The sequence below is a fragment of the Dipteris shenzhenensis genome, chromosome 21, assembly GCF_047967505.1.
Source record: "Dipteris shenzhenensis isolate YYH24624 ecotype China chromosome 21, Dip_SZ_1.0, whole genome shotgun sequence".
In the NCBI taxonomy this organism is placed as follows: Eukaryota; Viridiplantae; Streptophyta; class Polypodiopsida; order Gleicheniales; family Dipteridaceae; genus Dipteris; species Dipteris shenzhenensis.
The window spans coordinates 27,523,248-27,595,336 of record NC_141616.1 but is presented as its reverse complement, the minus strand read 5'-3'; the positions used below and the strand labels follow the sequence as shown (position 1 = coordinate 27,595,336).

At 42.9% G+C, this 72,089-nt stretch overlaps 1 protein-coding gene across 1 annotated transcript; it reads left to right on the top strand.

The window, feature by feature from the left end:
- The first annotated feature begins 19,449 nt into the window (after window positions 1–19,449).
- On the top strand, window positions 19,450–54,281 carry LOC147888705 (putative aldehyde oxidase 2). Its single transcript, XM_087392122.1, has 10 exons — window positions 19,450–19,639; window positions 19,720–21,543; window positions 21,783–22,042; window positions 22,313–22,522; window positions 22,668–22,886; window positions 22,993–23,961; window positions 43,365–43,460; window positions 43,535–43,633; window positions 45,721–45,910; window positions 53,736–54,281. The coding sequence occupies exons 1-10, from the start codon at window positions 19,450–19,452 to the stop codon at window positions 53,948–53,950; spliced, it is 4,272 nt and encodes a 1,423-aa protein (XP_087248248.1). The 3' UTR covers window positions 53,951–54,281.
- The last annotated feature ends 17,808 nt before the right edge of the window (window positions 54,282–72,089 follow it).

Below are 72,089 nucleotides of genomic sequence, written 5' to 3'. Positions count from 1 at the left end.
GGCATTAACAATACTTAGTCTTGCATTACTCTTCCACATGTCCACCCCTGGAACACTTGTTACACCATTTCTCATTGCTACTTGGCTTACCTCAAATGCCCAATTCTTTTAAGGACTTCTTTAGCTCGGGTCTTGAGTTTGTATTTCTTTGCTGGTGTCTCCTCGTTATCACTATCAGCATCTTTCTTCTTTATCTTGTTCTTTGAGCCTTCACTCTTCTCCAAAGTAATAGCTTGGTCTAGTAGTTCCTCATACGTTCTAGTCAGATTGACTATCTCTGGCTGACGCAAATCTACCTAGGTGCAACCTGTGATCAACCAAGCTCACATAGACTTATCATCCATAACATTACATGAGAGCTCACATCTAAAGCATAAAGTCTTAGAAAGACTCTCCCTTGTTTTGCTTTAGCTCACTTAGCTTCATCTAAACATCTTCATTGATCTCCTGTTGAAACCTTCACAGGAATACTCAGACATTGCGGTTACCAATAAGGGAAGTACCATCTCTGATTGAACCATCTCTGGTCATTCTTAATTAAGGTACATGGAAAATAATCCATATACTCTTTTTCTATCGTTGCACCATTGCAATGACAGACACACAAGAAACTCTACAAATGCCTTCCCTTTTTGTATTAAACTTTCCATCGCTAATATGAATGGTGGTGTCAACATTGACTTCATTATAGTCTTCTATGATGACTTTCTTGTCATTGTTGCATTAGATTAGATCTGGTGATTTTCTTTTATCTTTGAATCAATATCATATTGATTGCATTGTTTGCATATTAAGAGGTAACTATGTGATAACTATGTTATACTGTCAATTTTGCATATATCATGTTTATATTGTCTTGGACTTTTTGAATGCACTTTTGTGCATGAGACACCCATGACACTGGACCACCTACAAAGGTGAACACATAACCAAAAGTGGATCTCCTGCTATCCACATGCACTACATAGTTTGAATCTGTGTACCCAAGTACTTGCATCTCTCCTCTTCCAAAGCAGATGCACATCTCCTTGGTACCCTTCATGTACCTCATGATGCACTTCACTGCCTCCCAATGCCTCTTTCCTAGATTAGCCATATACTGACTAACAACTCCCACTGCAAATGCAATGTTTGGTCTAGTAGCTATCATAGCATACATAAGACTCCCAACCACTAATGCATAAGGAACCTTGGCCATCATGGCCCTCTCCTCATCTGATTTGGGACTATCTGCCTGACTCAGTTTCACATATAGAGGCAATGGAGTACTTATTGCCTTCCCCCCCTCCATATTGAAATGTTGCAACACTTTTGTAACATACTCCTTCTGTGAAAGCCAAAGGAGTTTCCTACTCCGGTCACACGTGATGCACATACTAAGAATATGACCTACATGTCCCAAATCCTTCATGTCAAAGGCCTCATGCAACTTGGCCTTCAATGCATCTAGCTCATAAGTGTTCTTGCTAGCCAATAGCATATCATACACATAAAGTGCCAGGAGTATCAAGCTATTATCCTTAGCCCTTTTAGTGTAGACGCAGTGATCAATCTCACATCTTCCAAAACCTTGGGACCAAATGAAAGCATCAAAGTTCTGATACCATTCTCTAGGTGCTTGCTTAAGGCCATAGAGACTCTTTTTCAGCTTGCAAACCAAATGTTCTTTGCCATTTTCTTCAAAGCCTTCCTGCTATACCATCTAAATTTCCTCATGCAGATCCCCATGCAAGAAAGTTGTCTTGACATCCATCTGCATAAGCTCCATATCCTCTCCTGCAACAAGTCCAAGTACACATCTAAGTGTGGCCATCTTCACAACAAGAGAGAAGATCTCATCAAAGTCCTCACCCTTCTCTTGCTTGAATCCTTTAGCAACTAAACAGGCCTTGTACTTAGGCACATCATCACCTATGACCTTTATTTTGTAGGCCCATTTACATGGCAATGATTTCTTTCCATGTGGCAAAGAAACCAAGTCCCAAGTCTTATTCTTCATGAGTGAATTCATCTCTGATTGCATAGCATACTCCCACTTGCACTGTTCCTCGTGCATCATAGCCTCTCTATAGCAAGAACACTCCCCGTAATCAGTAAGCATCACATAGTCTGCCCCTGGAAGAAATGTCTCGAGTGGTCTAAACACTCTAGCTAATCTTCTCAAGGGCATTTCAGCTTGTTATCTAGCCTGTATATCAACCACATTTGGCTCATCATTTCCACCAATAGATGATCCATCATCTGCCCTTGATTATGTACCTGTTGTTGAGATATCGAGCTCCACTCGTGATATGCCAAGGTGACCATTGTGCATTTATGTCACCGACTTGTTAGCTGTAGATGCGGTTGGTACACCGCTCATGAATAATAGCTGGATGACAGCTATCTTTATGTACTCTAGTTAGTGGCTCAGTTAGTATGCCACCTTAGTTAGCTAAGTTTGGTTTGAGACCTACATATAGGAATCACCTATTCTTTTGTACTAAGAGAGAGTTCTATTGGCTTTCACAACTAAGAAGAGGAAAACTGTTTTGAGCCTCCACCTTTGTGTATATTCCCCCATTGTGTATGTGAGAAGGCTGCAAGTGAGACTCCTTACTTCTCTCCCACTCTCTTCACATGGTATCAGAGCTCGTGGTAAGGAGCTCAAGAAAGCAAACCAAGTTTGCAGTGTCTTGGTAAGAGGATCAGTGTTGCCTTCCTTTTTCAATTTTGGGAGCAAATCTCTACAGGTAGCACTGCCGAAAAGTGCAAGAGTGCACTGTCTCAGATTGGGACGCCCTTTGCAGTGCGGCGAGAGGGCCTCAAAATTTTGGGGTTCGTTTTGGTGGCAGAAGTTTTCCGCAAGCACTTAGAAAAGCGCCTTGTTTTTGCTGTTCGACCACTGTTCTGCAGGTTGGTGAAAAGTTGCCACAGAAATTGCATTGTATGCCTATGCACTGAGATATTCGGAGTGACAGAATCATTCTTATTTCCTGTTGATGCTAAATCATCACTAGGAAGTGACTATATGGTCAAATACCACTTTCGTTAGTTTTGCAGATTTGCCCTTGTGAGGCAGAAGTTGTGTGACATAATATTTTTGCAGTGTTCTATAATGGCGTCTGATGCTCTTTCATAGATTGTCACTGAAAAGCTTGACAAGAATAACTTTCAAACATGGAAGTTTAGAATGACAAATTTCCTTAAGGGAAAAGGCTATTAGGAGTTCATTACTGGAGTTGAACAAGAACCAGTTATTCCTAATGTTCCCAATCAACAGGAGTTGCATGCATTTAAAGGCTGGCATGAGAGACCCAGAAAAGTTATATACTGACTATCTATTAGTATTTCAAATTCTATGATTGTGCATATTCAGGATGCAAGCATGCCGAAGGAGGCATGGGATACTTTGACAAAAATGTATAGCACAAATATGCAAGCCAGGAAAATGCAGCTCAAGCAGGAGTTGCATAATGTGCAGAGAGAAAATATGAGCATCAATGACTACCACATGAAGGTGAAGAAGATTGCAGATGCACTTGCTTCCATTGGGTCGTGAGTGGAAGATGATGATTTAGTTTCTATGACCTTGAATGGTCTAGGAAAGGATTATGCACAGTTCCGGACATCCATTGCCATCCATGAGAATTTTCCTGATTTTGGGGAGTTGATTTCTCTTCTAATTTCTGAAGAGTAGAGAAATGGTGGTGCATTTTCTTCAGGAGGAACTTCAAAAGAAACTGTCTTCTACTCAAATGCTGGAAGAGGTAGAGGTAGAGGAAGAGCAGGCCGATCTGGAGGCCATGGCAGAAATCAGAATATGCAGCAAATTCAAGAAAACCAGTCCTATGGAGGAGGACGTGGTAACTTTAGAGGCAAGGGGAGCCAAAGAGGTCGTGGTGGATGGCAGAGAGGCCAAAATGCAAACAGCAATGTTGAATGCTACTACTGTGGTAAAATGGGTCATATGGTTAAAGATTGCTATAAAAAGCAGAATGACATCATGACTGGAAAATTGCAGCAAGGCAATTATGCATCCTCTAGTAGACAGGGTGATGACAGAAATGAGCATTTGTTTATGGTGCAGCACATGACCAATTCTATGACAAGTGTAGAAGAAAGTAATGATGTGGTATGTTGATTTAGGTGCATCAAACCACATGACAGGTCATGCAGAATGGATGCAGGATGCAAGGAAAATGGAAAGACTAGGATTTGTGGAGACTGGTGATGATACTCCACATCCTAGTGTGCAGATTGGTAAAATTCCCTTGTCTATGCAGGATGGGAAAAAGAAATACATGTCTGATGTATTTCATGTCTCGAATATCACCAAGAACCTGGTTTCTATTGGTCAAATGGTTGAGCAGGGCTTGCAGGTCAGATTTTATCCTTATGGATGCTTTTTTGAGGATATGAAAAATAAAGGTCACTTTATAGCAAAAGGAAAGAAGAAGGGCAGGATGTTTATGTAAGAAAATAATACGACGTCTGTGCTTAACAGATAATAGGATCTCAAAAATAAAGGTCACTTTATAGCAAAAGGAAAGAAGAAGGGCAGGATGTTTATGTAAGAAAATAATACGACGTCTGTGCTTAACAGATAATAGGATCTCGTACGCAAGAGAGAAAACAGATAGTATGGAGAATCAAAATTTTGATTACTGTAGAACTGATACAATAGATGGGGCTGCCTCCTAACCATGCGCTCCTATGAGAGAAGCTTCGATGGCATGCTAGAAATAGTAGAGGACAGAGGCTGGATGCTAAGGAATCAGGGTTGCTATAGCCAGTGATTAAATGGGCTTCACAGGCTTGCTCTTATATAGCCACCAGTCCTAGTCGGTTGGGCTCAATTGGGTGACCGCCGACCCAGTCCGCCCAAAATGGTAGACTGGGGGTCGGTCTCGAAATAGGCCACCGACCACACGATAGAACCGGTGCGCAAAATAGAGCAACTAACCTAAGGTCTCCATTCCGCCCACAACCATCTGAGATCATCTAGAACTCCAAACGGGCCCTGTAACTCGAGAGTGGGCTACCTCAAGAAATGCGCCATCTACCCTCAATGCGGTCAATCATGGGATGCCTTCCTGCACTTGCATGTAGCCTAGTTGGCAGTGTGCCAACTCCGTCCAACCATCAAGCCACACATGGCCCCCATCTGGTGTCCAAACCAGGACCTATTGGATAACCGAGCTACTCAAATGCCTTCTCCTCATATGGGGGGCTTACAAGTAGAGTTAGTTGGTTCCCACGTAGTTACATGAGAGTGGAGCATTGATATCTAACACCCCCCCTCAATGTCCACCCGCAAGTGAACTTAACTTTTCGGTCCAATGCCAAGTCGATGAAGATGCCTCTCCAGCAAGTCTCTTCCAAGAGCCTTTGTGAAGATGTCCACAGCATTCTCTATAGTCGGACAGTACACCAAGTCGACCTCTTTATCCATGATGAGCTCGCGTACAAAGTGATATTGAATCTCAATGTGTTTTGTGCAAGCGTGGAACACAGGGTTCTTTGCAATCACCATGCAATTCTGATTGTCACATGATAACTGTGTAGGCTTGTTCTGCACTGCACCCATGTCCCCCAGAATCCTCCTCAACCACACTGCCTCGCAAGAAGTAAAGCATGGTGATTTGTACTTAGCCTCTGTAGAAGAAAGAGCAACTGTGGGTTGCTTCTTGCTGACCCATGACATAGCTCCAAATCCAAGTGAGAAACAGTAACCTGTCACTGATCTCCTACTGTCCACGTCTCCTGCCCAATCTGAGTCACAGAATCCGGTCAAGATGTTGCCCTTGGTATAGGTGATGCCATAATCAAGTGTGCCTTTGATGTATTTTAGCATCTGCATCCCTGCCCTCCAATGGTTCTCCTGAGGCTTATTGGAAAACCTGCTTAGTACACCAGTCGCAAAGCTGATGTCCGGCCGCGTGTTGCACAAGTAAATCAAGCTACCCACAAGCTTTATGTACTTCGCTTCGTCCACCAGTGGTGATGAATCCTCGTTTGAGAGCTTCACATCAACCTCCATAGGGGTACCAACTGTTTTGCACTCAACCATGCCAAATGCCTTCAGTATCTCTCCAGCATACTTCAGCTGTGAAATGAAGATCTGTTTCGGCTCTTGCCAAACTTCAATCCCTAAACAGAAATGCATCAGTCCGAGGTCTGTCATTTCAAACTCTCTTCCTAGCAAATACTTTGTCTGCGAGATCTTCTCTTCATAGTTCCCTGTTATGACAAGGTCATCCACATAAAGGACCACGATCATACACGTGCCTCCTTTGAAGAATTACAAATTTGCATCTGATGGGCTCCTCCTGAACCCGTTTTGCAGAAAGTAGGCATCAATTCACTGGTACCACGCTCGTGGGGCTTGTTTCAGCCCGTAAAGTACCTTCTTCAGTTTACAGACTTTACCTTCTGAACCGGGGATCACAAAACCTAGTGGTTGTTCCACGTATACCTCCTCCTTGAGATCCTTGGTACATCAATAGCAGTGCATCATCTCATATGACAAATTATTAGGAATGGTTCACAGAGATGAAACCATTAGAAGGTCAGAAGAATGTCATCTACACGGTAGATAATCCACCAAATCTAGTTCAAGTGACAGGCATTATCCCTATGAACAATTTCACTGGCACGAAAGGATTGGTGAAAGGTGTACTCTATGTTTCGAATCTCACCACAAGAACCTCTTGTCTCAGTAGGTCAAATGACAGAACACAACTATCGAGTCATCTTTGATGGAGATGAATGCACTATCAGAGATAAATCTAGAGGATTTCAGCTAATAGGAAAAGCAGTCAAGGAAGGACGTTTGTTCAGAATGCTAGCTCCAGTACTAGATTCGCATGCCATGTCAGCTCAACCCCAACAGATGCCACTATTCGCAAAATGGCACAAGAGATATGGTCATGTCAATTTCAAGAGCTTGATAGATCTCAAGAAAAAGAATATGGCAATTGGGATTCCTAAGCTACACTTTCTGGGAAAAGTTTGCAAAGCATGCTGCTTCAGCAAACAAAAAAGCACCAACTTTGGCAGAAGCACCTCTCAAGCACGAGGTATTCTTGATTTGATACATACAGATGTATGGGGTTATGCCTAGACCCGCAGCATCAATGGTTCACTTTACTACTTGACTTTCATCAACAACTACAGCAGATATTGTTGGGTCTACTTTTTGAAAGACTAATCTGAAGTATTTTCCAGATTTCAAGAGTTCAAAGCCATGGTAGAAAACCAAACAGGCAGAAAGATCAAAGTCATGAGATCAGACAGAGGAGGTGAGTACATGTCTTTTGCATTCATGAACTTTTGCAGAAGTCATGGCATTCAAAGACAATTCACTTGTGCAAATACTCCTCAATAGAATGCAAGAGCTAAAAGGAAGAATGGTACTTTAGCAGACAGTGCTAGAGTAATGCTTAGTGAGAAGCATCTTCTGAATCAGTATTGGACAAAAGTAATAGCCACTGCAAACTACTTGCTTAATCGGCTTCCAACAAAACCGATTCAAGGTATGACACCTTGTGAAGCATTCACTAGACACAAGCCACGCATTGGGCATCTCCGCATATTTGGCTGCATAGCATATGCCCACATACATGACAATCATCATAGGAAATTGGATGCAAAGTCACGCAAATGCATCATGGTTGGTTATAGTGAAGAAAGCAAAGCATACAAGTTGTATGAACCCATCAACCGCAAGGTCATTATCTCCAAAGACGTAATCTTTGATGAGGAATCAAAATGGAAAACCTTAAATACACAGGAGATAGACGCACCGATTTCATAGTCATCTACAAAAAAGGTTGATGAAGAAGAGCAAGAATTGCTAGAAACACCTCAAGATGAACCACAACAACTCCAATGGTTTACTAGGGAAAGCAGACCTCCAACCAGATTGACATATGCTCAGAAAGGCAAAGCAATTCAGGTTGAAACCACCAACTATGCTCTTATGACTACCATCATGGCTATAGAAGAGCCAGTGTACTTCGAAGATGCAGTAGACAAGCCAAAATGGCAAACTGCTATGAATGAAGAAATGGATGCTTTATACAAGAACAATACTTGGGTATTATGCAACCTTCCACTAGGAAAGAAGGCCATAGCAAACAAATGGGTATACAAAGTTAAGTACAATCCAGATGGAAGCATTCAAAGATACAAAGCCATACTAGTTGCAAAAGGATTTGCACTGCAATATGGTCAATACTATGATGAGACTTATGCTCCAATAGCAAAGAAGGATTCCATACAGTTCTTGATATCACTAGTGACACTCAATAGATGGAATGTGTACCAGCTCGATGTCAAGAATGCATTTCTCAATGGTTACCTAGACGAGTAAGTCTACATGCAACAACTAGTAGCTTATGTTGAACCAAGAAAAGAGAATCAAGTTTTCCATCTCAAGAAAAGTCTCTACGGCTTGACACAAGCACCCAGAAGTTGGTACAACAGAATTGACAAGTATTTTGTTGATCTGGGATACATGAAATCCAATGTAGATCATACTCTCTACTACAAAGTTCAAGGGGAAGACATTACTATGTGTTGTTGAGTTTTCTCATAAGAGTCTTTCAAAAGCTGTCATTTTTTCCTTCAAATGAGTTTAGAGTTGCGTACATATATTGAATGAAAGAAATCACAAGTGTTGTGCCTCTCACTTGTAATGAAATGAAGTGGTCTTTGCCACCTTTTCAGTATCTAAGGATGTGGACTCTCCAATGAAGTAGATCCCAGTTATAGAGATCAATTGTGACTAGTAAAAGGAAGCCCAGTTCTTTGAAACTAGAATTAGAGGAGGCAGTAAGAAACATTGTCAAAATTGGTTCCTTATATTTTTCCAAGGGAGTTTCAGTTGAAGCTAAAAGCAAGAAGCCTAAAAATCTAGAAGGAAAGAAGAGGACAATTATAGAGTCTTAAGCAAGGGAAACTAAGGGGCCAAAGAAGAAGAAAAAGCCCTAGGGAGAGATTGGGTCATATCCAAGCTCTAAAGATGTGGAGAAGGTTGATATTAAGTTTCTTGAAAACTTCAAGTATAATCAAAACTCAACAGAATGCCTTGAGGGAAGAGATTCCTTAGACAAAGTTAGTGGATGTCAAAACCTTTTTACTTCAGGTGAAGAAGTCCACAAGCCTCCTGTGGATGCAAACACTGGACCCAGACACAAGAAGGATACCACTTGAGGCAAAGAGCTACATCATTTACATGAGACCAATTTATGGTCAAGAATGAAAATCAATCCATTTGCTAATGTGTTTCCCTTCCTCGTTATGGTGGATCCTTCATTTTATCTATACGAGCAGTTTTGACTTTACAAAGACAAACTCATATATTTGGTGATTGCCAAGAGGCAATTATGCACAAATTATTATGACTCTGAGCATTTCAAAATAGCGATGTGCAAGATATATGTAAGCCTGACCAAAAAGGAAAACACTCTTTTTTATGGGATCACAACAATGATAATGACTAATCCCAAGGTATGTCATTTATTCAAAGGATCCATTTCTTTCATAATGAGTACCTTGATATCATGAGGAAAAATGACAAGGTAAGTTTATAGTTTAGAATCTAATGCTGCAAAGAAATTGGATTGATTTTTTATGAATTAAAGTGCTCGGGTGTCATGAGACAATATGATCAATCCTTTTAAGCAGCATTCAAATCTAGCCCTATATATAGGATTTATAGGAATAAAATTTTGGGATGTGGAATGAGGCAAAGTTAAGGGACATAAGCAATTGGAGACAAAGGATGAAACCAACATCCTCTTGAAAGGCAAGAGCAAAAGTTGTGATGTTTCTTTAAAGGCACTATTGAAAGAGATCAAGATCATAGTCTAGAGATCAATGCAAGGGATTAAAGAAATTAATTCTTTATGCATTGAATCGTGTTAAGGAACTAGAGTATAGCCTTGTAAAAATGTCTCAATTATTTGAAGAGTAAGTTCTTATAGTCTATATATAAGTAATTTTGATATTATGTATGTTTTTATCATTCTATAAGATGTATATGAATAATTCTATGTTTCTCCTTTTGTATGCAATCACAAGACATATGCAAGAATAGATAATGGTTTGATTGAATGTACAATCATTGGAATAAAGAGTAGCAGATTATTCAATCTCTAGCTCATTTGAGTCTTTGAGGCCATTCGTATTGCTTTCTTTAAAAAATTGTAAGTATATAATCAAATATCTTTTTAAAAAATATTGTTTAATTGAATCTATGCATTATCTAAATTTTATTTTATTTGTTTTGTAGAAAACAAGAGAAAAATACAATAGCTAGGAATTCCCTTGTCCAATGTAACTTTTTGACTCATATTGTAGGGCTAAGCTTGAGAACGAGAGGAGAAATGGTTTGCAACTTTTAGAAAAGGATGAAATATGAAAAGATTCATTGTTCTCTCCGATCCTTTATGTATTAATTATCATAACCCGTATTGCTATGATATCATAGATTTTACAACTAACATCTCCAACTTAATTGTGATCTTTATGCATGTCTCCATACAATGACATGTGCACCTCCTTGTCACAAAATCCTCCACACAAGAGCCAATTAGCCTTTTTTGGATAGGAGGACTACCCCACCTGAGCAGTCTCCTTCTTGTCAAGGGATGCAACCAGAAGAGGCTCACCCCTGCCATTCCTCTTAGGACCTTTAGAGATCGAGCTCGTTGAAAAGCACACCTCTAGCTCCAAGCCACCATCTTCGTCACTCACAATGGGGTCCCTTGGCCGTCACTATGAAAGCTTGAGTGGGGTCATGACAATCTCTTCCCACAACAAACTCAAGCATGCACTACCCTCCTACCTTACCTTTTTGGCCTTTCTTTCCTCAGTGTTTTTACTAACCTTTTATACAAATGCTTATGTAGATTTTAGAGAAACTCCATAACCATATTCTAATTCTTTTAGCGATGCCTTTTGTTTTGGTAATCATTGGTTCTAAGCAATGTGTGAGTGTAAGGGGTATTTTGAGGGATGTGTCTGATGAGAGAGGGAGGGGGGACGTGAGAGGGGGAGAGAGAAAGGGGATTGTAGAGAGAAAGGGAAAATGATGACACGAACATGCGAATGGAATGTTATATTTATGAAAACGTCACATTGAAGAACCATAGTAAGATGATTTATGTATGGTTGAGAGAGAGAGAGAGAGAGAGAGAGAGAGAGAGAGAGAGAGAGAGAGAGAGAGAGAGAGAGGAGTCCCACTCAAATTTTTTGTAAGACCATTTCAAAAAAATAAAATAACAAATTTATACATAAATGTATTAAAAAAGAGTTTGAATAGGTATGCCAAACTTTGTAAAATTAAAATTCAAATCATTAATTGGAGCATGCCTCATAGGGATTTGATAGAGAAGGGGAAGAAGGCTTGGTCTTGTAGATTTTAAAAAACTTTTAAAATGATGCATCGTTGCAATGCATTGAAAATATCTCATTTTTCAAAATAGCCTAGACTATGAGTAGAAAAGAAGGACCTTGCATGATAAATTGCAATTTATCATTTTTGGCCCCAACTTTTGACTTCTTCTTCTGGTTGCAGGTGATCAATAATTTTATTAAATTATGTTATCCAGTATATCTGCAGAATGTAAGAGCTACTTCCTAGTGGTAGTAATCACTATCCCTCTTACCTCCGCCTCCACACTCGCTTCACCATAAAGGGACACGGATGAGAGGGATTGGAAATGGATTTGTGAGAGAGAGAGAGAGAGAGAGAGGGAGGTAGGTAGGTTAAGGTCAATATGTAAAGAGTTGCACTTTTCGTTGTAGTAGAACATAAGTCAATAAAAGAGTTCCACTTAAACCTTTCCTTGTTGCATCCATTGGCCAATGTAAGGCCTAATGCCCAAAATGTAGGAGCCATAAGTCAATGTAAGGCCCAATTTGGGAAAAAAAAATAATAATAAAAAAATTAAAAAAAAAATATATATATATATATATATATATATATATATAAATACATTTAAAAAAGTGAACTTTGAATGGGCACTCCAAACTTTACAAACATAAAACTCAAGTCATTAGTTGGAGCATGCCTCGTAGGAAATCCAATAGATACTTTTGATTCCAATACAGAAGGGGAAGGAGCTTTGTTTGGGAGATTTTTAATTGGCCAGCACTAGGACGTTTTTTCAAATTCTGAAATCCTGTGCTTCCACATGGCACAATATACACCCTTAGATTTTTTAAATTCTGAAAGCCCAAAAGCTTTGAAAGCTTTTGAAAAGCTGCGTAAAAAGCCAACTGCGTAAAATCCTGTGCTTCCACATGGCACAATACACACCCTTAGATTTTTTAAATTCTGAAAGCCCAAAAGCTTTGAAAAGCTGCGTAAAAAGCCAACTGCGTAAAAAGCCAAGGCAAAACCTTTAAATATAGGCAAAACGGACGAACGAAATCCTTGCTCACGTTGATCACTTCGACAGGCGAAACGGACGAACGAAATCCTTGCTCACGTTGATCACTTCGACAGAAGGTGAAAGCATTGAAATAGTGTTCTGCTCGTTGTCAACCAGCTGTATTCGGGCTTAATTTGCTAGGTGTTCTGCTCGTTGTCAACCAACTGTATTTAGTTCATCGTATCGATTGATCGCTATTGAAGCCCGTCTCGGTTTGTATACCTTCGATACATACTCGACTATTCATTGCTCTCTTTCTTAAGAACAACGGTTTTTCAGCTCGTCTTCGCTTTCTGTTGTGCCTTGTTGTTGTTGCTATTGTTGCTCTTCTGCTCCTTCAGCTGCAATCAATCACCCCTCCTCGTGCCTCTTCCGCATTCATCTCAGTTTGCTGCCATCATAGTTTGTTGTGGAACCAGTCGCAGTTTGTTGCTCAACAGCCCTCCTGAAGCCTATAAGGCCTCCCTCCCTCCCTCCCTAGCCATGCTTCCTCGCAATCTCCCTCTCCCTACACACAAATCAAGCCTATTTGCTTCCCCCTTCCCTCTACCTCTGTAGCTTGTGCTTCTCCCTCAGATTCGGCCATGGAATTCCGCACCACCCATCTTCCCCTCTGACCTTGACAAGCCCGCAGTAGGAGAGGATCATCAAACAGAGCTGCCAAGCAATCACAAGAAGAGAGAGATGTGCCATGGGCAACAGTGTGTCGCGCGTGGTGGGGTGCTTTGTGCCTGTTGCTTTGGACGAACATAGCAAACCAAAGGATCGTTTCTTCGCAAGGCATAGGCATCTCGAGCCACAGCGCCGCACTCGAAAACACGATACTTTTGGATGCCTGCGAGAATATGGGCATGCAAGTGACTTACTAGAAATGCCAAAGCTGCACACGGGATGCCCAGCGGAGCAGATACATTGTGCGGTTGATGCCACAGTACTCTCGGCAGTTGCTTAAAACAAACCACCTCCACACGCAACTGCTAAGCATCATAGATATATCCATTTCAGTTACCACGATTGCAAATGCGATTGCTCGTGGCACACTCGATCGAAGGTCACTTCTAGACAATCCTCTGATATCTTGGCGAAACGTCCCACTAAGCTCGGCTCAAGAAATCGTGACGAACGAGCTGTCAGGTGTGCTCGCATACAACATCGAGAACAATCCAATATTGCGCAAGTACAATTCTTTAGCAGAGCGTGCGGACATCAAGATGGGTATGTGCATCTTGAGTCCTCAAACCATTGCAAGTATCTTGGAACTACACGATGAGACAGCTCCCTTCGAGTTAATGTCAATAGCGGAATCTCAGCCTGAGCTCCTGCTTTTGCAAAACATGGTGGACCCTGCGAACCATCGCGCCTTTGATGCAAGGGACAAGCATGAGTTTGCCTCCATACAGCTACGGGGTACAGAAATGCTTTCAGAGAGGGTCGCTTCATTCCACGTCAACGGAGTAGCAGCAGCTGTCAGTGCGTGCGTTGACATAACCATGGAGTCAGCAGTGTTCCCCTTCCTGTTTCCTTTCGGACGGGGCTACTATGATGGCTGCATACAGTTCAGCAATATGTGAAAATGAGAATATGCACCTTATTCTCTATCTACACGCTCTACAAGCCGTACTTGTTGATCATGTTCCAGTTAAAACAGGCAGTGATGATTGCCAATTCAAGCAACTCTACATGCTTGCAATGAGACATCGACCAATATAGGAAAGCCAACCCTGCCACGACCGATGAAGACGCAATGAGACACGTGCTTCGCTATAGCATGCCATCAACAATGCCGGGGTCCCCATCGTGGCATCGACGGCAACTGAAGGACCTCATAACGATGGTCGATGCTTCGGGCCTCCCAGATTTCTTTCTGACATTCACTGCAGACGAGGTCACCGATACACGGTGGCAAGAAATTAATTTGAGCGAGAGCATCGCAACACATTATAATGCGCAATTCACTTGGAAGGACTGTCCTGTTGAATGCGTGGCACTTTTCCACGCACGCTTCCACATGTTCATGCGCAAGCATTTGCTTTCATCCGATGGTCTGCTTGGCCAAATACAACACCATGTCGTTCGTTATGAGATACAAAACAGGGGCTCCCTACACGCCCATGTCATATTGTGGGTCCACCATGATGACCGTCAGCGAATTGCAAATGAGATTGCAGCTTACGTCCCCAGGGACGAGGCCCTGGATCCTCGAAACAAAAGACTGCGAGAACTAGTTCTCAGGAAGCAGTTGCACGTATGCAGGAAAGTGTGCTATGTCGGACCGTCACACCACAGTTGCAAGCACAGCTTCCCTTTCGCAACACAGCCAGAATATGAACCCATCCTCGACCCTCTGACACAACGTTGGTTGTATTACCGGCCGGGACATGAGCACCAAAACATCGTCCCTTACCACCCTTCCGTGTTACTGTTGTGGGGTGCACACATGAACATACAGCGGGTGACAAACTCTTCAATCTCTCACTACCTCCTCAAGTACGCGATGAAATCTGAACCAATGGGAAAACTGAACATCCGTTCAGAAGACACGTCGCGTTTGGGGTTGCAACATCTCGACGAAGTAAAGCTGAAACTCATCGCCGCAAGCCTCCTATCAAAACCAACCTCTCCAACAGAGGCCGTGCTAAACTGCATGCAGATACCAACAATCACAAGGAGCGAGACCGTTCACTATGTCGACTCCTCGCCACCATCTCTAAGACAACGCATCATCTCGCGAAACAACAATGTCACCCTGCACCTGGTCGACATATACTGCGGGAGACCGAGCGTCATCGAGGATAGCACGTTCTACGATTACCATAGGCAATATGTGATCCGAAAGCCCAAGGAAACGCAACGTGGAACGGTCGGTCTTGACCTCTTAGGCAACAGGATCGCAAAATGTGAGTGAGTAGTCAGATTCACTGACTACCACCCTGGACATCAACCAGAGGGGTACTTCTACAACGTGCTCTTGCGAAAACTCAGCTTCAGGAATGAAACGGAGCTCATATCACCTGCCAACACAGCTGGATCCTACTTTGTCGAATGCCAAATGCGCGGCCTCATATTGAGCAACGAGGACCTCGAGATGTATGTGACCGAATACACGCAAAGGAACTTGCTAGCGACTGACCACATGGACCAGTTGATCAATATGATATTGCAAAAGGTTGCGATCATTCGAGACTGCCCGATGGAAGCGCCTAACATCGACTAGCAAACCGTCGAAGGGCCAACACGCGCGAGGATGTTGGAAAAAATGGCCGAGTTTCGCACCGTCGCCAATGCCGCATTGACAGTAGAACAACAAAGAGTCTTCGAAAGCCTAGCTTCAACAAGCTCGGGGCTGCACGTTGTTTGTGGAACACCAGGTAGCGGCAAAAGCTTCTTGATACGGTACTATGTTTCACATCTGGTAGCGCAAAACAAAACGGCAATACTCTGTGCATCAACAGGGGCGGCTGTGACGCGGCTGAGCGGGATTGCAACCACTGTACACTACCAATTCAAGATCCCTGTGCGCAGCAGTCAGTACCCACTGAACATCCATGAGACGGATGAGCGACACCTCGCAATCAAGGAAGCCAACACGATCATCATTGACGAGATGTCCATGCTAACAAGGATGACTTTCGATCTCGTGGTAAGACAAATCGTCAATGTGACTAATGGCACATTGCATGAGCCATTCAGACACAAAATGCTCATAATTTTTGGTGACCTGGCGCAATTACCGCCAGTCTGCAAACACCGCGAGGATCTCTGCGAGCCGTGCCACATCACGTCCTCTGCGCACTGGGTTCAAGCGAAAATGTACCACATGCAATTCTCGGTGCGACATGCACGAGACATGCCGTTCCTGGCATTCTTGCATACCATAAGACTCAGGACGCCCACAACTGACGAGATTTCCGACTGTTTGGGGCAGTGCATTGTCGACAAGGAAGGTGCATGCCACTTCATCGATGCCGAAACAACCATCATTTGCACGCACAGAGTCGATGTCGCTACCTTCAACGATGAGCTTGTGGAGAAATTCAACACTCCCGAGATGATTGTGCATGTTCAAATACACAGTAACGCCGCGAGCGATCTAGCTCTCAAAGAATGGTTGGAGGACAAAAGCTTCAACGAGATAGGAAAAATTTGCGTGGGGGCGAAGGCAATGATAACGGAAAACATTGACCTCGCAATAGGTGCCGCAAATGGAGCAATGTGCAAAATCAAGAGCATCAATGCAACTACAGGGGAGAAATCAACGGTATCACTGTCGTCGTGGACACAATAGCGGCCGTGCTCACATTACGACGCTCGAAGCATCAGCGAAAGGCAATAAATGGAAAATGGTTCCACAAGTCCACATTTCCACTAACCCTAGCATACGCTATCACGGGACACAAATCCCAAGGCGCAACCATATCCAACAAAGCGTTGCTCATATTTCGAGGAGTGTTTGCCCTTGGCCTAGCATACGTGATGTTGTCCAGAGTGACTGAGAGAACGAGGATGCGCATCTTACATTGCCCACATCCAGACATATTCAGACCAATTCCACGAGAGTTCTCACAGCCGACAACACAACCACGCGCATAAAGGTATTCACTACCAGAGATTGAAAAAGGCAGAGACAAGTCATGAATATGTTACGTCAAACATGCATGCAAGGAAAATGGTTTTAATATCTTGTCTGTTGTTGAGAACAGGTGCAGAGAATCAGAAAGCTCGGGACATTGTAGCATAAGACATGGACGCAGACAAGGTAAATTCCACCAGCATGAAAGAATGTTTTTTTCTTAAAGATTTAAAAAGACGGCTCATTTGAAAAGACGGTGTAATAAGTCGTGCCTGCAAGCAGCTATTTGAGCTATACAAAAGCAACGCGAAGGCAACAAAACCTCCACCAGCAAAGAGGAGGTTCTTCTTAACCACAAAGCAATTCCGGCTAGCAAACAATGCAGGAGAACGTCCGGGAGCTTACATCAACGGCTTCAACACGTATGCGGAACTACGCGACTTCATTGACAACTGCAATAGGCGTTTGCCAGCTAAAAGAGAGCCGGGAGGCTTGAGATTCGCAAATGGTACGTAATGCTTCCGAAAATTAAAAAAAACCGCAACAATTGAGAAAAAGAATTAACGAGATGCAAGAGCAACAAACTCATCATGGATTGCACTTCTCCTGCAGGACTCCTCAAAGAGATCCTTGTCGAGCTTGACATTGAGTTCGATGAGACCGATAGGATGATGGAAAGTTTGGAGGGGCAAAAGCTACTAGACACGAAGACGAAAGGGATCACAGCGTATGCATGCGAGCTGCTGCATTACGGGTACAACGTATCCTTGGAGTTGCTGAGGGACACGACGCGCGATCAAGGAACGGCTATACTCGAACAATTCATGGAACAATTTGGAGGGACGCACGACGCGATGCACCCGGTGACGACAATGGAGAAGCTTACGTATATTTTCGACAGGGACTTATACGAGGAGCGCTTCAGTATTGGAAACGATCCTTTAACGCCAACAGAGAAAAACCAGGGCAAGTAAATAAATGCATTCTTTTATGGACCTCAAACGAAAAAAAAAAGATCGAAAACCTCGATGACTAACGTAATTGTCAATGTTTACGCAGGTACGACATTGAAAGACGCGAGCCTCGAGATGAAGGAGGAGCCTCCACTGAAGCGCCCGCGCAAGGGAATCGTGCGAGCCTCGTCGTCTACTGCATCACGTGCAAGCCCAACAACAGAAAATACATAGGGAGCATGACGGACCTGCCACGGAGGATCAAACAGCACAATAAAAAACCACCGGCGAAAATGAAAGAGGACTTGCAGCGTTACAAGCCCTTCAAAGAAAATTTCGAAATCAAAGTTTTGGAAACAACAAACACTGTAGACAAAGCACGAACTTTAGAGCAGTACTACATAAGGAGCCACAACACAGTAGGTCCATTAGGTTACAACACGCTCGAGGGCCATCCGGCTAGAGCGCGGAAGTACTATTTTCTAAAGCGTAGGAACATAATTTGACCCAAAAAATAAACATTTGTGCCTTCGAAAAAAGGGATCCAATGAAGTTGCAAATGGTGCTGGAACTTTTGTCGTACATGCAATGCAGCTTTGGGTTTGGATTATTCCTGTCACAGTTGCATGCTTCTGTCTCAATTTGGTTTTCATTTATTATTTATACATTTCTGAAATACATCTCCCCGTCGTTTGCTCGAAGTGGAATGACAATAGATTTGCTTACAGTGCAAAGAATAGGAATTTGTCTTCCTCCGAAAAAAAGAAAAACTACGTTTTACTGTCGACATGAACAACATCAAGTGCAAGCAGGACTGGATGATAACGAAATCTCTAGAAAAGGTTGCATGCAATTGAACATCAATCTTCTGCATCATTTCTGACAACGTGACTCATGTGAACCTCAACAAGATAGCAAAAGAGAGAAGTATTCATCAAGAGCCCAGCTGGCCAAGCAATCTAGTTTAAATATGACGCCTTGTTGGAATGTGCTGAAGGTATGTACTTGTCTCCCTTGATGTTTAAAGATCTCCAAAGATCTCCCCTGCCCCCCCTAGTCTCTCAAATTTTCATACGATCTTGGAATGCATTAAAGGTATGTACTTGTCTCCTATAAAAGAGGGACCTTGCTTCTTAAATTAGGATGTGTAAAGATCTATTAATTTTTGCCGTAAATTTTGATGAGTGTGATGAATAATTTTAATAAATTGTGTTATAAGGGATGCATTTTCAATGGAGGATGCCTTAATACACATAAAAGCACTGGGCTATAATTGGCTAATGCTCCATAAGGAAAAAATAGCCGAGCTTAGCAACAATCACCATGGCCGACAGGAAATAGGTATATCCGGTATCCTCTTAAAGAGGGGGACACCTGTCCATGTTGGGCCAAGTTTTGTATAAAGTTTATCTCAGTCGGGCTCAGCTGCTTGGCTGGGCTGGTGGCCGTAACCCAAGCTCTTCACTGCAGCAATCGCCATAGCCAACCTCAAGCTCTGGCTATGGCGCTCCCACCTCCTCCTCCTCCTCCTCCTTCTTCTTCTTCTTCTTCTTCTTCGCCATCCCGCCCCCTCCTCTTCTCCGTCAATGGCTCCCCCTTCCTCCTCCCCTCCCCCGATCCCTCCCTCACCTTGCTCTCTTTCCTCCGCCTCCACACTCGCTTCTCCGGCACCAAACTCTCCTGCTCTGAAGGTAATTCCCCCCTCCCTCTCCTTTCCATCCAGCTCCAAATCTTTCTTTTGAGACATTCCTCTTTCCTTTACCCCTCACAGGTGGCTGCGCCGCTTGCCTCGTCCTCCTCTCCACCTACGACGTTTCCTCTCGCCGGGTTGAAGAGTTCACCGTCAATTCTTGCCTCACCTTGCTTTGCTCCCTCGATTGCTGCGCCGTCACCACCATCGAAGGGCTCGGCAGCACGCAGAAGGGATTCCATGCAGTGCAGGAGAGAATCGCCGGCTTCCATGGCTCTCAGTGCGGTTTCTGCACTCCTGGAATGTGCATGTCCATGTACGGCTGCTTGCGCCGTGCTCAATCGAAGAAATCCGATGGCCAACCTCACAAGGACCTGCGCACGCTGCCGAACCTTTCCGTGGCAGACGCACAGAAGGCAATCGTTGGAAACTTGTGCAGATGCACGGGCTACAGACCTATACTCGACGCTTGTAAGAGCTTCGCTGCAGACGTCGACGTAGAAGACCTGGGCATAAACACGTTCTGGACATCTGCTAAAGACGCCGATGTTAATCTTCTGCCTGCGTACTCTCCGGGGAGAGATCCTGTCTTCCCGCAATTTCTGATCGACGAGCTGAATTCGAGAGCACTATCGGCTTCCTGCGACCGTGGACTGGCTGCTCTGAATATCAAGTATCTAGACGCAGCTCCAAACGGCGGCGAAGAGAGGCTCTGGATTGAGACTCCTACTTTAGAAGCCGTTTTCGAAGCTTTGCGACTGCATCAGGGGCTCGATCACGGCAGAACTGGAGTGAAACTGGTCGTGGGAAACACGAGCTCCGGCTACTACAAGGATCAGAAGCCGAAGGTGTACATCGACATTAGCCATGTTCCCGAGTTGCTAACACTTGCAGAGACGAGCGATTCGATAGAGGTTGGATCTGCTGTGAGTATCGCGAAGCTGATCGATGCACTGGAGGACAAGTCGCGGACTGCACAATCTGCCAATGCTTCGGTGTTTCGAGGGATCGCTTCCCACCTGGAAAGAGTGGCCAATCCTCATGTGCGCAATCGCGCCAGCATCGGCGGTAACTTGATCATGGCTCAACAGTTGTCGTTCGACTCGGATCTGGCGACTCTGTTCTTAGCTATAGGTGTGACTCTCAAGCTGAGAAGTGCCAATGGAAAGGTCTCCGTTTTGCGCATGGATGACTTCTTACAGAAGGGTTCGCTAGAGCCTGGTGTAATATTGGAGTCGATTTCTATACCTTTATCGCGTGATGAACGTGAAGAATTGGCAGAAGTTCTTGGTGACAGAAATCCTCACGATAATTCCTGCACGACGCGCTGTTTCAAGAGCTACAGGGCCGCCCCACGTCAACTGGGAAATTCTTTGGCACTTCTCAACGCTGCTTTCCTTGCAGACGTCTCGGCCTCATCCGAAACAAATCCATCCGGTGAAAAGCATACGATCATCGACGTAAAACTGGCGTTTGGTGCATTTGGACAGAAGCACGCGATTCGAGCACTTACAGTAGAAAGTTTCCTTATCGGCAAAACGATGAGTTCGGAGGTTCTCCTTGAAGCCATCGAGATGTTAAAGACTGAGATAGCAGCTCCTTTGAAAGGAACAAGGAAAGCCAGTTTCAGGTCTAGTGTCGCCGTTGGCTTCTTATTTGATTTTTTCCGACCAATGTTGCCGGAAAAGCTGAGGCACCCTTTGGCCAATGGTTCACTCAATGTTTCCAACGGAGATGAAGTAAGGCTTTCCAACGGAAAGCAGAACGCCTCCATAGAGTCCAACCATTCAAAAACATGCACTGATGGGATTCACATATCTGGGAAACAAACTGTACCACCTTGTGAGGAGAACTATTCAGTTGGCAAACCGATACAAAAGTTCGAAGCTAAAATTCAAGCAGCAGGTAGATAGCGCCCTATGTTTTCTTTATTCTAGACTCTCCTCGGGCTTTGATGGCTTGTCTATTCCTTCAAACAAATAAGCGATTCGATTCCTTTTACTCCAACGTAGCCACCCTGGTATTTGGATCGCTTATCAGCATCTTTGACGCGGGACTTGTGAAGCAGATTATCCGGACACTATAATTTGTTTGCGCATTTGTTCAACGATAGGTCGTGGGATTGACGGTTCTTGTGGTTACAGGAGAGGCAGTCTACGTGGATGACATCCCTTCTCCAGATCATTGTCTCTTTGCAGCATTTGTTTCAAGTGAAAAAGCTTATGCCAAGATCAAAATTGTTGATCCAAAACTCGCACTTGCATCTCCTGGTGTAGTAGCATATATATCTGCTGATGACATTCCCAAATCTGGGGCAAACGTTGGAGCTACAAGTTTTGGTGCGCCAGAAAACCTTTTCGCAACAGATCTGGCAGAGTACGTCGGCCATCCCCTAGGTGTTGTGGTATACATTCAATCCATCTTCTGGGTTTTCAATACGTATGGTAGAATTTCACAGCGTCTAATGGAAGTATGAATATGCATTTTGAGCTTCTCTGCCCTATATAAAACTAGAACGAAAACAAATTCTGAAAGGAGTTGAAAGCACAGGCAAAAATACGAAGTCGGAGGAAAACATTTTCTGTGCTGTGAATTTTAAGAAGAAAGAACAATCTTGTTCGACCTAAGTTCTCTATATCCAAAGTATAGAATTTCTGTGCATTTGGTTATCCAGATTGCAGATTCTCCACAACATGCAAAAGATGCTGCAGAAAGAGTGAAAGTGGAGTATGATTTGGATAGCTTGGGATCACCTGTGCTGTCTATTGAAGATGCAGTGGAAAATAATGCATTCTTTCCAGCTCCACCTTACTTTGACCCAAAACAAGTAGGAGACATTGATAAGGGATTTTCTGAAGCAGACCACAGAATCGAAGAGGCTGAGGTAATTGTTTTGTAATAAGTAACATTATGAATTTGGATTTCCTCAGAAGAAAGTGTCCACATTGATCTCTTTTGGAAATGCTCACCGCTCAGGAGGAAAGCGTTCATTGGTTGGGGCACATGCAACTAACACTTGATTTTTATAGGTGAGGACAGGGTCACAATATTTTTTCTACATGGAAACCCAAACAGCTCTAGCCATTCCAGATGAAGATGACTGCATGCAGCTCTATAGCTCTTGTCAAAGCCCTGATTTTTTACAAGGATGTATCTCTGCTTGTCTTGGTCTTCCAGCTCATAACATCAGGGTAATAACAAGAAGAGTAGGGGGTGGTTTTGGAGGGAAAGGATTCAGGAACATTACGGTAATGATGTATTTTCATCTTTGTTAAATAAGCCATTCAATCTTAGTATTAATTTTCAAGACACACTCCAACAGTCGTCCCTCTTATTTGACTTTTGGAGTCTCAGGTGGCAGCAGCATGCGCGGTCGCAGCATATAAGCTCAGATGTCCTGTGCGAATGTATATGGACCGTAACGCTGACATGAGCATGATGGGTGGACGACATCCAACTAAGACAATTTATTCGGTTGGCTTCACATCTAGTGGCAAGGTGACTGGTCTTCAAGCAAAGGTTTTTATTGATGCCGGCTGGTCAGAAGACTTCAGTCCACTTATTCCCTTTTTGGTTCATGGGGGGCTAAAAAAATACAACTGGGGATCCCTGAATGTTGAGTACAAAGTATGCAAAACAAATCTATCTAGTAAATCATCCATGCGAGCACCAGGTCATGTTCAGGGATCATTCATTGCTGATACTGTGCTTGAGCACATTGCGGCCGCCTTGGGTTTAGATGTGCACACAGTGATTGAAAGGAACATGCACACGCTTGACAGTCTCAAAGTTTTCCACAGTGATTCTAATATTGATAGTTCTGAAGGATACACTCTACCTTCAATTTGGAGTACACTGTCAAAGCGTATGGAGGCAACAGAAAAAGCTGTTCGTAATTTCAATCTAACCAATAAGTGGTTAAAAAGGGGATTATCAATGATACCATGTATATACAATGTAGAGCAAATGTCCAGACCTGCAAGAGTTAGTATCTTTGCGGATGGTTCTGTGGTGGTTGAGGTTGGAGGAATCGAGATAGGGCAAGGCTTATGGACCAAAGTGAAGCAGGCAGCTATATATGGACTTTGTCAGCTGTTTCCAGCAGATAGAGCATTCTCAGAATCTTTGAAGGTACGCATTGTGCAGGCAGATAGCATTAGCCTGCCGCATGGTGGAATAACAGGAGGCAGCACTGCCTCTGAAGGAAGTTGCGAAGCTGTGAGTCGCGCATGTCAAATACTTGTCAGCAGGCTTATGCCACTGAAGTCAAAGAAAGAACAGGAGTCCTTGGGTGGGATTGCTTGGAACGCGCTGATAAAGGCGGTATGTTTGAAAGCTCTTGATAAACCTAGTAAACTTCTACACTATCAACCATCTTGTGTCATATTTTCGCAATACATGTTCTTGAAAGAAAACAGAGTGGTGGCCCAGATTGTGATGCCCTCCACGCACATACCAATCTGAATTACTGAAATGAAAAATGCCAACGCTGCCTACAATGAAAGTACCAAAACTGAAATGCAGCAACTAACTGCTAAATGAAACAATGAACCCAATACATAGCAAACCCTATTGAGGAAGTGAGGATGTGTGAGGGTGAAGCCACCCGGAGGCTTCTCCCCGAGGCTAGGGCCTCAGCCACTTCTCCCCGAGGCTAGGGCTTCAGCCCCCTCATATGTGAGTTTTTTCATTCAGAATGCACTAACAGGCATGCATAGATGCTGTGTGACACTTTGCAAAGCAATGAGCTAGATCATTGATTTAGTACCATGTGGCACCCATCCCCTCCATGTTGCGGGTACACCACATCATGTGGCCCCTTAAAACTCTAACCACCAGTCGATGACATCTCTAACCACCAGTCAATGACATAATATGGGTCACAAGGTCTAATGAGCAGTCTTTTGACCTTTAAATAATCCTAACCCAAAACCAGCCCCAGTAGTGATTTAATGAATTATATCCAAGTCTGTCACAAGGTTTTCCAATACTCTCCCTTGATGAACAATGGATTCGGTTTTACACCGGTCATGTCCTTTGGTCATTTGGACATCCTGCCCTATCAGTATGAGTTAATCATGATAGTTTTAAATCATTGCTTCTTTTATGTTCTATTAGAAAAGTTGGTCTTCCCTTGACATACCGAAGAATCTTGGCTGCCTTCCAATGGCATTTCTTTGGATCAGCTGTATATTGGGACACTGCAATAGCTAAAAAAGCTATGTCCAGTATGTTGGTGGTCGAATATATTAGGCTACCTAGGAGTTTCCTTATATAAAGTTCTATCCACTCTAGGACTATCTGATTCTTCGATAACTTCTCACCAAGATTCATCAGTGTATGTATTGGCTTGTAAGCCTCCATGCTGAATCTTTTGAGGATTTCATTTGCATACTTTGTTTCGGATATGAATGTTTCATCCTTGACTCTTGAGACTTCTATTCCAAAAAATAATGCATATAGCTAAGGTGTTTCATGTTCAAAAGCTTTATTCAGGTCCTTTTTGGTAAGTTTCATCAGGTGCTTGTTATTGGTATTGATGACTATGTCATCAATGTATAACACCACAAGGATTATATTGCCTTTGCCATCAGCCTTTGTGTAGAGATTATAATAAAAGAATTTTATTGAATCCCTTTTCTTGAAAATGTTCATTTACAGTACGAAGGAGGAGGTGCTTATCTCAATCCATAAAAGAGATGACATGTATAACACCGCAAGGATTATATTGCCTTTGCCATCAGCCTATATGTAGAGATTATAATAAAAAGAATATTATTGAATCCCTTTTCTTGAAAATGTTCATCTACAGTACGAAGGAGGAGGTCCTTATCTCAATCCATAAAAGATTTTGTAATTTGCCAACATCCTTCTCCTTATCTTTAACCTCAAAGCAATGTGGCTTATCCATATAGACCTCCTCTTCCAGACTGGTCGAAAAAGGGCTATGATTCGAGAAGCTTTTGCCTTGTCAGTTGTCCCTCAAGTGATAACGAGTTTTCGCTATGTCTGTTCGAGGACAACAAGCCAAGTCCAGATTTTTGACATGGTATCTCCATGGTATCAGAATATATCATGGTTTCTGGCATGATATCATAGCCTAGTTGCAAACATGGTCTCATAGACATGTTGCTGAAATTTTCAAAGTCTACATCAACACTAAATGAAGGAGTTCATCTCGAGTTGAGGAAGTTTGATGTTGAGTTAACTCACAAAGCTCGTCAACTCACTAAAGGTTTACCTCAAGGTGGCTAGATCTCGAGGAGACCGACAAGCTGAACAAATCCAACTATCAACTATAGAAAATGAAGGTCCAAAGTCATCTTGTTGTAAGAGGCCTCTCGTAAATCACTATTGAAAAAAGTGGAGACTCGGGGAAATCAAGAACTATAACATGCTATGGTTAATGATCGTGTAATTGCAGCAAGACCTTCTTTAAACCTTTAGTGAGGTGTCTTCACTTATGCACCACAGAGAAAGAGAGAGGGAGAGTAGGAGATAAGGGTAAGCGAAAGAGAGCTGACAATTGATTGAGCCCCTCACCCACTCAGGGCCCCCTCCCAATGTAAGGGAGAATTGGCTTTTAACTTGGAAAACTGGAAATACAAAAGACACTCTTCTAGAGCGCACGGAATGCAACTCTGAAGAGAACGCTGTGAACATGAAAAGACCTGAGAGGTAGCTCCAATCAATAGCAAGACCTCAATGCTGCTCCCACTGATGATGGACACGTCTGCGAGGCTAGTGCTGTCCACGTGCATGCAGAGTTACTGCGTGAGTGAGACAGATGAACTGAGATGAAAGTGACTGAGAGAGCTAAGAGCAGTGTGGGAGAGAATGTGCTGAACTGAAACTGAAATACACTGCGTGTATGGTTGTCCTTGGAGCGATTTGGCACGCACAGAGGGCAGGAGCAGGGCTGAGTAGGTGCAGGACTAAATGCCTACAAAGTGCCCAAGGAGCCCTTTATGTAGGGTTGGGTCAGGCTCGTTAGTCGGTTGAACAGCTAGCCAACCGACCTGATCTGGTCGGTTCGACCAGTCAGCCTTTGATTATTTAGCTTTTGATCAATCAGCCTTTGACCGGTCAGCTTTTGTTGATCAGTCAGCCTTTGACCGGTCTGCTAGAGAAATGACCTTTCTCACAGAGGGTATCCCGCAGCGGAAGACTGATAGTTAGCCCAGGAATTACACGTGGAAGTGTTCACTATGGAATCAATGCTTCATCAAGTGTGTCTACTTCACAACATTCATGTGTATGTGCAGACTAGCAAATAGGCTGTGCTCAGAGACAATATAGAAGCAACACTTTAGATTTCTGTCCGTCCACAAACTGGACAAGATACAATACCAAAAGGTTCTTCTAATAAATGCCTAGCACCTCTAGATCTCTGAGCCTGTGTGCTCCACTGAGTGTATGTAGACTGTCTGTCCAAAGGATCTCTCCACCTTGCTGTCTGGAAGCTCAGCCTAGGTGGGTTGCCACTCAAACTCACTCTGCAGCTCCTTCGGGGTCACCTTCACCTCCTGTGGATAGGCCCAAAGCTCGCCTTCTTGCAGCTCCTGTCTGCTCTCAGAGGGCTGCTGCAGATGATGTCGAATGAGGCCACAAGGGCCACCTAAATAGGCCCCAGGCCTGTCCAGAAATAACGGACCCAGCAGGGGGCTGAACTGACCCCCTTGCTGGTGGACTTGGTCTGCCACAAAACCGTCCCAAAGGGGCACACAAAACCAGGCCCCCCAGGGCCATTTGCTGGGCTGACCTGCCACATGGAATTGCGCCAATGGCCAGTTTCAGCGCTCTTTCATGCCCTATTGCAGGCCTATCTCCTGCACAATGCATCCCCTAGGCACCTTCGTACCCGCAGCATATCTGCTCCATCTACCAGCTCTTGATGCGCTTCTTGTCAGGCCATGTGGAACTCCGTATAGAATGCTCCAAGCACCTGTACCCAGTCCATACATCTCTTGATGTTAGCGCAATCTGCATCAGCCTTGGTGCCAGGTATACTTCTCTTGTGCTCCCCACATGACAGCCTTGCTGCTGTCCATGTGGCAGCCCCTTGCTTACCATTTTCTTTATCTGATCCCTGCCCCCATGGCAGCCATGATGCTGCCCATGTGGCCATCACTTAGACCCTAGGTTCACCCCCCCCAATGTTCTCCTCATTTGAGAGCTTACAAATGGGGAGGTGACCTATCCATTTCCAACACCCCTCTCACCGATCCATCTTGGCCCAACACCAACACATCCATGATGATACTCCAGTAGCTCCCGTGTCGTAGCCCTCGGGAAAAGTCCAATGTTAAAATAGTCCTTTTCTGGCTTTTCAACCAGTGGCTCTTGCTCCACCAGGTCCCGTTTTGCTTTCGCACACCTGTTTGGCACACAGTTCCGTCTTTGGCAGCACCTGATGGCACCACCACCTTCAATCAGGAACCCGCCTTTGAACTTGAACTCTGCAGGTGCCAACCTCCTCCACTTGTCCCCCTCATGATGTGTGAACAGCGTGAAGTCCTCCAGGCACCAAGCTCTCAGGGTCTGTTTCAACCCGTCCTCCATCTGGCTAGGTCTGCAACCAAACACCATACCCGAAACATCATATCCAATTACCTGGACCGTCAAGCTCCAACTGTGGTTTTTTGTGTTGTCCCCCTTTAAGTCACAGTCACCATCTGAGTTTGAGTCGTTAGGTCCTGTTGAAGAATCCCCCTTTGCGAGAGCATGACATGTACGTGATGCGGAGGCCTTGGCAATTATAATTGGCATCACGATGGATGTGGTACTTCTTACATTCATACATCGGACACTTTCTTTGCCGCATGGACCACACTGAAGGACATGTAAGAGCTAAACAAAAATGCAAGGATTCTTAACCTCAAAGATAGAGCTCTATGGTGTGAGCATGGATGAGGCAGGTTTAGTACGAAGCATGGATGAGGCAGGTTTAGTACGAAACCACATCACCAAGATGAAGGTGGTGAGGGATCAGTTGGCAGCAGTTGGTCAAAGGATGGATTCAACCAGGATGGCTAGCCTATTTCTTGGCATGCTTCCAAAGAGCTATAATAGTCTCGTTACCACAATAACTGCAGGCCAGAGGATGGCACCAATAACGTTTTGAGGAGCTAGTTTCATTGCTTCTGCAGCAGCAGGAGGCTCAAGAGAAGAAGTATGTGAAGGTGCATGGTGGAGAGGGAGAGAGAGAGAGTAGGCTACGGAGAGAGATAATAATACTCAAAGAGAGACATAATGAAATGAAAATGAAATAGCAAGAGCAATGAACAAAATGAGAGTACTCATAGGTAGACCAAAGAGCTTGTAGGCTTGATACTTGATTGATTTGACACTAGACAAGTATAGCTCTTATATAGAGCGCACACACACGTATGAACACCAATGCATATGGGATAACTCCCAATGTGACACGTGGCATCCATAGGACACACTAGACTAGAACTCACACTAGAACACACCAAACTGACTCATCTTGACTCCATTTCCTAACACCCCCCCATGGAGGGACAGTGTAGAACTAGACATGGATCCCATGCTAACTCAGATGCAAGTGAGCATGGCTTAGAGGCTAGTGAGCATGGTATAGACTCAGAGGCTTAACTAACATGGCTTAGATGTTCATCATGCATGGATGCATGGCCAACTCAGACGTCTAGGAGACTAATGTACCAACATCTCCCTATCGATAGAATGGGAGAGTTCCCGTCTGCAGCTGCCCGCCACCACCCCGTTGCAATCAGCCAGCCCGTCTGGCCGTGCCCCCCCGGCCCTTCAGGTCGCCCCTCTTCATGCCGCCATCCAGGCCGCCTTCAGGTCGCCAGCCAGGCCGCCAGCCCGTCGCCGCCATTCAGGCTGTTGCTGCTGTCCGCCCCCTTTCCTTTTGCGCTTCAGGCTGGGCTGCATCAGGGCCCTCTCCGGGGCTGTTGCTGCTCGTGGTTCCAGGGCATTGGCGGAGTTTCTGCTTCAGCATTGAACGGACTGTTTTCAGGCTTGGGTTTGATCCTCATTTTGCTATGCCACGCTGGCTGAAGTTTGGGGCATTCAACCAAGTTCTTGGGGTTTGACTAGTGGTTGGTTGCGAGTTCTTGGTGGGTATTTTCTCCAGAGGTAGCTCCTCCCCTCAGGACAGCGCAAGCTGAGACAATGGAGGGCACTAATGCCACTCCCGTCGCCGAACCTGAGGAGATCGAAGTCACAGTTTCTTTTCCTCCCGACATGTGCAGATGATTGAGGCAGAAGAGGAGGGTTTTCGTTGGACGCATATCATTGGCTTTCTACCCGGTAGAGGCCAATAGTTACGTGATTGGGTGTACACCAACATGGCCTCATTGGGTGTCTCAGTTACGGTTTTTCGATTGCTTGGCAGAGGGTACTTTTCTTTTGGCCTTCAGTTTGCAGAGCAGGCCCAAAGAGTACTTATGAGCTCTCCGATTCAGTTTCAGAGCAGAGTCATCCATTTGTGGCCTTGGCGGAAGCACTTCAGTACTACTTCCCCGGGACCGCGACAAGTCTCTTTTTGGATGCTTTTCCCTGGACTTCCTGATGAGGTCAGCTCTTGTCGCAGAGTTGTGGAGCATATGGCTAGTGTGGCAGGTACAGTCATCCCATCAGGTGCTAGACTTTCCTATGCTCAGTCACTTGCTGGTACAGGTGTTACGAGAGTCAGACTCACTTCAGAGTTCCCCCCTCCTCGACCTTTGCCTACTTTGATTTCGTACTCCACGGGAGATGGGATCCAGATTCAGCAGAGGGTTTTGTACGAGGGTCTTCCTGATCAGTGTCTTTTTTGTCGGAAGAGAGGTCACTTTATTATGGATTGCCCCAGTCGTCGGCCTCGTTCAGGGACTCCGGATCCATCTCATCCTACGGGTGACCCAGAGCCTACAGTTCAGCCTTCAGGGGTCCCTGAGCCTGCTTCGACTCATTCTGCAGAGCGAGAGGAGACTCCTCTGGGAGAGTCTCCAGTGGACTCAGAGGACTTGGAGGTGCCCCGAGTGGTACAGCTTTCACGGAGAGCTCGGAGGAGACGGAGACAGAGGGAGAGCTAGCAGCACGAGCAGCCCTAGGTACGAGCTCAGAGATGGCAGAGAGTTGAGACACATGTGCAGGAGACCCTGGAAAGGGGAGATGTAGAGGACCATATGCAGGCAGGTCATGACACTGTGTAGGAGACGGTAGCCCAGGGAGTTGAGACACTTGTGTAGGAGATCCCGGAAAGGGGAGATGCGGAGGACCATCCGCAGGCAGGTCACGACACTGTGCAGGAGACTGTAGCTCAAGATTTGATGACACTCCGCGAGGGATTCGCTAGTTGTATATTCTCTCTACCTGGCTATTAGCCCTAATACTAGAGATCCCCTAGGCAGTGAGCTGGGTTTCTCTGGAATAGGCCGGTCTTTGTTTAAGCCTTTTATCGTTTTTTCCATGCTCAGCACCTTTGGGGCTGCTGTTTTGTATGAAGTCTTTCAAGCGTTAATAGAAGGTTCCTTTCTTTGCCAAAAAAAAGAAAGAAAGAAAAAAAAGCCTTGTAGGCTTGATACTTGATTAGACAAGTACAGCTCTTATATAGAGCACACACAGACATTTAAACACAAATGCATATGGGATAACTCCCAATGTGACACGTGGCATCCATAAGACACACTAGACTAGAACTCACACTAGAACACACCAAACTGACTCATCTTGACTCCATTCCCTAACACCCCCTCATGGAGGAAAGGTGAGTGACTACTGGAATGGAACCAAGAACAAAACATGGCAATGACGGTCATCAAACTGTGCAATGACGGTGTAGAACTAGACATGGATACCATGCTAACTCAGAGGCAAGTGAGCATGGCATAGATTTAGAGGCTTAGCTAACATGGCTTAGAGGTTCATCATGCAGGGATGCATGGCCAACTCAGAGGTCTAGGAGACTAATGTACCAACATCTTGGAACTCACATGCCGAGCCTAATAAATAGACCTATTAAAGTCAATGCCTAGCTCCCACAATACATCCCCCTCTTGGCTCGAGGGACTAATTAGGGACATGGAGCCAACTCTATAAATATAAAAGCAATATATAATTTTAGGATGACTATCCAAGGCAGAGAACCTTATTGACTCAACACACGTAATTTATTCCATTCATTTTTGGAAACAACCCAGGGCAGAGTACCCAAAATAGAACATGCTAAGAAAATATATGGATCATCATCTCCATCGTCCTCCTCTGGAGGGAAAGAGAGATGTGGGATTTCAACAGTAAGAGCATGAACTTGTGTCGGAGGGTCGTCATCTTCATTGTCACTTTGTGGCGGCTGCAACCCAACTGGCATGGTCCTTAGTTTGCTGTTTGGCAAGCTTCTAGTAGCATCTATCCTTCGTATGACCAAGCGTGTTACAAAAGGTGCACTTGAGAGGCTTGAATGGCTATGACTTTCCATGTGCTGGTGCAGGCTTGGGTTTCCATCTGCTAGTGGAGGCAAGAGCCTCTGTATTATCTAAAGAAGAGATCGGAGAATCTTTGTTCCAACAATCTTTTTCAAGAAGAGGAGTCACCATATCATCAAACGTAGTTGTGGCAATTCTAAGTATTTCAAGAGTATGCTCAAGGCGAGTGACTCCTTCTATACTCTTCATGAGGACAACCATTTTGTCCTCGTCGTCTGGGGGACACTTCAGGCAGGAAAGTTGTTGCACAAGAGATTGCATTTTTGCTAAATGTGCACTCAAGGTATGACTATTGTCTGTTTTCAAATTATAAAATTGGAACTTTAAGAAAACCTTGGAGTTTGTGATTTTGTTACCAAAAAGATTCTCGAGATGTGCCCATATCGCCTTGGCTGTTGATTTCAAGTCGATGTGATGAATCAAAGTATCATCGAGGCAAACTCTGATGATAGCAATAATGTTTGAGTGTTGTTACTTCCATGTCTTGAGTTGTTGAGGATCTCTTGTGGGAGCGTCATCCTCAATAGCATTCCATACATTTTCTTTCATGAGGAGCAACTGAACCTTAGTTTGCCAAGTAGGGAATCCTCCCCCCTTGAACTTCTCCACGAGCAATGAGTTTGAAGAGAGAGATCTCATTGTTCACCTTGGCAAAATGCAACTTCAGTGTTCAGTACTTTAGGAGCGGGAAAAAGATGAAATTGAGGACTGGAACTGAGGATAGAGATTTCATCATGCGGGAGATGGAGCAGCAATTTGTGGGCAAAATGAGAATAGCTCAGCTCATGTGAAGGAGAAGAGGCAATGAGCAGCAATGGCACGCATAGTGACGCGAATGGTCGATGTAGCAACAACTCTCTTCAAGTAGGTCGTTTCTTCAAAAACGGGTTCCAAATGAGGTCGTTTTTAGGGCGACCAGTAGTAGAAACATCTCCACAATAGTAAGCAACTATTTCCTTCACAAAAATGCCCCCAAAACGGCAAAAACGAGTGTTTTTAGCAAAAAATGGGTTGTCTTTTTCCTCTATGAAGACGCCCACAAATGCCCACAAGGGTGATCGAGTCGCTCCTTTTCATGTGGGCAACAAACCAAGCTCCATAGCTTCCGAAGATGAGGCCAAGGTAGGACAACAGAACAAGATGGTGGGGAGAAAGGAGTGGAAGGGAGCTCAATCATGGAGGATATGATGGCTTCCATTTGTGGGCTTTCCTCATTTTCTAGATTGAGCATGGAGAAGGAAAAGGTAGGAAAGGAGGCTCTGATACCACATGAAGGTGCATGGTGGAGAGGGAGAGAGAGAGAGGGTAGGCTAGGGAGAGAGAATAATACTCAAAGAGAGACATAATGAAATGGAAATGAAATAGCAAGAGCAATGAACAAAATGAAAGTACTCACTTGTAGACCAAAGGGCTTGTAGCCTTGATACTTGATTGATTTGACACTAAACAAGTACTGCTGTTATATAGAGCGCAGCCACACATATGAACACCAATGCATATGGGTTAACTCCCAATGTGACATGTGGCAACCATAGGACACCTTAGACTAGAACTCACACTAGAATACACCAAACTGACTCATCTTGACTCCATTTCATAACACCTCCCAATGGAGGAAAGGTGAATGACTATTGGAATGGAACCAAGAACAGAGCATGGCAATGACGGTCATCAAACTGTGCAATGACGGTCTAGAACTGGACATGGATCCCATGCTAGCTCAGAGGCAAGTGAGCATGGCTCAGAGGGTAGTGAGCATGGTATAGACTCAGAGGCTTAACTAACATGGCTCAGACGTTCATCATGCATGGATGCAGGGCTAACTTGGAGGTCTAGGAGACTAATGCTCCAACTTCTTGGAACTTACATGCCGGGCTTGATAAATAGACCTATCAAAGCCAATACCTGGCTCCCATAATACATCCCCGTCTTGGCTCTAGGGACTAATTCGGGACATGGTGCCAAACACCTTATTGACTCAACACACATCATTTATTCCATTCATTTTTTGAAACAACCCAAGGCAGAGTACCCAAAATAGACCATGCTTAGAAAATATATAGATCATCATCTCCATCGTCCTCCTCTAGAGGGAAAGAGAGATGTGGGTTTTCAGCAGTAAGAGCATGACCTTGTATTGGAGGCTCGTCATCTTCATCGTCACTTGTGGCGGTTGCAACCCAACTGGCATGGTGACCCTTAGATTGCTGTTTGGCAAGCTTCTGGTAGCATCTGTCTTTTGTATGACCAAGCTTGTTACAAAAGGTGCACTTGAGAGGCTTAAATGGCTTTGACTTTCCATGTGCTGGTGTAGGCCTGGTTTTCCATCTGATAGTGGAGGCAAGAGCCTTTGTAGTATTTGAAGAAGAGATCGGAGAATCTTTATTCGACGATCTTATTCGAGTAGAAGAGCCACCATATCATCAAAGGTAGTCGTGGCAAGCCTAAGTATTTCAAGAGTATGCTCAAAGCGAGCGACTCCTTCTGTACTCTTCATGAGGACAACCATTTTGTCCTCGTCGTCTAGGGGATGATACTTTAGATTGGAAAGTTGTTGCACAAGAGATTTAATTTTTTCTAAATGTGCACTCAAGGTATCACTATCCTTCATTTTTGAATTATAAAATTGAAACTTCAAGAAAACCTTGGAGTTTGTGATTTTGTTACCAAAAAGATTCTCGAGATGCGCCCATATCGCCTTTGCCGTTGATTTCAAGTCGATGTAATGAATCAATGTATCATCGAGGCAAAGTCCGACGATAGCAATAGCTTTTGTGTTGTGTTGCTTCCATGTCTTGAGTTGTGTAGAATCCGTTGTGGGAGCGTCATCCTCAATAGCATTCCATACATTTTCTTTCATGAGGAGCAATTGAACCTTAGTTTGCCAAGTAGAGAATCCTTCCTCCTTGAACTTCTCCAAGAGCAATGAGTTTGAAGAGAGAGAACGCATTGTGTACCTCGAAAAATGGCAACTTTATTCTTCAACACTTTAGGAGCGGGAAAAGAGACGAAACTGAGAGCTGGAACTGAAAGCAGAAGAGGCGGAGGATAGAGATGTCATCATGCGAGAGATGGAGCAGGAATTTGTGGGCAAAATGAGAATAGCTCAGTTCATGTGAAGGAGAAGAGGCAATGAGCAGCAATGGCACGCATAATGACGCCAATGGTCGATGTAGCAATAGCTTTCTTCAAGTAGGTAGTTTCTTCAAAAATGGGTTCCAAATGAGATCATTTTTAGGGTGAGCAGTAGTTTAAACATCTCCACAACAGTAAGTAACTATTTCCGTTACAAAAATGCCCCAAAAATGGCAAAAACGAGTGGTTTTGAGAGAAAAACAGGTTGTCTTTTTCTTCTACGAAGACGCCCAGAAATACCCACAAGAATGGTGACCGAGTTGCTCCTTTTCACATAGGTAGCTCAATCATGGAGGAGAGGATGGCTTCCATTTGTGGGCTTCCCTCATCCTCTATATTGAGCATGGATAAGGGAAGGTAGGAAAGGAGGCTCTGATACCACATGAAGGTGCATGGTGGAGAGGGAGAGAGAGAGGGTGGGCTAGGGAGAGAGAGAATAATACTCAAAGAGAGACATAATTCAATGGAAATAAAATAAAGAGAGGTTGTAGACTTGAAACTTGATTGATTTGACACTAGACAAGTACAGCTCTTATATAGAACACACACACACATATGAACACCAATGCGTATGGGATAACTCCCAATGTGACACGTGGCATCATAGGACACACTAGACTTGCAATGAACAAAATGAAAGTACTCACATGTAGACCAGAGAGGTTGTAGGCTTGATACTCACTTGATTTGACACCAGACAAGTATAGCTCTTATATAGAACACACACACATATGAACACCAATGCATATGGGATAGCTCCCAATGTGACACTTGGCATCCATAGGACACACTAGACTAGAATTCATCCTAGAAGACACCAAACTCACTCATCTTGACTCCATTTCCTAACAGTATGAAGGTGCCCTTACAACTCAGGACAGGAGCAAAGGCAAGGAAAAGGGTAAGGCTAGCAGTTGCAAGCCCAAGAAGGACCAATGATGGAGGGGACTCTTCAGATGAGGAAAACAAGAAAAAAAGAAAAAAGAAGAAGAATTGTTTCAAATGTGATATGCCGGGACATTTTGCGAAGGATTGCAGAAAGAAGAAGGCTGATCAGAAGAACAAGAAGGGGTCCAATTCACATTCAGAGGATATGGCTAATGTCGTAATCAATGGAGAGTTTTTCGTGGTGACGTCTCTAGATGTTGCTGAGGTAAGGTATGCAGACCCCAATGTCACAATCAGGATGTCTGACATTGAGGTGTGGTTAGATGAGGGACAAGGATTGGTAAGGCATGTGCTTGACATTGGTTGCTTGTCCTCCTTGCTTCTTTGAACCACACCCCAATGGTAACGGCCAAGCTCCCCCTTTGATCCGTCCTTGTTGCCCTAAATGCTAGCCCGGGATGAAGACTTCTTCTAAGGTCTTTGTCTGCAACAATCAGCCTCCTTCTATGCTCCTCCAAGTATCATGGATGAAGGTTTGTATGCTGCTCAATCTGCTGCTGAAGTGGTGCTTCCAATGGATAAATGGAAAACCTCAAACACATAGGAGATAGACGCACCGATTACTCAGTCATCTACAGAAAAGGTTGATTAAAAAGAGAAAGAATTGCCTAAAGCACCCCAAGCAGAACCACAACAACTTAGACGGTCTACTAGGGAAAGCAGACCACCAGCCAGATTGACATATGCTCAGAAAGGCAAAGCAATTCAGGTTGAAACTACTAACTATGCTCTTATGACTACCATCATGGCTACAGAAGTGCCGATGCTCCAAATGCTTCTAGCAGCTCACAGCCTCCTTTGCAGCCAATTGATAATCATGGCATTGATTAGGCAGTTGAGGAGGAGCAAGCTGTCATTAGACAACAGAAAAGAGTTCCAAGGTGGATCGTGGATACTCAATGGGATAGCCCTTGGCTGCCCGCAACAGAGGTGCACAAAAACAAATGCAGGGCAATTTTCTTCATGTTGCTTTGATTGCTATTGCTTGTAACGAGGAACCTCTTTGTCATAAGGATGCATTTGATAGCAGAGAATGGATGGATGACATCAAAGCTGAACTTGATTCCATTCATACAAAGGGCACATGGGAGTTGTATGACTTGCTAGTAGGCAAGCATGCCATAGGCACTAAGTGGGTGTACAAATTGAATCGTAATGCTGATGGCATTGTTGACTGCTACAAAGTCCACCTTGTTGCGAAAGGCTATGCTCAACAACATGGCATTGACTGTGAGGAGACATATACTCCCATGTCACATATTATGACCATTCGGTGTGTCATTGCTCTTGCATGCATAGGCATTGGGAGGTATACTAGCTGGATAATAAGACTGCTTTCCTTCATGTGGGTTACTGGAAGAGGTGTAAGTCACTCAGCCTCCAGGATTTGAAATTGCAGGTTCTGAAATTAAGGTATGCGGGCTGAAAAAGGCCCTTTATGGTTTGCAGCAGGCACTGTAGGCATTGTATGCCAAGATGCATACTTTTTTGTATATTTCTTGGGTTCCAAAACAGTCTTTAAGGGCCACTCTTTATGTCCGGAAGAGACACGCAGAAAATTGCAGATTTCAAGGCAGATTTGCAGAAATCATTTGCAATGTCAGATGTGGGCAGGTTGCACTACCATTTGGGCATCCAGTTTGCTAATGTTGAGGGGGGCATAGTGATGAGTCAGTCCAAATATATCAGATAGCTCTTGCTGCGTTTCTTCAGAGAACTCTCTAGGTGAACGATGTCTATTAGCATAAAATCTGTCCCGATCTTGGGCACTTCTAATAGACTCCTTGGCAAACTGCAACATTTCCTGCATGTCTTGCAAGAAGGTCTTTGCAGCATCATTTTGGATTCCCTTTAACCCAACCATAACTGGTGACTTAGGTTGAAACCCGTACATAAGCATAAAAGGACTGTAACCAGTACTCGAATGCTTTGCACTGTTATAAGAAAATTCTATCATAGATAGATAATCTTTCCATGAAGACTGTCTCTTAGAAACATATGCCCGAAGCATATCTTCAACCAATTGGTTGACCTTCTCTATACTGCCATCGGATTGTGCATGATCTGAGGAACTCATACTTAGAGTAGTTTCTAACTTCTCAAAAACAAGTGTCCAAAAGTTACTTGTAAACTTCGAGTCCCCGTCACTGACTATGTCAGAGGGCAAAACATACAGCTTAAACAAGTGGTCCACAAACTCGTGAGCCAGCTGAACAGCTGAAATAGTTGTTCTAGTAGGTAAGAACCTAGCCATTTTTGTCAAACGGTCGACTATGACCCAAATGGAGTCATGACCCTTGCGCATTCGAGGCAAACCAGTAATAAAATCCATGGAAATACTTTCCCATTTATTACCTGGAATCTGCAGTGGCTGTAATAAACCCGCGCTTCGAAGGCGTTCTGCCTTAGTAACCTGACAAACCCGGCAACCTACTACATAGTTTTCAATAAATGCACGCATCTTAGGCCAATAAAAGGTATGCTTTACAAGAGACAGCGTCCGATGTATACCCGGATGTCCAGCACTAGGAGCATCATGACACTCCCAGGGAATCTTGGATCTAAGTTCTAGAACATCTGGCACACAAATCTTTCCATTCTGGAACAGCAAGCCGTTCCTAATCATCCACCGACCTCCCGTCGCCTGTACCGTAGGTGGCACAACCCCTGAGTCCTAGTCAACCATGGAGCTCCCATCCTGGACTCTCTTCCAATAAGAACTGAAATGACTATCAGTTGCGTAAAGCCCTCTCAAGGATTGAAATAGGTCTGAGGATATTTCCGTAAATGACATAGCATTTACAAACTTGACTCGACTTAAGGCATCCGCCACACTATTCAACGAACCCTTTCGATAACGTATTTTAAAATCAAAATCTTGCATTAATTTTGCCCATCTAGCTCTCCGTCCCCTCAATTCAGGCCCATCACACACATACTTAATTGACTGATGATCAGTCAATACGAGAAACTTCGAACCATACAAGTAGTGTCTCCAAACCTTAAGGGCATACACTACAGCATAGAGTTCCTTTTCTAGGGTGGGCCAACGATATTGGGTGTCGTCTAGCTTCTTACTCTCGAAAGCTACAGGTCTGCCCTCTTGGAATAGAGCTGCCCCAATCGCAAAATCACTCGCATCGGCTTCTAAAACATAAGGTCGGGTAGGATCGGGTAATGCAAGAACGGGTGCTTCCTTGATAGAAAACTTCAAGGTTTCAAAAGCCTTGTTCAATGCATCATTCCAAGAGATCGGCTGGGTAGACCTGCGTCCACGACCTTTTAATATGTTTGTCAGGGGTGTTGTGATATGTGAATAATCATGTACAGACTTCCGTAGAAATATCATAAATCCTAGGAAAGAACGAAGTTGTTTCACAGTCTGAGGGATAGGCCATTCTAAAACCTTCTGGATACGATCCAGATCAATGCTAATACCTTCAGAAGAAATCTTGTGTCCTAAGTAAATGATCTCCTTCATAAAGAAGTCACATTTACTCATCTTGGCATAGAGCTTATGCTGTCTTAGAATAACTAAGACAATCCGGAGGTGTCCTATGTGATCCTCAAGCGTTCGGCTATATACCAAGATGTCATCTAAAAACACTACAATGAATTTGCCCAGAAAATCTCGGAACAAATCGTTCATCATTTGCTGAAAGGTGGCAGGAGCATTGGTCAAATCAAAAGGTAATACAAGAAACTCGTAGTGGCCATACCTAGTTCAGAATGCGGTTCTATCTATGTGTTTAGCATAGATACGGATTTGGTGATAACCCGTACGCAAATCAATCTTAGTGAAATACTTCGCTCCGGCCAAACGGTCTATCAGATCATCAAAACGAGGTAGAGGGTATCGATTCTTAATTGTCACTTTATTCAATCGTTTATAATCTATACACATTCTCCATGTAGAATCTTTCTTCTTCCTTAAGGGGACAGGTGCTCCCCAAGGTGATTTACTTGGGCGAATATAGCCCATATTCAAATAATCTTGTAGCTGTGAAGCTAACTAATCCTCCTCAAGTTGGTTCATCCTATAAGGTGGAACACTAATAGGTTGAGCCCCAGGTACTAAGTCTATGCGATGATCTACTGCCCGTTCTGGAGGTAAATCTTTCGGCAGTTGAGCAAGGAATACATCCTTGAAATCATCTAACAACGTTCTCAATTCACGGTGTTCAAACACACTTAAATCATTCTTGTTATTAACAGAGACAATAAATGAAGAAAGCGGAATCAAAACACACTGATAGACATGATAATGAGAAGTGTTTAATATATTCCGAAGCTGCATCGCAGATACAATAGGTCTCTGAGAAGAGGAAATATTATCACACTGAATACAAAATTGGATGTCCTTATCCAAAAAAGAAAGAGTATGGTCCTTCCATCCAATCCGAATATCATGGGTTTTAAACCACTCTATTCCGATTAACAAGTCCACATGCTCCAAGTGCATAACATAGCACGTAAGAGCCGCTGTGTATTCTTGAATCCGGATAGAAAGCGCTTCAATCTTGCGATCCCAAAACTGCTTCCCAGCTGGAAGCTGCACCTCATAGGTGTGATCGCTAGGTATCGTGGACAGCCCCATCTTCTGCACAAGTTTGTAATTAACAAAGTTGTGAGAGCTGCCCGGGTCAAAGAGAATGTGAACTCTTTGGTCCCTAACTTCTCCATAAACTCGGAAAAGATCATGGGAACCAAATAACGAAGTATTAAAAGTGCAATTACAAGAAAGTGGGCAGGTAATGACATTTACAGAAATACCTGTCATCGCGGCTTGATTAGCTCCCTTGGCTTTGGTACCCGGACCCGCTTGGAGCTTCAGTCCCAGCGCTTGCATTTGGTTCTTGCGCTTAGGACAATCATTCTTAGTGTGGCCCCGCTCCTCGTAGAAGAAGCAACGTCCTTCCTTCTTTAGCTTCAAGGTACGAAGGAAACGGGCACGACCATTCTTCGCCTGAGTCAAGTGCTTCTTGGAGGCGTTGTCTATAGACTTCGTCTCCCCGGTACCAGTGGTAGACTGGAAGAACTTTCGTTTGTTCTTCCCACTCGTGTCAGAAACTGTGGTTCCCTTTGCACTGGCCATGGTATCATCATAAATACGCGCGTAATTCATGGCCTCTTGCAACGTGGTACACTTGTTGTTCTTAACTACAACTTGTACGAGTCAGGCAAACCATCCACAAAGAAACCTAACAAGGTCACTGGATCCATCTTTGTAGCTCTGATACCAACTGACACGTCCCAGCACTCCTGAAACCTCTGATCTGTAAGCAAACACAAGAACACACTCAACGTGAGAAAACTGAGCATGCTGCTCACCACCCAACCATGACATCTACGGGATGTGATCCCGAATCAGGAGATGTCCCCTCCGAGCCACGAGCTGAGCTATTGGCACGAACTCCCAACTAGATCCAAACCAGCCTGGTGTCCCATACCACCAGGTGGCGCTGTGTAGCCTGGGATCTGCTACTGGGCCTTGGGCTACGCTAAGATGCAGGTGCGCGTTCGTGACTCAATCGAGGATCAGACCTAGCACCTGGGAACGAAACTTACTCCCATCGGCTCCACTGAGAATTGAACCCTTGGGCCCCTTTTATAGACTCGGGCCCCAAGCGCCAAAAATAGTGAAGACCAGATCCTAGCACCTGGGAACAAACTTTGCTCCCATCGGCTCCCTAAGAACTGAACCCTGGGGCCCCTTTTATAGACTCGGGCCCCAAGCGCGAAAAATAGCGAAGACCTCTAACTGGTTCGTACCCTTGCCACTCAACCCGAGAATCAAGCCTGCCTAGCTCTAAGCCTCCCCAGGCTACCTGAGCTAGTCTTGTGTACCCATCAGAGACCAATCCTTGCACATGACAACTAGGGAAATCTGCTGCTCTACTAAAATGTCTAGACCCACCTTGACAACAGTATGACGTGGTTTGTCCCTGGGGGATCCAATGGAAATCTAGGTCTGTCCTCCAATCTTGGATGATCTTAATCCTTGTGGGAAAGCCCACTGATTTGTTCCAGGTAATTTTGGCACTCTCGTGAGAGCCGAATCCTTTCTAGATTCTTGGATGAACCTCCAAAAACAGGGCCCTGTCATTTGCGAATTCTGAATCCAACAAGTACTTGTTAAAAAAACAGAGGTGGAGGTTGCTTGCTACTACAGCAAACAATCAAGCAGTGGAATATTATGAAAAAGTATGCCCAGAAATCACACTAAGCTATTTCAAATCTTTCCTTAATGTGCACAATTGGACAGAGAGAGATGCAGACTTACATCTTTGAACAGTACAACAACAGAGTTGAATAGTAGATCATGTATTATAGAATGTTTCAAACAAATAGACAAAACCTGACACAAACGAATGCGTTTAGTGTGCCACCATCTACCAGATAGGGTTCTGCCTAGATGTGGATCCCTGACCACTCAAAACTATCATCTACCTTCTGGCTGCACCCTCCAATCTGTGTCAGCTTATATATATAGGACATCCTGGTGTCTTGATGCCACTCCCAATCCCCCTGCTTATTGCCCACATTCGTTGGTGTATAATTATAATTCAAATCAAACAGGAGCAACTTTTAGGATGAATTTGTATCACTATAAGAAAACTAGCAATGGCAACCATATTCCATGTTCTTTGCTTTGATAAAAACGAGATGAATGTCTGGCGTTTAGGCAAGGAAAATAATATGGAGTTTGAAAGACCAAACTTGTGAGGTATGTCCATCTTTATCCTATGGGATATCTTTGTTTTTTCTAAGACGAATTGCAGACCAATGACAATGTCCATGATTGATTGTTGACCTGTCTCTCATATCTCTTCCCTGAGTGGTCCATCCTCAATTGCTTTTCTAAAAATGGTCAGAATTTGAAACAGATTAATCAAAGGCTTAGAGCACAAACACTTAGCTAAAGGCTTGTGATATTGAATGTGTTAACGAGATAGGATTATCTTCCCTTCCTGAAATGCTATAAGTGAAACATCATTGGTACTAATGATGCTGATGGGAATCTTGTCGTTTTGATAGTCCCTGCTATGTGTGAAAGAGTTTAATGCTTTTCAACTTTGTGAGTGACTATCATCAGATTCAAACTGCACTGTTTTTTATTTGTATTTATAGCTCATTGATACAGAACCTAAGAAATTGTTGATGTTATATTTCTTGATTTTGCAGGCAAAGTTCGATCAAATTGATTTGTCAGCACAGATTCACTGGTTTCCAGATGAAAGCACGAAAAGATATCTTAACTATGGTGCAGCAGCAAGTGAGGTATAAGGTCGGATATTATCAAAATGGTATTCAAGATGCTGCATTAGTTTATAAATGTGGAATTTCTGCTGCAGGTTGAAATCAATGTTCTTACAGGAGAAACAAGGCTAATCCAAACCGATCTTATTTATGACTGTGGAAAAAGCTTAAATCCTGCAGTTGACATTGGACAGGTTGTCTTATTTTTCTTTATCATCCATTGAATCAGTGTTTTATAATCGGGCTCCGTGCAAATGTTCTTCTGCAGCAGGAATAGATGTTTAATGACCCGAATTTTGGAATGCATTTCATAATATGCCTTACAACATTGCTTGCAATAAACATATGGAAAGTCTTTCAGAAGTTTCTAGATATTTTACCAAATTAAGATGCTCCATTGAGCAGATGCCCTATCTATCATTACACCTATGCGCTGCCAATTTTTCCAGATGAGAGGGATGCTTTATTCAGAAACCTAGATACTTTAAATACATCTACCACATGCAAGAGGAATCGGGATGGCCCTCGACTGATGTAGGTTTTACTACAAGAATCATGGTATTATACCCATCCCTTAAGACGATATGTAGGGTGGCCTAGCTAGCTGCCCTTTAGAGACGGCTTTGCTTTATGGGGTAACTGTTTAGGGTTATCCTTTCCCGATAAAATGCGAGCATTTCTAGGCCGCCTATTCTGAGTAGGAGGGAAAGGGCAGCTACAAGTAGCCATGCTTTTTTTGCAAAGTTGCACACCTTGTCTATTGCACTTTGAGGACTTGAATCCAAGACCTTGTGCTCATGTTTCAATGTCTATATCAATACACCAACTTCATTTATTGACATATACTATGCCATATCATACATCATGTGTTTATCTTCTAGTTGTTGTCGTCTTCATCGTCCTCCTCCTTGTCCACTTTTGCTTCCAGATTCACCTCATCACCTTCTCCACCTCACCTCCACTTCCAACTTCTAGGCCATCACCACTACCACCATCATCGCCACCTTCTTTGTCATCACTACCCCACCTTCTCACTCTCACCAACATGACCACCACCACCACCATTACCATCTCCACCTCTGTCTTCTCCACCATCACCGCTATCTTCTCCACTTTCCCCATTTTCACCGCCGCCGCTCCCACCTAACCATGACCACCTTCTCCTTCTTTTACTTGGCCTATTCTTCGTATTCCTCTCCCTCCTCTTCTACCAAGACCACACCTTCCTTGTGCGTACTGCCAATACAATGCTAATTTATGTGCATATAGTTTATATGTATATCTACATGCTTAGCTACGTATATATTTATATATAGTATATTTTGTGTAATTAATTATATACATCATATCACTATGTGTTGTTTGGATGACTTTGGGTATGCTCATCTAGATATACAACAAGAAACGCTCTCTATGGGTTAGCAAGTTTGCTAAAAGGGACAATTTTAACAACATGATAGACTTCTTCGTCTTTGACACATGACGATGATGCAATCTCTCTCTCTCTCTCTCTCTCTCTCTCTCCCCCCCCCCCCCCCCCCCCTTTTCCCCTTCCTCTGACTCCTATCTGCTACTATTCTGTCCCCCTTCTCTAAATTTGCCCTCTCCGTTTTCTACAGAGAGCCACAGCCATGAATCAATAGTAGAACAATAATGCACATCACATATTCCAGTAGCATTGTTAACGGCAACAACTCATGAAATCAATGTTATTTACAAGTGTAGATTGCAAGCTTCAATTTTGCGGATTAAAAATAGTTGTGGAGTGAGCACCTTGAAAAAAGTAACTTCTAACTTGTCATGATTGTAGCCAATGCCACCACTTCTCTTGATAAATATAAAGCAGCTTCATTCCCGATTGGAATATGGCATCCCTTCAATCTACAATCTACGATAGTATAAAGTGTCTAGAAAATTGAGATAGGTAAATATGCTCAATCACAATTAAGCAAATAAAAGCATGGATAACATGTTCTTAAATAAGGGCAATAAAAAAAGTTTGTTTGCTTAAAGTAGAGCATTTACACAATATACCAACATAGACAATATACTAAGTAGATAGTATATGAGGAAGGGGGCTAGCCAAAAAAATCATAAAATTCCTTTTTTTCCATTGAAAATCACTTTCCTTGGGATAATTATGCAATGGTATTTTGGCTCGTTAATTGGCTTATGTTTGCAACAAAGCACTTCTCCTAGTCAAGTCATGGATTTTTTAAGGTTTATGTGGCATCCAAGTTTGCTAGACTTGTAGATTAACTAATGACAAATTTATGTGTAGATTGAAGGATCCTTTGTGCAAGGAATTGGATTTTTCATGACTGAGGAACATGAAGTGGATAGCGATGGAAAAGTTATCACGAATGGCACTTGGACATACAAGCCTCCAGCAATAGATAATATACCACAACATTTCTCAGTGGAGATCTTGAATGGAGTTGCTCATCAGAATCGTATACTTTCATCCAAAGGTGTGTGAGTGTGTCCCCCTCTCTTTAAAAAAACCACGCATGTAGGCAAAAGTACATGCATCAATGGGCGCACATGCACATGCACACACATGCACTCAACACCCACGTGTGCACACAAATGTAATATATGAAAATGGTATGCATAGATACATATGTATGTGTGTGTATATACATACATATGTATCTATGTATGTATATGTGTATGCGTGTGCTTGTGGTGGGTGTGTCTTTGTCAATATTATACACATAAACGAACACACTCATGCAAGCACATTATTCTCTTTGTGTAATTTTGTCTAAGTGAGAAAACTCATGCTGGATTTCAGGCTGCAGTTTATGATGAACTAGGATTGACATTGCCTACCTTACTACTTTTGGGCTCATTTTGGCATACACTAAGTTGTGTACAGGTTTTAGTAATTCTATGAGTCGCTTTGCCAAGGGACCTGATAAATCATTGCTGATTGTTAATGAATCTCTTTGTCCCCAACGTCTCTGGATGATCATGCTTGGACATATTGTGGCATAGGTATGAAGGCATAATTTAGAGTCATACTAAGTGACATAAATTTAGGGGGACTAATCCCTAGCACACCAAAGCTCCATGCCTATAGATAATGAAGAAGACAAACATGACGAGCAAAAGCACACCAAATCTGAAGTTCTAATATGTAGATGGGAAGGTTTTTTCCAAAGAAAAGAGTCTTCTATTTTAGAGAATTGAGAAAACAACACAGATCAGCAATCCATGGGATGTTTGACCAAGAGAGAGGGGAAGCTGGCTGCTATGTTACCTGTTTCTGAGGATTCCAACTCAATGTTTGAATGATCAACTCAGAAATAGAATTGCAACATTGTTGATACGACAAAAGACTCCACATTGAACGTATGAAGAAGACTACACAAACCTAGATTGGATCGCCTCAACTCTACCGAGTTTATTGGCAGTTGCATCAATCATGATGACTCAAAAGACTCTCTAAGGACCCTAAGAGAAGCTGCTCCATACATAGAATACTACTAGATATTAACTTTCGACAAAGAGAAGGAAAACTGCCTCGCCATTGATCTTTGTAGAAGAACTGTGAACCGCCACTGAATCTTGCACCGCCCCATGCTGTGACCTTGATTGTTCCATGCTCAGCTCTGCCATGCAACACATAAAGCACCCAATCATATGCACATTGAGCTGTTATAAGCATGGAGAGCTGCCACATCACCCAACAATCCCCCCTGTGAGCTGAGGAGGTAACATAGAGAACTCAGAACCAGAACACAAAAAGAAAAAAGTCACCACCCACACAGGGCACAGTGACGAAACATCACCCATACAGGGCACAATGTATCGACTAGGTTACCCACACAGGGCACAACCCATAAATAAAAGCTTTTTGGTGAAGCTAGAAGGTCCAGCCGTCCTCTACTGGTTCCTTGTTGGCTGCAATAAGTAAGTCCTGCAAAATCTTCACTTGGGGGAGTTTCCTCGGCTGCTAACACCTTTTTCTTCTTGGACTTCAGGTCATATGCTTTCTTATAGCAGTGACGATCATCATGGCCTCCTTTCCCATAGTATGAACATGCCATAGACTCTTTCCCTTTCCTATAATCCTTCTTTTTCTGTCCTTTGTTGCTGGACGCTATATATGCGGGCTCCCCAATTGGAGATTGTAAACTTAGCCTTCTCTCCTCGCTCAGTAAAAGAGCAACCATGCCGACAAAATCCATTTTGTCTGAGCTGACTCGCAGGATTTGCACTAGATCAGGAAATCTTTGAGAGATAGCAGAGACAAGTATAGTTTTCACGTCCTCATTATCCACCTTAGATCCCAGAGTGAACAATTGCTTCAGGATAGATTGCAAACGATTCAACATACTCTTACTTTCACCCATTGGAAAACTGAAAATCCCTGCTTTATTTTTGTTCTGAAGAGATTCTCCAAGATGGTCGAGTTGTCAGAGGTGTTCTTGGTGACATCCAAATGATGAAAATAGTCCGGCTCGAGTGCCTTACCTAAGATGCCGATTGCTTTTTCCTTGTGTTGTTTCTAGAGAATGAGCTTGTTTGACTCACTATCCTTTGGTTTCTTGTTTGTGCCTGAGATGATGCCCCACAAACCTTTCTGCATGAGGTATAGACGCGTGCCCGCAACTGCCATGCATCATAGTTCTTGCCGTCGAATCTGAGAGTTGAAGCATATGCTTTGTCTTTCTTCCAGGATTCCATTTGGAAACCAACAATTTTGGCACATCTCAGACCCTCTCAACCAGATATGCTCACAAGCCCTCTCGTTTGCTTTGATACCAATTGTAGGATTTTAGTGCAAGTGCATGCATCCATAAATTGACGCAGTTGCAGGGAAACCAAATTTTTGCACGACTATAAAACACCTCCCTCGAATTATCAACTCACAAAAAAGAATTGCAACTTTGTTGATATCACAAAAGACGTCATATTGAACGTATGAAGAAGACGACACATGACTAGACTGGATTGCCTCAACGCTACCGAGTTTGTTGGCAGTTACATCAATCGTGATGACTCAAAAGACTCTCTAAGGACCCTAAGAGCAGCTGCTCCATACATAGATGACTACCAGATATTAACAACTCTCATCGAGAGAGTTTCGGCAAAGAGAAGGAAAACTACCTCGCCATCGATCTTTGTAGAAGAACCGCGAACCGCCACTGAATCTTGCACTGCCCCATGTTGCAACCTTGATTGGTCCCCGCCCAGCACCACCATGCAGCACGTAAACCACCCAATCATATGCACATTGAGCTGTTGTAAGCGTGGAGAGCTGCCACATCACCTACCTCTATGAGCAAATCGAAGCACAAGGAATATTTCAGCTTTCTACAAAAGATCTCTGAGGGTCACATACACCCAACACTCTAGAGTGCTAACAGAAACTGTGTACGAAGACCTTGGACGCTCAAGTATGTGTGGGTGTGTGGATTTGTGTGTGTGAGAGCATATGTTGATACTATGGTTTACACCCACTATTGGGCGCTGATGATGTCAGTGGGGATGTCATAGTAGCTAGTCACTTCCATGCATGATGGAGTTTATGGTTTTCAATCTTATGAGTGACTATCATGAGATTGAAACTGCACGATGTGTGGTAATTTTAGAGGATGAGTTTGGGAATGTTCCTGGTTTCATCTTGATATATCTACTCTAGCCATGGTTCTATTAGTAGCCCTCCATGAGCTACCAACTAGAAGAAATAGACCTTCCAGAGGTGGGTCCAAAACTTGGTAAGGACCTCATGCATGATGCCACACCTATCACTCTAGCCAATGTCACTCCCGTGAGGGAGTCCATGCCGTTGCATCTAGCTGATGTGGTGTTCCGATGTGGGCGGTGGTGGGAGAAGAAGAGCACCTCCATGAACTACCAACAATGCAAATGCAACGATGAGGTCCCCTACCTCATAGTAGTGACAAGTCTATTACTCTCATCTGCTCTAGCCATGGTCCCATTAGTAGCCCTCCATGAGCTACCAACTAGAAGAAATAGATGTTCCTCGGGTAGAGGCTAGTCAAAGGTGGGTCCAAAACTAACCAAGGACCTCATGCATGATGACACACATATTACTCTAGCCAATGTCACATGCTGATGCATCCAGTTGAAGACAGTTGAAGTTGTCTTCCAATGTGGGTCGTGTGGGAGAAGAAAATCACCTCCACACTTGCTCCAAGTTCCCTATCCTGGATGGCTAGAATCACTCTCTTGGATCCCACTATACCTTGCGCAGCAGGGGTCTTTCCTTCCTTCACTAGAGTTGCCAACTCAAGTGATCCTGTCCATATAGGAAAGGTTCTGGGTCGATGGTCCAAGTCCATCTCAAATGGCCACCTACTCTGATCCTCTACCACTGTATATAGTCTATGGCCCATCACTCGGGTCGATCCCTCGCTCTCCATCTAGAGTAATCCAGTCAAGTCAATATGAAGAAAATCGGGTAGGGGTTGTCTTGCTCTTGCTGTAGGTAGAAGGAATTGATGTCTTGGAGAACTACCTGTACCAGCCTAGAGGTTCTGTGACATTTGGGGGGATGTCAAAATCCCCTGCATGCCTTTAGAATGGCCTCCTCGATCTCTTGCATCTTGCTAGTTGGCCGTTGCAAGTGTGCTTAGCCTCTCCTTAGGCTTATTGGAAAGGTGACTCCATGCACCTAGGGATTGCACCACCGGGTTGTCCCTCTGTGCCCACCTAATGTGCCTACGTTGCCCAAGCATATGAGCCTCTTGGTCTCGAAAGTTTGGGTGCCAAATTAGGGGCTGTCTCTCGAACTCATCTTTGCCCTGGCACATTCTCATGAAGCTCCACATTAATGGCAACCCTTTGTAAGAGAGGACGCCTTTAAGATCCATTTGTGAGATTGTTGTCACTGTCCTTCTATGTATGGAGTGTTTCTTATGAGCCCTTGCCAGAGCAAGAGCTTCCAAGGTTAGAGCTTGGAGCTAGACCCTTGACAATAAGCTTCCCTAATATGGCTCTACTCTACATCTCTGGATCGATGATACCCAACCCTCCCTCTTCTTGGTGAAGATCCACTGTCTTCCCTATTACCTTAACCCGAGTGTTTCGTGTGCTGTCCAAGTCTGCCCAAAGAAAATTATTCACCAATCTTTGCCACGAAAAGAAACAAAATGGGGGCTAAGGGGAAGCCTTATTGAACAGAGAAAGAAAGAAAGAAAGAAAGATGTATTAACGTTTGCGGGAGTCCTCACGGGCCTATGGGACAAAGTTCACCAATGAGAAGGATACAAGCCTCAATAGGCTGGAGCAAAGGGCACGCTAGGATGCTTGCTGGCTGCTAGGCTAAAGAGCTTAAGAGCTCAAACAAAACTGGAGCTGGAAAAAGATTGAAACTTAGAAGCCGAAACCCAACACCGTGGTGGCTCTCCGGTGGGCTGCAAAGACATCTCGGATCTGCGTCTGTCAAGTTGTCTCTCGTTGTGGCAGAGGGCGTGGTCTCCTCAACCTTTGTATCCAGTGGGCTATGTCAAGAGTGATGATGCGTTGATGAAGGAAAAAAAGAGAGGACATAAAGCATGAAGGAAACACTCAAGAAACATTTTAAACCTTTAAATGACATGGCAATCTATCTTCTATTGTCTGTGAGTTGTCGTGACGTGGAGTTCATCTTTTTCTGTGCAGGTCGAGTCGCGGTTGCTACAAAGCAACGCTTTGCTTTTTTTTAAGAGCTGACTATAGCTCCTAATCCCTCTTTGATGCATGCTATGAGCACGGTTGCAAAGTGGTCATCAATGGCCTCTTCTTTGCTTTCCTTTGAAAGCGTTTGTCTCCTTGCAAACCATGCGAGGTCTGCTTCTATACAAAGATCATGTTGCACGACGCGACTGATTTATCTTTGTAAGTCAAGTTGCAGATGAGGTTGCAGCCTTCATAAAATGCTGTGTGGAAGTCGATCTTGTCAACAGGGTGCTCACTTGCCAGTTACAAAGGTCATCAAATTTGCAATCGTCGCCCGGTTTAAGAATCCGATATGCCGTTGATTGTAACGATTTTCAGAGGGTTAATACACGCTATTAGTTTAGACGATCCTTTCAGCCAACAGAAACGACGCTTTGAACAGCTTCATCAGTGGGCGTGTCTTTGTTATTGTCGATGGAGTAGAAGGTAACGACTATTTTCACCAGCAGCTTCCATTCGTAATCAACAAGTTCTCAGCCTTCTTTTCACCCACTTTGATACCAATGTGTAAATTCCTAAACAAGAGGGATCTCTTGGCTGTTTACCACCCAGTCACGAGTTCCTGATGATGAATCTCCCTGACTGCATAGAGATATATCTACCTCTCTCTTGCACCCTGGAGAATTCTCTCTAGAGCTCTCCCCCTAGCCTAGTGCTTGCCAAGTGTCCTCCCCTCTTGGTGCCATGTGTCCGCTAATGGACTCCTTCCATTTAGCCCCCTCGAGCAATTCTTTGCACCTCTTTCGAAAATGCCTAGGCCTAGGGTGACCCTAGACCCAAGCTCTCAAGGCCCTATCTTTACAAGCACTATCGATCCCTCTGGTTTCCCACCTTACCATAAGCAAGCCAAGGGGCTTCTGTAATTATGGTTGACGTAACAAAGGGAGAGAATAACTTTATGTACATGTTGTTTGTCCCCTAACGAGAGGGAGATCCGGTTGGTTGAGAATGTTCAAGGTGCTGCTATCTGAGCCCTCGAAAGGTCACCTTCTGAATCCTTACCCCTTTATTTAACAAAACCATCACCTCCTAGCAAGAGAAAGAAGAGGGAAAAGGAAAAACGAAGGGGGAGAAAGAAAGAGGAAAGGAAGAAAAGTTGCTTCCTTGCAAAAGCTGTTTGTGGTTGAGTGGGATGGCAGAATGACCAAAATCTCAGACGAGGGCCCTAAAACAGGTGAAAATAGGAGCTGCTGCAGCCCTAAAAAAGGCTTTGAATGCCCGTCTCGCTGCCAGAAAACCCTAAGAGGGGTTCGAGGAAGTGAAACCAAGGGGCAGAAGGCAAGAGCCCCTTGTGAGATGGCGAGGGTGGTATAAGAACAAGACCAGTCCCTTGTGAGAAGGCGGGGGCAGTATAGGAAAAAGACCAGACCAAAAACAAACTGGTGTGGGCTCACAAACGGGCTGAGATCCTGCCTGACACAGCCTGGGAGGGGAGGGGGACAGAGGAGAAAAGGGGTGAGCTGGAAGAGGGAGGAGTGGGGAAGAGAGGGGCATGGGAGGGGAAGAGAGGCAGGAAGGGGGGGACAGCCTAGCAAGGGAGGAAGCGGAGCGGGCAGTGCTATGCGTCTATGTTCTACAGAGACTGAAAGTTAATGTCTTTGTAAGAATGTGGTAGTCAGGTGTCTTTCAGATTAATGGAGCACATGCGAAGCAAGGATGCTTCTTCTCCCGATCTTTAAAGGTTATACTTTAACTTGTGGAGAAACTCTTGAGATCCCCGCACTGACCCGTCAAGTATGCTTCCTCTTCTTTGTGTGTAATTTTACTTGGCTTCTACTGTGATGTGACATGAGAGTACTACAAGTACTGTGATGTGACATGAGAGTACTACAAGCCCATCTTGGGTATTCATGGCCATTGAATTTTCTTTACCAAAATCTCTGTTGAAGATTCCATAGTGTGCCTCATACACAATCAAAGGCAAGCAGATGTAGAACCCAATTTACCCTGATACCAATTGTGGAGCAAAACTTCTCAAGAATTATACCAATACATGACACAAATGTTGATATACTCACTCAGATATCAGCATTGATGTATAAAAAGCAAATGCAAAAGAACAGTTGTTGAGCATGAGACATATAGAGTATTTGAGTTCATGCTTAATACTCTGTTGTTGCTCATGTACAAAAGGTCTTCAGCATTGTCTCTCATCTACATGGTCTTTAAAGAAAATACAACACACATTACTGTTGAAAGCATGGTGACCAGTCACCATAGTCTGCCACTGCCATAGCTCTTCCAAGCTTTGAAGAACCACCATGCCCGTCAAGGTATCTGGAGAAGTGGTCTATGGTGCAGGAGCTCCATGAAGGTCGGTGAGAACCTCAAAATACTCACAACGTTCTAAGCTGGCCAATGCATGCTCAGGGCGAGGTATAGACTAACTAATTAACTACAAACACAATTAACTAACTATTAACTGCTAGCTACACCACTCTCAGGTTCCTCGCAATAACTCTTACAGGCTTTGCATGCTCATCATAAGATACCTCTTGTAAATTTTCAAGGACTTTTATTTTTGGACTAAATTGGGAAGTTCTTAGTCGTCTTTGTTAAGGTTGTGGCACACTGGTTCTAATACTCTGCTTCATGTTGTAGCCTCTGGAGAACCTCCTCTACTCCTTGCTGGTTCAGTCCATTCTGCCATAAAACGTGCAATAGAAGCAACATGGGAAGATCCTTTTACTGGTGAGAGATACGCTACAGGGAGGTACTTGAGGCTAGATACACCAGCCACAATGGAGAAGGTGAAGAATCTCTGTGGCCTGGACAGTGTAGAACAGTATCTGAAGTACCAGTTAACCAATGCTTGAGTATCATTGTTCGTTAAAAGGGTTTCAATCTACTCTATTCGAAAATATTGGTCATGTATGTCGCATGTCATACTTGGATTGTGCCCGAAGCAGCCCCTATGTTACGAATTGGTTCTTCATGTCAGCAACACAACTCTGTGTTGCACAGGCTGTGCACGGGAGTACTAGATTTTATGCATCACTGCAGCAACATGGTAGTACCCCTCAACACTTTGATTCAGACACAGAGGAAAGCATCTGTAAATAAGCAAAGCCCATTTTACTGATTCTGAAGGACATTTCGAGCAGATCAGAATATGAGCTGTTTTAAATGCAGTGGAATTTGAATTGTATGCACTTTATTGTAATGGGACTCTCTCTCTCTCTCTCTCTCTCTCTCTCTCTCTCTATGTGCTCGTGCAGTGCATGTGGATGTGCCTCTGTTTGCGTGCTGGAAGCGCATGCTTGTGTATGTGTGTGTGTGTGAGAGAGAGAGAGAGGGAGATTCCCGACTCTTGCTTTTGGGAAATTCTTTTGGCTCTTTGGTTTTCATCCACGCACTCAGGAGTTTGATCTTTTCTTTGTTTGGGTTCGTTATTGGGCACTTTGGACTTTGTGAATAAACAGGAAACTTAAAGTCTTTGGTGATCCAGCATTTTCTTTATTTGCTTTCTTCAAGCGTTCTCTGTAGCAATCTTTTTTTGATTGCTTGTAGACTCGCTACATCGATCACGATGTATATTTAGCATATACAGAGATTTCAGCTGATGTAATTTTTAGCTCCTCGCTTTGATGTGGCTTTTCTTGTAATATAAACAATCATGGCTTTCATTGAAAAAGTGTGTGTGTGTGAGAGAGAGAGAGAGATTCCCACTGCTTTTGATTTTTCAGAATAGTCTGTTTTCTAGGCTATTGTCATTGTAAAAAGTTTTTCTTATTATAATTTCAGTGGTTTCACAAAAAAAAAAGAAGTGTTAAGTGTGTGTGAGAGAGAGAGAGAGTGTGTGTGTGAGGTGTGTAGGGTTTTTTATGTGTGTGTGAGGTCACTCATATCAGTATTTTTGCGTTTGGTCATTGGCAACTTGATCATTGGGATTTCTTATTTGGTTGCATTGATGGCACTTTGCCTAGATGCCCTTTTATCTTCCGCTTGCTTCTTGATTGGAAGCATGTTCTTTTTCATCTAAAATGGAATGGACTTTGCAGCAATCTTTCTTTGATTGCTTGTAGACTCATTGCATAGATCATGAGGTCTTTTTGGCATATACTAAAATTTTCATTTGATATAATTGTAGCACCTTATTTTGAGATTGCTACTCATATAATATAATCGATCAAAGATTTCACAAAAAAATAAAGTATGTGTGTGTGAGGGTGGAGATGGAGGTTTTTGTTGCTTCTCCCTCTCTATTTCGTCTGTACCTTTGTTCTCAATCGTACCTTTGCTCTTCTTCCTACTGTTCGTACAGCTTGATATCCTCGCGTCTGTACCTCTGTTCTTTTCTGCTCTGTTCACATAGGTTGCTTTAGTCGTATCTTTTGTACTTACCTTCACCATCCAATTGCTTTTTCCTAACCTGTTCGTACAGCCTGGGGTTGTACAACTCGTACTGTCATTCACATGATCACTCACAACCATACACCTTGGTATGATCCATTACATCAATTTGTCCTTCATCCACAACCTGGTACTCACTCTAGTTGCATCAGTAGTAGACTCATTTGGGCATTCTCACCTCAACATGATCTCACTCTGACTTTGGTCTCTTGGTTTACAATTTGGAAGATTGGACAATGACCATGCATGGGAAGTTTCCATAGGTCTAACAAGGTAAAACTTAAGACTAATAATCATTTGAGGGGGACATCCCAAGGCAGAGAACCCTTATTGACCACACAAAAATTCTAATTGAAGATGTCGGGAAATTTTCTCCTTTGATGGCATATCTTGTTATTTTCCTCCTTCTCTTCCAACCTATCATAGTGTGAGGTACATTGTCATTGGAGAGGTTCTTGGTGTAGCCCTTCTTGTAGTTAACTCCTTTGCCCTTTGATCTTGCTTGCATCCTTCTTCTTCATAAAAGAATCACTAGCTAGTATAGCTAGTATATCACCATTGAGGCACATAATGTCTTCCTTGATCTTCAGATCTATGCTCATCAAATCACTACTCAAGTGAAGCATATAACCTTTCACCATTACATGCATTTTAGGCAAAGCCAAGGTAGAGAACTTATGAAGAGTATCCATCATATGCTTCAATGTTGCATAGCATAGTGTATGAAACATAAACCATACATAATTAACGTCAAACTTTTGTAGTATGCATAGAGCATATCATCCACATAGAAAAGCAAAGGGGTTGCATACATCACTGAACCAAGTCTGAAACATCATGAATGATGCATTCTTGTGACCAATATAACCTTTCATCCAAGCATATGTCTTGAAAAACATGATGTGCATAGTGATAGACCAACTTTGGAGCATTAAATACTTCATCCATCTACTCGTATGACCAACACCCATCAATGCCAAGAAAAACCATTAAAATATTGAAACTTTTGAGCATCTAACCACTTGCAATGCTTCAGCCATGAAGGAGATTTGAGAGAAATCCCCAAATCGAGCAAATAGAGATTGGAGGATCAAATTTGACCTATCTTGAGCAGCACCCAAGGGGCTTTTGGGTGGAAATGAAAGCCCTTACTGAGGCCTACTAGCAACACAAAGGATGGGTGAAATAGTGTGCACAGTAATCTGGCATTACATCAGGAAAGTTGGCCAAAGAAATAGTGATATCTCCCTGGTCTATGGTAACATTGAGCTTAAATTTTGGCAGTAGCTAGACCTAAGTGTTGTCCAAGTGCAGCTAATAGGGTAGGTCGAAATTGTGACTATAGAGGCGAAAATTTGAGGAATTTCAGTGATCAAAGAATAGGGCGGCACGGTGGCTCAGAGTATAATTTTGTTGATCCCAACAGTGGAAAGGTGCGCCTTAGTGTGTGAAAGCTGGAGTCGGAAGGATTTTGAAAGTTAACGGTCGGATGTGGAGAAATCGATGTTGCAAGATTTGGGCAGAATTGAGGAAAATGGGATAGACATGGAAGAAGGTTGAAGAAGATGATGAGGAGGTGGCACTAGAATGTGGGTGGAGGCTCAAGGAGGGTGGAAAGGCTCTGATACCACATGTTGGTGCAAGCATGGAAGCATGATGGAGGTAGACAAGAGGTAGAGACAATGGCCCGAGTATGAAGGCAATGAGCAATTGATTCATTCATAGAATGGAGTACATATAGGCAACTGGCAATGAGTAGGTGGAATCTAGATCCACAATCATCTCAATCAGGAAGCCTACCAATGTCTCCTAGAATCTCTCAATCACACACCACACTCCTATATTCCCTCAATCACACCTACTGACTGACACATCATCAGTCACACCTAACTCAAGCACACCTACACACACACACACACATGTTCACACACTCACTCAAATGATCACTCACAACCATAGACCTTGGTATGATCCCATTACATCAATTTGTCCTTCATGGATCTTTTGTGTTCTCTGCGTCGCCACAAGGGTGCAGTAAAGTGTATGCCTTTGATGTGTGTTTATCTTTCATATATAGCACAAAAAACAAATCTGCGAAGCTCGATGTTACGGATGGTCCTTCACTCCAGCTGGGCCTTCTTTGTCAGTTGTGTTCTGCTTCTTGCATAGATATTCCTCCATCGGCTTCCCCTTCGGTTTTTTCTTTGGATCTTGTCCTTCTGGTTTTCGGTCTTCGACACGCTCAGAAGTTTGGGTTCTGTCTCTATTTTATGGGTAGGGTTTTATCTACAGCTCAACTTCGTCGTTGGGTTGAAGTTACAGTGGGTCAGGATTGCATCTCCTCTTTTGTCTTTTTGGGAAAATGTTTTTATTATGCCCACTGCTCTTCGTTTGATGTGGTGGAGAGCCTTGTTACTTGTGCTAGTATTCATGGGGTTGGTTTTTTCGCTTATGTGATGCCTTGGGATCCGCTTTTTGATCTGTCAACCTCTCTTCTGACTCACTGTCCGGTTTGGATTACCCTCAAAGTGTTGCCCGTGCCTCTTCTTTAGCATCTTCCTACTCTTGCAGCGCTTTTAGGGAGGCCTCTTTATGTTTCGAGATAGGAGTTTTTATAGGCTACCCGAGATGTTCGACTTTGTATTTTATAGGATATGATGCAGCCTGTGCCCTCTACTTTGGATATTGATTTGGGTTTTCTCATCCGATGCGCATCAGGTTGCATTTTGCCTCTTTTCCTACAGCATGTTATCGGTACCGCCAGGTTGGTCATTTTGCATGTAATTGTCCTTTTGCATCTAGGACCACTCCTCCTGCTCCTTCTTCAGCTGTCAAGGTTACTATTCCTTTTCCTCCGGGTTCTGCTATGGCTTCATTGGAGAAGCCTTCTTCTACTGCTCTGAAGCACTAGTGGATTAAGGTAGATAAATCACAGGCCAATCTTTCTCTTGCTAAAGAAGCTTAGGATTGCATCCTTCGTGAGCACCATTAGCCTCCTTCTCCTTAGGATATGGATGTGCCCCTTGCAGAGGGGATCTTATAGGATGTTGCACATGCTCTCTCTGGTTGATACCCCGACTGAAGCTGACATGATGAGTTATGACATATCTGATGTAGCTCTTTCGTCAAATGCTCCTTCAAAAAGTACAGATATTGATCTAGTTCTTATGCCTGTGAAGACTATGCCAGAGTCTCTTTCTGTTCAGGATGCAGATGTTTCTTTTTCTCTGGAGCCTTTTCATCCTATGTTGCAACAGGTTTTGGACCCTGTGATTCAAAAATTCAGGCTCCCCGCTTAGATTAAGAAGAATCACAATCTTCTTATTGGCAAAAAACAGGTGGTTTTTATTGACGGTGCAGTTTCTTCACTGCATCAATTTTTACAAAGCAACAATCTGAAACTGGAGGATGTTGTGTTTGATCCTCCTCCAGTTTGATCTTATAACTTTTTACTTGGTTGCCTCATGACTTTTGCTCTGAGGATTTACTTGTAAATTTTTCCTTTGTAATTATTGGTGGGTTTCCCACACAGAAATAAAAGATTTCACTAAAAAAAGTGTGTGTGAGGCGTGTGTGTGGTGAGTGTTGGTCGTCGTGAGAGAGAGGGTGTGGTGATCTAGCCTCCTTGGTTCTTCACGTAGGCCATACTTCCCTCCTACAAGCCGTACAACCTCTTGTTCATCAGTCGTACAGACGAGTCTCCTGCACTTTTTTTTGGCCGTACAGTTTGTATGGATCATCCATACGTTTGCTTATGTCAAGTTGTCCCTCCGTACATTCTCAGTGCAGCCCTTCCGTTTTGTTTGTTTTTTGCTGTCTGTCATCAGTCGTACAACTCCATCACCTGTTATTTTTTGCCATACAGTTTGTATGGATCTTCTGTACTTTTGCTTTGCTTCACGTGGGCCCTCCCATACATTCCCTGCATAGCCTCTCTATTCTGTTTGTGTTTTGCTGTCCACACAAGGATTCCTTACTTACAGGCAGGGACTCTATACTTGCATTCAAGCACTCTGTACATGCATGCAAAAATCCGTACAGGATGAGAATGTTACTATACAATTTTTGTCCTTTTGCATTGTATAGCTTCCATACTGTAAGCTCTTTCCGTATTTTCAAACTTCCTCTCACCTTCAAATGGCGGTTTGTCCTTATGAAAAAACTTTTCAAAAAGATAGATCAGTGCAACACAAAAAACAAAAGCAGGTTATGGGTTAGGATGACCCTCTTCATGGCTCAACTTGTCTATGAGGTGATGCATGAGGGTTTTGAAGACACTCAGAGTTGGAAGGATCCAGTTCCCACCATGGGCATCATGGTGGAGGTGGATGATATTTTTGACCCTGTTAAGGAATATGCCAAGCATGCCATTATTATCTTTTTTCAAGGACGTATGCCTGCTGCTGTGGAAGACGCTCTGTAGATGATAATGCTATGAAGGCAGAATTATACCACACATCCTTACCCCATCGACCTGCTTCTTCTATTTCTTCAGTAGAGAATTCAAGTACAGTCAAAACGGAAGGAACTTGGGAAAGGTTTAGTGTTTCGAAAGGAGCATGGGTGCTCATGCAACCTAGCAAAAGAAAAAAACCCCAGACAAAAAACATATTCTTGGCGTCATGGAAGGGAAGAGTACGAGATTTTAAAATCACCAGAGGGAAGATATTGGTGAAAGAAGTTTTGATTCAGCATGTGTACATGCATAAAGAACTTGTCTTGCGAGACTATCTAAATGATCTTTCGCAACACAGGCCTAATTGTATATTTTTCTATTGTGGTTTTTTTCTTTACGAGGTGTATGGATTTTTAAGATGAAGCTTTCTTTCTTTGCTTATTGACATTCTTGTGTTGTTTTATTTCAGATTTATACCCTTCATCGTATGAGACATGGCAAAACATCGATTGTATTCTGGGATTTATAGATGTTTTGCATGGATCGATAGGAGAACAACAATACCAAGGTCAATGTGCAACAGAGCTAGCTTAATCGGGTATATTTTTTACTGATCATTTTTATCAGTTGCTGGACAATGCTAACACACATGGTGTGTTAAGGAAACAAGACCTTCCGGCATGGAATTCAATAGATTGGCCTCACCCACATTTTAGTGTTACAGAGGCATATAGGGCCAAGCTTTTCAAAGAAGTACAGAAAGCTTTGAGGCCCAATATTGCCACAAGGATAATAAAAATTTCTTTATGCATGCCTCTCACAGTTTTTGTGGACTTGTTTAATACCTTTCCAGTGAAGGTTTCAAAAACAATGTTCACAATTAAAGCAACAAGTTCGGCATGCATGCCACAATTTTTGGATAAAGGTTGGGATAAGAAGACATGTAGTTCACTGTTTTGTGAGGTTGTCCAACCTTCTATGCAACTGAAGTACATGGTTGCATCACAAAATTTTATTTTTTCTTTTTATTATAAGTGCAGTCGAATGCTAGGCACAAAACTAGTCCCAATGGATCAAGATGAAGATTCTTTTGGTGCAAAAAATAAACTTCTTGATATTGATGTTGTTGAGAATGGTGATGTGCTAGTCAATATCTCATTAAGAGAATGTTGCTCCCTAGCTCAATTGCGCAATGACATTCTGTTTGAGACAGAAGGTTCTATTTCAAAGGACTTTTTATTTATCTACAACAATAAAAAGGTACACCATCTGATTTATCCTAGTCTCATTAAGCACTGCTATTAGTTTACTTTACCCTATTGATTCATATTGCTTTTTTGCAGGTGCTCAAAAGAAAAGAGAGTTCAATAAAATGCAAAGACATTGAAAATCTGAAAATTGAGATAACACAGTCTCCATAAACAAGGTATTGTATTTAATAAAGTAAAATTTTGTACAAAAGTGTTTAATTGTACATGTAGAACATATTCTTGACAACCATTTTCTATTTATCTACAGCTTGATCCAGAGACTGCTGCTCTACATGGTCCAAGCTCTCCGTATCATCATTTTTTGGAGAATCTATTTTCTGCTGCTCCATCCTGTCCTGTACAATATCTTGGTGCTGCTCCATTGTCTCCTCTAGTGCCCCTGGAGCATCTGTTTGCTACTGCTCCATCTTCTCCTCAATAACATCAGCAGCAGGTCCTTGTTCCTGTGGCTTCTCCTCATCAGCACTAGGTCCTTGTTCCTGTGGCACCACATCAGCTTTATATGTGTCATCAAGGTGTATAACACCTTCTCGGACTTTAGAGCTCTCACCCAACTCGACAGTAGCTGGTACAATATGTTTGGGGGAGGCATAGCTCAAAAACTTCCAAATTGTATCAGCTCTGAAATTATATACATAGTTTGAGCTGAAGCTATCTTCTCTCATCTGCAATGGCATATGATGATTTAGAACACTTTGTACCACTATCAATTATATATCTTGATTTAGAACACTTTGTACCACTATCAATTATCTTGAAGCTAAATGAAAATTATTTTTTCTTACAAGGTCTGGTTGTCTCATCTCAAAATAGCTTGAAAGTAGATATTTGGCACTGATCAGCACTCTCCATCCGTAGCTACTTGAATCATCTTGTTGTGGTGTCCGTACAATTGGAAAGATATGTTAGAAACTGTTAACATCTGAACAAAACAAAATTATTTAATAAGTTCAAAGGCATAGCATGAAATAGACATCAGTAGAGGGAACGACTTTTTACCTCTAGATTTATTGGCTCTATTGAATCCAAAAGAGAGACATTAGGAGGACAGTGATCCAATGGATCTAGAAGCCTTCTAATACAACTGCAATACATATAATTTAGTTAGTATGAAATCAAAATAATGAAGTTTGAAGTTAAAAAGAGCACACACACCACTTACAATTTCAGCTCTCTGTGTGTGTTTTTAAGAGAGTTGAATATAAAGCATTGCTTCTGCTGGATGTCAATAGAAACAAAACTCCAGTGGTCACTGCGTAAAGAAAAAAGCATTAAGAAATCAAAGGCTACAAGAGTTCTCAATCTTAAAGAAGAATCCCAAAAGAAGCAGTCACCCACATACATGTTATGGTATGGAAGTAGAAAAACATCGATAACTTCAAATTTGCAGTGTCTGAACCAGTTGGAAATACCGATGGTAGTTTCCTTTGCATCTCTTAACTTGGAAGAAATGGCAGGATCAATAATATGAACTGTATGCTGTACAGAGTGGTGAAGCCAGCTTCTCATCATGCTGCATGGGACCAAAAAATAATTAGGGTAGGGTATAAAGAAGGTACAAGGAGGATTGTTTTGCAAACAAATGTAAAATAATAGACACTTACTAGAGCATTGCAAGAATGATAGTATCTGAGCAATACTCATTCTTATGAGCCAATGCTGCCAAGCATGGTTTTGTCAAGTCAAAATCATTCACTGAAGTTTCATCCTCAATATGGACAACTATATTAGGGCCCAGCTCTTGCAAGCTTCTTTGTATCTGCAGCTCCCTCTTTCTAGTCTCCACATCTATAACAGATTTTGATTCTTTTATTTGCTGCTTCAGTGACTCCTCATAAGTAGCCTTCCCTCTGATGTTCTTTGAGTGGATTACTTCAACAACCTTGACCTCATCTACCTTCGACTTCCTTGTAGGTGGAATTAATAATATGTCTCTCATCCTTATGTCCTGCCATTCCACAAGATGAACAAGCTTGTCATACCTCCATCTCACTCTGGACAAAGTGTTGAATTCTTTGGCCATTAGAGTCACCCTGTGAGCATGGGCTGCTACCAGCATTGCATCTTCAAAATATTTTTCCAAGTAATCCTCTGCCATTTCCTGTAAGGAAAGAATGGCAGTCCTGTTCCACCTAAACCCAAGGTGCCAACTATCACATATGTCTTTCACCAGTCTTTGAAAAGGTGCCTTGGGGATTGCAAAGCCTATAGCTTTCTGTTGCTTCTTGATCTCCCTTAGACACTTGCACCATGTTTCAATCTCTTGCCCTTTTGTTGGAGCAGGCTCATTGGCTTACCCTTCCTGCCATGTGCACCGCTTCCCTTTGGAGGCACACTAAATTTCTTGGTACCTGCCCCAGCTGCTGTTGCTGCAAGCCCTGGCCCTTTGTCAGCTTTCCTTGCAGTTGACTTGGTTCTTGCCATCACTCTAACAAACTGCATACAAAGCAATGGAAAGAGATTACAGCCATGGAGAACATGGTATGACACAAAAAGACAATGACATGGGTGGATGAAGCAACATTGACAATTTTGCAATAAAATGCGATATGGACAGTTTGAAATTCCTAACAGCTTGAAATCGCGTTTTCCTGCAAATACCTGAAGTGACATGCTGGTGCATTCCTACAGTGATTTCTCTCTCTTTACAACTAAATACAATATGAATTGAGTCTATGCAAGGAGAGTATAGCCATGGACAACTATGAAAGTCACAAAACCAGAATGACAGGGGTGAATGAAGCAACAGTTCAATATTTGCAACAAAACGTGATTTTGGCTGTTTGAAATTCCTAAAGCCTTCTCCTCGCATTTTCCTACAAATTCATGAGACAGCATGCTGGAATATGCCTTCAGTCATTTCAAGGTGTTTGCATGTCCATGCAAGATGGATTGAGTCTATGGAAGGCAAGAAGTGTGCACAGACTGAAGGAAGAACCCATAAGTACACTTTTACCCTCACATGCAATTATCACACTTGAAGATCTGCATTCCTACAGTGATTTCTCTGTCTTTACAACTAAATAAAATATGGATTGAGTCTATGCAAGGAGAGTACAGCCATGACACAAAACCACAATGATAGGGGTGGATGAAGCAACAGTTCAGTATTTGCAACAAAACGCGATTTCGGTTGTTTGAAATTCCTAAAGCCTTCTCCTCGCATTTTCCTGCAAATTCATGAGGCAGCATGCTAGAACATGCCTTCAGTCATTTCAATGTGTTTGCATGTCCATGTAGGATGGATTATTTCTATGGAAGGTAAGAAGATTGCAGAGACTGAGGGAAGAACCCCTAAATACTGACCTGAAAGCTATCTGTGGGTGTGCTGTGCTGCTGATGAGTACCCTGTGCTGGGGATGAACCTGTGCTACTGGTCAGGATGCTGATGTTGCAGAGTAGGGAGGTAGCTGAGACTGGAGGGCCGAGACAGGATAGATTAAACAGGAGGGAAAAGATTAGTGCAAAATACAAGCAAGGCATCTACTAAATCCCACACGTGTGGAATGGAGTCGTTTTTCACACGTGTGGATGGGACCCAGATCTCTTGGAGTTTGAAACTTGGCACATGTGAAAAAGACACTTTTTGCCTTGGAACTTCTGCCATTCATGATTTCATAATCGGTTCCATAACCACTCTTCCCTCCCCTGCCTCCCAATCTTTCATCCGTGCCAGCACCCTCCCATCATCCTTTTCCTTCCCTCTCGGATCCCTTCCTACCCACCACACTCCACGCAAGAAGAGTCTAGCCATGGACAACTTAGAAAGACACAAAACCAGAATAACAAGGGTGGATGAAGCAACAGTTCAATATTTGCAACAAAACGCGATTTTGGCTGTTTGAAATTCCTAAAGCCTTCTCCTCGCATTTTCCTGCAAATTCATGAGGCAGCATGCTGGAACATGCCTTCAGTCATTTCAATGTGTTTGCAAGTTCATGCAGGATGGATTGAGTCTATGAAAGGCAAGAAAAGTGCACAGACTGAAGGAGGAACTTATAGATAAAGTTTTATCCTTCAATGCAATTGTCACACATTAAGATCTGCAAACATTGCTAAATCTATAGAGATGATCAATCTCTCACTCAACCAGCCCAATTCAAAAGTCTTCCTACTTGTGGTTGCAGTGGAAAAACCTTAGGAATGCCTATAATCTTTATCCTAATATCCAAGGTACATCACATCCTACAGCCATGTGTGTTATACTATTAAACAAGAAGATCAAGATATAAAGAGTCCTACATACCTGGAAGCTATATGTGGGTGTGCTGTGCTGTGCTGATGAGTACCCTGTGCTAGGGATGAACCTGTGCTGCTGGTCAGGGTGCTGATGGTGCAGAGTACGGAGGTAGGGAGGCAAGAGAGCTGAGACGGGAGGGTCGACACAAGAGAGATTAAACAGGAGGGAAAAGATTAGTGCAAAATACAAACAAGGCAGCTGCTAAATCCCACACGTGTGGAATGGAGTCATTTTTTCACACGTGTGGGTGGGACCCAGATCTCTTGGAGTTTGAAAGTTGGCACATGTGAAAGGGACACTTTTGCCTTGGAACTTGTGCCATTTATGATTTCATAATCAGTTCCACAACCACTCTTCCCTCCCCTGCCTCCCAATCTTTCATCCCTGCCAGCACCCTCCCATCATCCTTTTCCTTCTCTCTCTGATCCCTTCCTACCCAACACACTCCATCCAGACTGTAACCTGCTTGAAGACTACTACCACTGCCAGATCTCTAGGTTACCAAGGCTGTAGTTCAAGTTTGGAAAAGAGCAGGAGATTCACCAGTGCAACTCCAATAGCATGGAAAAGGAAAAGAAAGGTCAGAATTCTAGATTCTTTTCAATGTTTTTTGACATATATTTCTTCCATCCATAGAATTCTTGATGTCCAAATATCTTCACTCAGCTCCACCCTTCTTGTTACATATTCAATTTATACTGTCCAAGAATCTGGTAGATCACCCTAGAATTTGATTGGAGATGGATATGAATAGAGCCTAGAAGTTTGCAACAAAATGCGAGGAGAGTGCTTTATCCATCTCTAGATAGCCCATATCGCATTTTGCTGCAAATTCCTATTCTCGACACATTCCTCATGAAAAGCTTCACTCAGCTCCAGCCTTTCTCTTGAATATCAACTCATACTGTCTAGGAATCTATGAGATGATCCTAGCATTTGATTTGACATGGATCTCAACAGAATTGGAAAATTTGCAACAAAATGCGAGGAGAGTGCTTGACATTTTCCAAATGGTCCTACATCGCGTTTTCCTGCAAATTCCTGTGTCTCTTTTGGTTCTCACTTCTTCCTCATTGTTTTGCTATCTTTGGCCCTGTGGAATTCTTCCTTGATGATGAGAAATGTTTTTGCTTTGGAACAGTTGACTCTCAGGCCCCTCCTTTCAAGAGGAAGCTGGACTTTTCTGCTGCTATAATTAGACCACAACAATCACCAAGTGAGTCATGAGAGCTCATGAAGGGAATTATTTGGTGATATCCTATGCATTCCCTAATTACATATGTCAGCATATAGAATTCAATGTATATAAATTTTGGAACAGGAAAAAGGAAGAGACTGGAGCAGAATGATGAGTCTTCCATCTCAAAACAAAAGGAACCAGAAGAGGACAAATCTCCAGATTTGCTCCTATTTGAGTTTCTTCACAAATGCAAGGCTCAGAGGAACTTCCACATATACCACAGTATTTTCAACATGGAGTTCACTATGAGCTCTGTACTGGAGCATCACAAAGATTTTCTTTCAAACCATTGGGATACTTTCAAACAACTGACAGAGGTAGGAAGAATTGTGGAAGGTGAAAAGGTTTTTGTGCATATAAATCATATTGTCTCCATTGACAGGCTGAGGTACCATGTGAATAGAAGATTTGATAGCCTGCCTGATCAATATAAATTCAACTGTAACTTGCACACCAGAAAGTGTAGAGTGCTTGAGGAAACCATGGCATTCCTTATGTACATTGTCTTCAGTCAGGACTCTCTGAATGAACAAGGGCAAGAGGCTGAAGAAGAAGACACATCTGAAGCAAAGGAAAAAGAGGATGTTCCTTTCGTAATAGAAATGGTAGCCCAAGAAGAAGATATCAACCTCCAGGATGAGGGGTTGCAAGTGGCTGCTCTTGACCTTGTTTAATTGAGGACAAAAACTCTTAGGGCAGCACAGCCAGTTGAAGATTTTGATGTTCAGAGTAGCAACTATGCAGTGCCCATGCTTCCAAGTGTCTTGATTGGTGGAAAAGATTATGTTTTCCTCCATGATATAGAGTGTATGTTCAATTTGAGGGAGGACTATGCCATTTCCCTTATTGCCTAGGATTCAAGGCTTGACAAGGAGGTTGGCATAGAGGATGACCATTCACTACTGGTTTTGGAAACAACTTTTGATCCTGTAGAGGCCCTTACTATTTGTTTCAAAGAGGCTAAAAAGTTCCAAGAGCCAGGTGAAGCTGCCTTCCAGCTCACACAGGAAGCTATGAATCTCTCAACACTATACACGGAAAAGCTTAAAGAAGAGGCTGGACTGGAGGGGAGAGGAATAAATCTTTGGAAAGATGAACTACTTGTTGCTAATGAAAATGAGAAGGTACGATCTTGTTACTTCAAATCAAATACTTTGTCTTCTGCTTAAATGTTTTGTAGGTTGTGTATTGTCTCACTCCAATCTTTTGATATGTGGCAGCTACAAATTGAGGATGACACATTCCTCCAAAGAACAAGTGGAAGCAGGCCGGCTGGGTTTGGCAAACTGTCAAGCCTAGCTCATTATATTCATGATCTAGGCAGTGCTAAGATCTTGATTTACCATAGGCAGTTGAGCAACAATGGAGAAGCCATTGTTTACTTCTTAAAATGTTTGTCCAGGGTTTTAGATGGACATGATCTTTCATGGCAAAAGGAAAAGATCATTTTGATAGAGAGGTTGTCTGCCATAGATATATTTGGGGATTATGTGAATAAGCAGGCCTCTAGGGCCTCTTACTTTTTGTCTTACACTTCTTATGCATTAGCATGTGGTGTTAAGGAGCCCAAATGTCTAGAGGGCTATGGAAAAGACAAGCTCATAAGGTTTCGAGAGCCACCCATGATTGCATCAGGTGACACAATCCAAGAAGAAGAACACGTGGAGACAGCTGAAGAAAAGGATACCCCTCCCAAACAAGCAATAGAGGCAAGCATTGATAAACAGACGGTCGACATCAAGCCAATAAGGAAGAAAAGAGTCCAATCAAGATCAAAAAGAGAGTTCCGATCGGCAGGCCCTGGGAGAAATAGGATTTAGTCATCAAATATAGCACAAACATTATATTGAAGTTGAACTAATTTGTACAAAGTCTTTGATGTCTGGTATGATCTTGTATAAATGAACAATAAGTTGAAGATGAACTGATTTGTACAAAGTCCTTGGGATAGATAAAGTGGTGTCATTAAATATTAAACAAACAATATATTGAAATTGTGAACAAATTGTATTACATTTAGATCACATGTTTCACAAAAGAAATATTGTTGATGGAGTCTCAAATCATATAGGCATAACACCAAGAGTCACTTGTTCCACACAAAAAAATTCTATTGATTGAGTTTAAAAACATGTGGACATAACACCAATAAGTTACAAACTGCTATTCATGTTTACTTGTCCATTTATGGTTTCTAAATATCTTCGATTCCCTCCATTGTCTATGTCTCTTTGCCGCCATTGAATTGTCCAGAGTTTGTCTTCGTCTTTGCTTTTGGGCTAGAAGAAAAGCAAGCTTGACTTTGGAGCTAGCAACTTTTCTTTTAGAATGCAGCCTCTGTAGTATGCCTCGGTAAAACCATTGGAAGAATTCCTTCAGACTATTTGCCTTTTGACTCCCTCCATAGTGTTGTGTGTGTCTGGAAAATGCATAACGTGCCATGTAGTGAGACTTCTCCATGCCTTGGGTAGACCAAATTGCTGGGCATCCATACTTTTTGACAAAATAGGGAAGGTGGTTGTAGATGATATGCTGTAAGGCATAAGAATGCATAGTAAGTAATTAAAAAAAAGAGGATCACACTTAAGTAAAAGAAGAAGACAGAACCTTACCATGTAGTGAGTTATATTGCAGGTTGTCCATGCGTCTTTCATTGACTTCCCAAAATGTTTAATTGCCTCTTCAAAGTTCTTGTAATCACTCTTTGTCCATGTTACTTTGTCACAGAACATGAAGAGTTGATCAAGAGACCTCCACACCTCTGCCTTCACATTTTGTGCTTCCCCATCTGCCTCATGATCTTTCACGGCATTATGGACTTGCTTCCACAATCCTTATGGATTTGTACAAAGTCTTTGATGTCTGGTATGATCTTGTATAAATGAACAATAAGTTGAAGATGAACTGTTCTACCTTTGAAACTGTTCTACCTTGCCTTACTTGCTTACTGTGTTTGGGTCGAGACAAGAATCTTCTTGCCTTAACACCACCAATAGAGGGCTTGATTGGTACCTCCTTGCCATTGGTAGACTTTTTAAAATCCTTTGTGATTTGAACATATCCTCCATGCAGGCCTATATCAGATAACACTTTTTCCAATGCTTGAAGAGCATCCTTCGGGATGGAGTTTCCAAGCAAATCAAATATACAAAAATACCAATTTCTCAATGATTCGACATAGACCATGCAATGTGCAGATGTGAACATTACATAGTGGAATGTCCAGAATGGCCTTGAAGTCAAGGTCAACTTTATCTCTATTAGGTGCTCTCTTCCACCATTTCGAATCCATTACTTGAGCTGATTCTTTGCAATAAAGACAAGGAGACTTTGAGTTGCCTCCTTTACTAACGTTATACATGCACTTAAGTGTTTTAACATCCCCCGCCATGTGCCACTCTACTTGAAAATCACCTTTTCCTGCAACATGGAGATTCTCGCCTTGCACTTGTCTTTTGATTATTCTTGGTATTTCTGTGTGGTGAAACACCCAATCTAGTGTTTCATGGTCTTCTGTCTTCACCTGCTAGATTATAGAAAACAAAAGTCTTACTATAACAGATTTAAAAACAATGACCAAAATCAAGTACGAAACAAAAAATGATCATACCTGGAACGAGCCTAACCACCATATGTGTTTCTCTGACTGCACACTAAAATACTTCGAACTCGCTTCAGTCAATGATGTATCAAGTGCTCCATTCATCAATGTAATAGTAACCCTTTCCATTTTCTTTTCCTTTACAACCTCACACTCATCCAGTTTGATAACAAATTTCAAAATGCCTTTGCACTCCTCAAATGTTATTCCATAAAACTCGACCATTCTTCTTTGAAGTTATTGTAGATCTACAAATATATTGTTCCAAGGGTTATACACAGTGGTTCCTTTACCACCATGAAATATTTCTTCAATATGGATATATTGGCCAATAAACTCATCTATACTTTCATTCAAATGACCTCTTATCCTCCACACGGTTGCTGGATTTGGCAATAAAACTCGTTTAATCCTTTGATCTTTCAAAGTTGAGGATATCGCATGGAAAATCGAACTATATCCCTTCCTGCTAACTCCACTAACATCAAGAGCCTCTTGGATTGTAGTGCCATCAACTTGATTATTGGATACAAAGTCCTCTACAACATTGCATTTGACTGTTTTATATTTTTTTTCCTCAATCAAACCTTTTGCTACACCACAAGAAAGCAATCCTTTCATTTGTTTAACAGGAAGAAGGTTTGGATCCATATTTTCTTTTGCAGGCTCCAATAATTTCCTATAGTAACAACACAATATGCCTATATCATTCAACACCTCCATTCTTGTTTTGCGGTAATGGACAAAATAGATATAGTCATTTGAGAGCATTTTTGAGTATACAAAATGATAAATTTCAATCTAACCTTGCTTCCTGAATTCTTCTCTTGCATCCACCAGTCCTAGCCTTCAAATTTGCAATGTTTTTAATCTTCCTTATTCGTAGTCTGTCTCCAAGCACGGTTCTCTTCTTTCTTGCTCTTGTCCACTCTTTTATACTCTTTGAATGCTCCTCAATTTCATTCTGCAACTGCTACTCCAATTTTGCACGAATGGCTATCTCCTGCATCCTGGCCCCCTTTTCTTGTAGGTACATCATTTTATATGTTTCTGCAAATGTAGACTGTGCTGAAATATAACCAAGAAGTCCATTTTGTCCATCGCCGACAAACCTCAGTAATGTGGTGGGATTGACAAATGGAGGTGTAGAGTTTTTTACTTGACATTTTGGATATATGCTTCCATCGCACCATAAGTCAATATGTTGAAGCCCTTCTCTTCTCATATTTTCTCGCTGTTGAGCATTCAGCACCGTATCCTTTTGTCTTTTTTGTGCTGGAGCATATTGTTCTTCTAAGTCGATGTGAAGATGGTGTAATCACTTCTTCTGAGATAGTGACTCATTAGTATCGGCCATTTTTTGTGCTTCTAAGGTTGCGAAGTTTGCTTGTCAATCTCATAGTCGTTTTGTAACATGAATCGTGGAAGTGTGGCAGTATCCATGTAAATATTTTGAAAACGTGCAATCACCAAGTTCAGTGATGGATTCTTTATGAAAGGCCTGCACACGTCGGCAAAAGAGATGCAGAATCTTCAGGAAACAAAAAAAAAACTAAGGAGATATTTAATGCAAAATCGTGTTAGTTAGACAAAAGATTATCTTATTCCTTTATGAACTGATAGTTCTGTAGTCCTTACTGACAGTTCTGAGCCACGTTTCCATATTTTACTATTTTTGAGGTCTTTTAGGCGTGAAGTAAATCAAAAAATAGTGAATTTCTTACAGGGCCCCAAAATGAGCTCCCTTTTTCCCTAATGATAGACCTGCTAATGGCCATAGCAATCGAGCAAGAATAAAGGGCAGCACAGGAAGCACAACTTGTCACTGTTCAACTCCATTTGCAAGTAGTCGCT

What these genes read in the sequence shown, in the direction of transcription:
- LOC147888705 (XM_087392122.1), top strand. Translation starts at nt 19,450, where the DNA reads ATGGCGCTCCCACCTCCTCCTCCTCCTCCTCCTTCTTCTTCTTCTTCT. An exon ending in ATGGTGCAGCAGCAAGTGAG is followed by an intron (nt 43,461 to 43,534) that starts GTATAAGGTCGG and finishes TTTCTGCTGCAG; the next exon opens with GTTGAAATCAATGTTCTTAC. An exon ending in TCGTATACTTTCATCCAAAG is followed by an intron (nt 45,911 to 53,735) that starts GTGTGTGAGTGT and finishes TTCATGTTGTAG; the next exon opens with CCTCTGGAGAACCTCCTCTA.